The sequence below is a fragment of the Rattus norvegicus genome, chromosome 2 (genome assembly GCF_021556685.1).
Source record: "Rattus norvegicus strain SHRSP/BbbUtx chromosome 2, alternate assembly SHRSP_T2T, whole genome shotgun sequence".
NCBI lineage: Eukaryota > Metazoa > Chordata > Mammalia > Rodentia > Muridae > Rattus > Rattus norvegicus.
Window position 1 is genome coordinate 62,563,533 of NC_141535.1, and position 60,948 is coordinate 62,624,480.

The 60,948-nt window shown below is 41.6% G+C and overlaps 1 long non-coding RNA gene across 1 annotated transcript; it reads left to right on the plus strand.

The window, feature by feature from the left end:
• The first annotated feature begins 46,361 nt into the window (after positions 1-46,361).
• LOC147996119 (uncharacterized) lies at positions 46,362-59,251 on the plus strand. Its single transcript, XR_015677907.1, has 2 exons — positions 46,362-46,489; positions 58,817-59,251. It is a non-coding gene; the product is annotated as an uncharacterized LOC147996119 (long non-coding RNA).
• Positions 59,252-60,948: the final 1,697 nt, after the last annotated feature.

Here is a 60,948-nt window from a genome sequence, read left to right on the forward strand (position 1 = left end):
GGACCCTGGAGATTGCTCAGACTCTGCACTACCAACCAGGCAGCATACACCAACTGAGATGAGGCCCCCAACACTTATACAGAGAGGACTGCAAGAGTCTGGACTCAGTCAGAGAAGATGAACCTAACCCTCAAGAGACTGGTGGCCCCAGGGAGTAGGGAGGTCTGGTGGGGTGGGGATGAGGAATGGGAAGGGACATAGTCAGAAGGTGGACCAGAAGGGGGATAAAATCTGGAGTGTAAAAAAAAATTTTGAACAGAGAAAAACAATCAAATTGTGCAGATGAACAGTGAAAGTCGACTCAAGTTTTGGTCATCATGGAGTCTTTTCCAGTCTCCAGAGCTTGTAGGACTTTAAAAGATTCTGTGTCAAACAAAAGGATTCTGTGTCCACAGAACCACAATGTTTTCTGCTTGAACTATGAATCACAAAACAGATTCAAACAAGTGACCCCAAAAATTTCACCAGAGAACTCCTTTATACCTAATAAACAACTTAAGAAAAATGTCTGGATATAAAATTAACTCAAACAAATCAGTAGCCTTCCTCTACTCAAAGGATAAACAGGCTGAGAAAGAAATTAGGGAAACGACACCCTTCACAATAGTAACAAGTAACATAAAATACTTCAGTGTGACTCTAACCAAGCAAGTGAAAGATCTGTATGACAAAATCTTCAAGTATCTGAAGAAAGAAATTAAAGAAGATCTCAGAAGATAGAAAGATCTCCCATGCTCATGGATTGACAGGATTAATCTAGTAAAAATGGCCATCTTGCCAAAAGCAATCTACAGATTCGATGCAATCCCCATCAAAATTCTAACTCAATTCTTCACAGAGTTAGACAGAGCAATTTGCAAATTCACCTGGAATAACAAAAAATCCAGGATAGCAAAACCTATTCTCAACAATAAAAGAACTTCTGGGGGAATCACCTTCCCTGACCTCAAGCTGTATTACAGAGCAATTGTGATTAAAAAACTGCATGGTATTGGTACAGAGACAGGCAGGTAGATCAATGGAATAGACCTGAAGATCCAGAAATGAACCCACACACCTATGGTCACTTGATCTTTAACAAAGAAGCTAAAACCATCCAATGAAAAACTGACAGCATTTCCAACGAATGGTTCTGGTTCAGCTGGAGGTCAGCATTTAGGAGAATGCAAATCTCCTTGGACAAAGCTCAAGTCCAACTGGATCAAAACCTCCACATAAAACCAGATACACTGAAACTAATAGAAGAGAAAGTGGGAAGAGCCTCAAACACAAAGGCACAGGGGGAAATTTCCTGAACAGAACTAATGGCTTATGCTCTAAGATCAAGAATCTACAAGTGAAACCTCATAAAACTGCAAAGCTTCTGTAAGGCAAAGGACACTGTCAACAGGACAAAACAGCAACCAAGAAATTGGAAAAAGATCTTTACCAATCCTACATTCAATAGAGGGCTAGTATCTAATAAATACAAAGAACTCAAGAAGTTAGACTCCAGAGAACCAAATAATCCTATTAATAGGGCTAAACAAAGAATTCTCAACTGAGGAATATAAAATGACTGAGTAGCAACCAAAGTAATGGTCAACATCCTTAGTCATCAGGGAAATGCAAATCAAAACAACCCTGAGATACTACCTCACTCCAGTCAGAATGACTAAGATAAAAACCTCAGGTGACAACAGATGCTGGCGAGGATGTGGAGAAAGAGAAACACTCCTCTATGGTTGGTATAATTGCAAGCTGGTACAACCACTGTGGAAATCAGTCTGGCAGTTCCTCAGAAAATTGGACATAGTGCTACCTGAGGACACAGCTATACCACTCCTGGGCATATACCCAAAAGATACTCTAACATATAACAAACTCACATGCTCCACTATGTTCATAGCAGCCTTATTTATAATAGCCAGAAGCTGGAAAGAACCCAGATGTCCTTCAACAGAGGAATGGATACAGAAAATGTGATACATCTACACAACAGAGTACTAATCAACTACTAAAAACAATGACTTCATGAAATTCTTAGGCAAATGAATGGAACTAGAAAATATCATCCTGAGTGAGGTAACCCAGTCACAAAAGAACATACATGGTATACACTCACTGATAAGTGGGTATTAGCCCAAAGGCTCAGAATACCCAAAATACAATTCACAGACCATATGAAGCTCAAGAAGAGGAAGACCAAAGTGTGGAAGCTTCAGTTCTCCTTAGAAGGAGGAACAAAATACTCAACAGGAGGAAATACAGGGGCAAACAGTGGAGCAGGAACTGAAGAAAAGAGTTAGAGAAAGGACTGAAGTAGTTAAAGGGGCTTGCAACATCAACCAACTAGAACCCCCAGAGTTCCTGGGGACTAAACCACCAACCAAAGAGTACAAATGGAGGGACCCATGGCTCCAGCTACATAAGTAGCAGAGTATGGCATTGCCTGGCATCAATAGGAGTTGAAGGCCTTGGCCCTATGAAGGTTTGTTTCCCCAGTGTAGGGGAATGCCAGGGTTTTGAGGTGGGAGGGTGAATGGGAGAGAGAATAACTGGGAAAGGAGATAGCATTTGAAATACAAATACATAAGCTATCCAAAAAAAGAAAACAACTGGCCAAATAAGTGAGTAAAGCATACAGTTTTATTCAATATAACACATGAGAAGATTCTGCTATGAAAAACATTGTGTAGTAAATGGAAGAGTGGGAATTGGGAAAGAAATTTCTAACAGACATCTATAAAAACATATCAAATATATGTAAAGGTGCTTGAATATTGATTCAGGAATATTTCTTCCTGTTCTTTCTCTTCCTTCTCTCTATTATTTATTAAATGTGCATTGGTAACCTACACTTGGGAATTGATAGTCAGCTCTGCTACGTTCACATCGTAAGAAGTCTTCTCAAAATTATCTGTTGAGCTGCTATAATGCAGAAGGCCACAAATCAGATGTCACAGTATTGTCTAGCTTGGATGACTCTGTGGTGTGTGTGTGTGTGTGTGTGTGTGTGTGTGTGTGTGTGTGTGTGTGTAGGCCAGAGGTGGACAATCACTCTCTAACATTACTTTTTTAGCTATGGTTTCTCAGTGAGTCTGGGAATCATCCATTTTCCTGGATTTGCTGGCCAGTCTCTATCTTCCCAGCAGTGTGATTATTTAAAAAAAATAAGAATAATAATTCCTAGCATAGTTGGTGTAGAGATTAACTAATAAATTATGCAAAGAATTAAGCATGATGCCTGGAACACTGTAAACAAATGCTTAGTAAGTACGCCATCATCACCACCATGTTTCTCTGCAGATGATTTGAATTTATTTACTGTCTCTAGACCGTCCATCTCCTTTTTATTTCTTCATAAAGTTTTCACCTTTGCATCTAATACAATATTCCTCAATCCTGTTAGCTTCATTCCTATAAGCAAAAAGCTTCTCAGGATTTACCCCTAGAGGTCTGCTACCATTGCCATTGCTAAAAATAGTCTTAGCCAATAAAATATTTAATTTGACTTTTCATTTCACTTTTAAAGTTTGTATAGCTGGCAGTTCCATCCCATGGTATGACACCCAACCCTGTGTCATTCTTCTTATTCTCAAAGACTTCATCAGAGAAGAACAAGCCTCAACATAATTTTCAAAATATTTGAAAGGTGGTAGAAAAAATAAAGAATGACGTCACAAACATGACAATTGGTATGGAGGGCAGATGCTTAACTCTTTCTGACTCCTTAGTGAAACCCCTTCTACTGGCCAGTCCTTCCACTCACTTGAAAACTGTCCTATGCTCATCATAATGACCCCATGCCAAAATCCTTTACAATTTCATCTTCCCCATTAAAATTCCCACTAGCGGCAGCAGCACTCTGCTCCCAGACCCCGTGAGAGAGAGACCCAACCGCCTGGTCAGGTGGGCACTCCTGAGGCTGCAGGGCTGAAGAGACCACCAACACTGCTCATCCCTGCCCACATCCCTGGCCCAAGAGGAATCTGTATAAGGACTCTGGGCTCCCTTGGGGGAGGGCCCAGGAGCGGAGGGCCCCTGCCTGAGACACCGCCGGAACCTGAAGGAAACAGACCGGATAAACAGTTCTCTGCACCCAAATCCCGTGGGAGGGAGAGCTAAACCTTCAGAGAAGCAGACAAGCCAGGGAAACCAGAAGAGACTGCTCTCTGCACACATATCTCGGACGCCAGAGGAAAAAGCCAAAGACCATCTGGAACCCTGGTACACTGAAGCTCCCGGAAGGGGCGGCACAGGTCTTCCTGGTTGCTGCCGCTGCAGAGAGCCCGTGGGCAGCACCCCACGAGCGAACTTGAGCCTCGGGACCACAGGTAAGACCAAATTTTCTGCTGCAAGAAAGCTGCCTGGTGAACTCAAGACACAGGCCCACAGGAACAGCTGAAGACCTGTAGAGAGGAAAAACTACACGCCCGAAAGCAGAACACTCTGTCCCCATAACTGACTGAAAGAAAGGAAAACAGGTCTACAGCACTCCTGACACACAGGCTTATAGGACAGTCTAGCCACTGTCAGAAATAGCAGAACAAAGTAACACTAGAGATAATCTGATGGCGAGAGGCAAGCGCAGGAACCCAAGCAATAGAAACCAAGACTACATGGCACCATCGGAGCCCAATTCTCCCATCAAAACAAACATGGAATATCCAAACACACCAGAAAAGCAAGATCTAGTTTCAAAATCATTTTTGATCATGATGCTGGAGGACTTCAAGAAAGACGTGAAGGACTCCCTTAGAGAACAAGTAGAAGCCTACAGAGAGGAATCGCAAAAATACCTGAAGGAATTCCAGGAAAACATAAATAAACAAGTAGAAGCCCATAGAGAGGAGACACAAAAATCCCTGAAAGAATTCCAGGAAAACATAAATAAACAAGTAGAAGCCCATAGAGAGGAGACACAAAAATCCCTGAAAGAATTCCGGGAAAACACAATCAAACAGTTGAAGGAATTAAAAATGGAAATAGAAACAATCAAGAAAGAACACATGGAAACAACCCTGGATATAGAAAACCAAAAGAAGAGACAAGGAGCTGTAGATACAAGCTTCACCAACAGAATACAAGAGATGGAAGAGAGAATCTCAGGAGCAGAAGATTCCATAGAAATCATTCACTCAACTGTCAAAGATAATGTAAAGCAGAAAAAGCTACTGGTCCAAAACATACAGGAAATCCAGGACTCAATGAGAAGATCAAACCTAAGGATAATAGGTATAGAAGAGAGTGAAGACTCCCAGCTCAAAGGACCAGTAAATATCTTCAACAAAATCATAGAAGAAAACTTCCCTAACCTAAAAAAAGAGATACCCATAGACATACAAGAAGCCTACAGAACTCCAAATAGATTGGACCAAAAAAGAAACACCTCCCGTCACATAATTGTCAAAACACCAAACGCACAAAATAAAGAAAGAATATTAAAAGCAGTAAGGGAAAAAGGTCAAGTAACATATAAAAGCAGACCTATCAGAATCACACCAGACTTCTCGCCAGAAACTATGAAGGCCGGAAGATCCTGGACTGATGTCATACAGACCCTAAGAGAACACAAATGCCAGCCCAGGTTACTGTATCCAGCAAAACTCTCAATTAACATTGATGGAGAAACCAAGATATTCCATGACAAAACCAAATTTACACAATATCTTTCTACAAATCCAGCACTACAAAGGATAATAAATGGTAAAGCCCAACATAAGGAGGCAAGCTATACCCTAGAAGAAGCAAGAAACTAATCGTCTTGGCAACAAAACAAAGAGAATGAAAGCACACAAACATAACCTCACATCCAAATATGAATATAACGGGAAGCAATAATCACTATTCCTTAATATCTCTCAATATCAATGGCCTCAACTCCCCAATAAAAGACATAGATTAACAAACTGGATACGCAACGAGGACCCTGCATTCTGCTGCCTACAGGAAACACACCTCAGAGACAAAGACAGACACTACCTCAGAGTGAAAGGCTGGAAAACAACTCTCCAAGCAAATGGTCAGAAGAAGCAAGCTGGAGTAGCCATTCTAATATCAAATAAAATCAATTTCCAACTAAAAGTCATCAAAAAAGATAAGGAAGGACACTGCATATTCATCAAAGGAAAAATCCACCAAGATGAACTCTCAATCCTAAATATCTATGCCCAAAATACAAGGGCACCTACATACGTAAAAGAAACCTTACTAAAGCTCAAAACACACATTGCACCTCACACAATAATAGTGGGAGATTTCAACACCGCACTCTCATCAATGGACAGATCATGGAAACAGAAATTAAACAGTGATGTCGACAGACTAAGAGAAGTCATGAGCCAAACGGACTTAACGGATATTTATAGAACATTCTATCCTAAAGAAAAAGGATATACCTTCTTCTCAGCTCCTCATGGTACTTTCTCCAAAATTGACCATATAATTGGTCAAAAAACGGGCCTCAACAGGTACAGAAAGATAGAAATAATCCCATGCGTGCTATCGGACCACCACGGCCTAAAACTGGTCTTCAATAACAATCAAGGAAGAATGCCCACATATACTTGGAAATTGAACAATGCTCTACTCAATGATAACCTGGTCAAGGAAGAAATAAAGAAAGAAATTAAAAACTTTTTAGAATTTAATGAAAATGAAGGTACAACATACCCAAACTTATGGGACACAATGAAAGCTGTGCTAAGAGGAAAACTCATAGCGCTGAGTGCCTGCAGAAAGAAACAGGAAAGAGCATATGTCAGCAGCTTGACAGCACACCTAAAAGCTCTAGAGCAAAAAGAAGCAAATACACCCAGGAGGAGTAGAAGGCAGGAAATAATCAAACTCAGAGCTGAAATCAACCAAGTAGAAACAAAAAGGACCATAGAAAGAATCAATAGAACCAAAAGTTGGTTCTTTGAGAAAATCAACAAGATAGATAAACCCTTAGCCAGACTAACGAGAGGACACAGAGAGTGCGTCCAAATTAACAAAATCAGAAATGAAAAGGGAGACATAACTACAGATTCAGAGGAAATTCAAAAAATCATCAGATCTTACTATAAAAACCTATATTCAACAAAACTTGAAAATCTTCAGGAAATGGACAATTTCCTAGACAGATACCAGGTATCGAAGTTAAATCAGGAACAGATAAACCAGTTAAACAACCCCATAACTCCTAAGGAAATAGAAGCAGTCATTAAAGGTCTCCCAACCAAAAAGAGCCCAGGTCCAGACGGGTTTAGTGCAGAATTCTATCAAACCTTCATAGAAGACCTCATACCAATATTAACCAAACTATTCCACAAAATTGAAACAGATGGAGCCCTACCGAATTCCTTCTACGAAGCCACAATTACTCTTATACCTAAACCACACAAAGACACAACAGAGAAAGAGAACTTCAGACCAATTTCCCTTATGAATATCGACGCAAAAATACTCAATAAAATTCTGGCAAACCGAATTCAAGAGCACATCAAAACAATCATCCACCATGATCAAGTAGGCTTCATCCCAGGCATGCAGGGATGGTTTAATATACGGAAAACCATCAACGTGATCCATTATATAAACAAACTGAAAGAACAAAACCACATGATCATTTCATTAGATGCTGAGAAAGCATTTGACAAAATTCAACACCCCTTCATGATAAAAGTCCTGGAAAGAATAGGAATTCAAGGCCCATACCTAAAGCCATATACAGCAAACCAGTTGCTAACATTAAACTAAATGGAGAGAAACTTGAAGCAATCCCACTAAAATCAGGGACTAGACAAGGCTGCCCACTCTCTCCCTACTTATTCAATATAGTTCTTGAAGTTCTAGCCAGAGCAATCAGACAACAAAAGGAGATCAAGGGGATACAGATCGGAAAAGAAGAGGTCAAAATATCACTATTTGCAGATGACATGATAGTATATTTAAGTGATCCCAAAAGTTCCACCAGAGAACCACTAAAGCTGATAAACAACTTCAGCAAAGTGGCTGGGTATAAAATTAACTCAAATAAATCAGTTGCCTTCCTCTATACAAAAGAGAAACAAGCAGGGAAAGAAATTAGGGAAACGACACCCTTCATAATAGACCCAAATAATATAAAGTACCTCGGTGTGACTTTAACCAAGCAAGTAAAAGATCTGTACAATAAGAACTTCAAGACACTGAGGAAAGAAATTGAAGAAGACCTCAGAAGATGGAAAGATCTCCCATGCTCATGGATTGGCAGGATTAATATAGTAAAAATGGCCATTTTACCAAAAGCAATCTACAGATTCAATGCAATCCCCATCAAAATACCAATCCAATTCTTCAAAGAGTTAGACAGAACAATTTGCAAATTCATCTGGAATAACAAAAAACCCAGGATAGCTAAAGCTATCCTCAACAATAAAAGGACTTCAGGGGGAATCACTATCCCTGAACTCAAGCAGTATTACACAGCAATAGTGATAAAAACTGCATGGTATTGGTACAGAAACAGACAGATAGACCAATGGAATAGAATTGAAGATCCAGAAATGAACCCACACACCTATGGTCACTTGATTTTTGACAAAGGAGCCAAAACCATCCAATGGAAAAAAGCTAGCATTTTCAGCAAATGGTGCTGGTTCAACTGGAGGGCAACATGTAGAAGAATGCAGATCGATCCATCCTTATCACCCTGTACAAAGCTTAAGTCCAAGTGGATCAAGGACCTCCACATCAAACCAGACACACTCAAACTAATAGAAGAAAAACTAGGGAAGCATCTGGAACACATGGGCACTGGAAAACATTTCCTGAACAAAACACCAATGGCTTATGCTCTAAGATCAAGAATCGACAAATGGGATCTCATAAAACTGCAAAGCTTCTGTAAGGCAAAGGACACTGTGGTTAGGACAAAACGGCAACCAACAGATTGGGAAAAGATCTTTACCAATCCTACAACAGATAGAGGCCTTATATCCAAAATATACAAAGAACTCAAGAAGTTAGACCGCAGGGAAACAAATAACCCTATTAAAAAATGGGGTTCAGAGCTAAACAAAGAATTCACAGCTGAGGAATGCCGAATGGCTGAGAAACACCTAAAGAAATGTTCAACATCTTTAGTCATAAGGGAAATGCAAATCAAAACAACCCTGAGATTTCACCTCACACCAGTGAGAATGGCTAAGATCAAAAACTCAGGTGACAGCAGATGCTGGCGAGGATGTGGAGAAAGAGGAACACTCCTCCATTGTTGGTGGGATTGCAGACTGGTACAACCATTCTGGAAATCAGTCTGGAGGTTCCTCAGAAAGTTGGACATTGAACTGCCTGAGGATCCAGCTATACCTCTCTTGGGCATATACCCAAAAGATGCCTCAACACATAAAAATGACACGTGCTCCACTATGTTCATCGCAGCCTTATTTATAATAGCCAGAAGCTGGAAAGAACCCAGATGCCCTTCAACAGAGGAATGGATACAGAAAATGTGGTACATCTACACAATGGAATATTACTCAGCTATCAAAAACAATGACTTTATGAAATTCGTAGGCAAATGGTTGGAACTGGAAAATATCATCCTGAGTGAGCTAACCCAATCACAGAAAGACATACATGGTATGCACTCATTGATAAGTGGCTATTAGCCCAAGTGCTTGAATTACCCTAGATCCCTAGAACAAATGAAACTCAAGACGGATGATCAAAATGTGAATGCTTCACTCCTTCTTTAAATGAGGAAAAAGAATACCCTTGGCAGGGAAGGGAGAGGCAAAGATTAAAACAGAGACTGAAGGAACATCCATTCAGAGCCTGCCCCACATGTGGCCCATACATATACAGCCACCCAATTAGACAAGATGGATGAAGCAAAGAAGTGCAGACCGACAGGAGCCGGATGTAGATCGCTCCTGAGAGACACAGCCAGAATACAGCAAATACAGAGGCGAATGCCAGCAGCAAACCACTGAACTGAGAATAGCTCCCCCATTGAAGGAATCAGAGAAAGAACTGGAAGAGCTTGAAGGGGCTCGAGACCCCAAAAGTACAACAATGTCAAGCAACCAGAGCTTCCAGGGACTAAGCCACTACCTAAAGACTATACATGGACTGACCCTGGACTCTGACCCCATAGGTAGCAATGAATATCCTAGTAAGAGCACCAGTGGAAGGGGAAGCCCTGGGTCCTGCTAAGACTGAACCCCCAGTGAACTAGACTATGGGGGGAGGGCGGCAATGGGGGGAGGGTTGGGAGGGGAACACCCATAAGGAAGGGGAGGGGGGAGGGGGATGTTTGCCCGGAAACCGGGAAAGGGAATAACACTTGAAATGTATATAAGAAATACTCAAGTTAATAAAAAAAAAAATTCCCACTAGCTTGAAACTAAGATCTTAAGGACCGTTTTTTAAAGAATAAGAGTAGGTCGAATTAGTCCATGTCTAGAATAAGAAATGGCTGCTGACCCAAGGTACTAGCTTGTTCTATTTCTAGTTCCTCTTGTTTCCATTCCATTCCCTAGTTGGGTAACAAAAAGCATGAAAGAATTTATCAAGAACAGCCAATGTCCTCCTAGAAGACCTCCATTAAACTCTTGAGCTAGTTACCCCGAAGGGATACAGTCTCAAAGGTGGAATTCCAGTGAGACTGGCCAGAATGTATTGTGTTTGGAGTAGGGGAAGCGGGGATGCTTGCCTGGATGCGAACAATTGCTCCTCACATAGCTCTTTGGAAAGTATGGATTTTTTGCATAATAAGTGGTCTTAGGGTAGACCCTACCTATGAAGAGAAAATTTCAAACCTGTTACATGTATTGCTGAGGCACATAATGGTCTTTTGCAAGTATATAAGTGTCCTTTTTACAGTAAGTGCTTGTGTTAGGGAAGACATAATGAAAAATAAAATGTAGACATATCGAATGGTTGTGAAGTTTCAACATAGAGTCTACGCCGTTGGCATCTTTGAGAAATAAAGCTTAATCCAAGATGATTTGAGAAGATGAATCAGAGGTTAAAGAACACTAAATAAACACTTCTGCTGTCTAAAGTAAAATTGCTTTTGGGCATTCCTCCATCCATAAAGAAGCAGGAGACAAGATTAATGTTTGTTTGACATTCTAGCTATTAGGTATAAAGTTTAGTCTTCAGTGAGGAAAGGGAATCACTTGTAGTTTCAGAAATGGGGGACAAAAAGCTTTCAGCTGAAGGAGGAAAAGTTGAGCCTAGACATTAAAAAAAAGAATGTACTCATGAGCAAGACTCAGAATATTCATGTAGGTGTCCAGAAGAGGTCAAAGGAGCTGCTAGGTAAAAAGGGAGGTGTGGGTGTGGCCTCATTAAGATGTCACAGAAGTAAAAGCAATGACTTGAAAGTTCAAGTAGAGACAACATCTGTTTCAGATTCTATGGAAACTGGACCAGAAAATAGATCATTTAATAGCAAGCCATATCTGAAGCTTCAGATAAAGAGAAAATCCTGGATGACTGCCATACTTAGGCTCAGCTGTTAATTTGAAACAAACCTAGAGAAGTCACCTGGAAAGAATGAACTTCAGTAAAGAATCATTTCCATCAAATTGTCCTGTGGGCATGTCTGTGGAGGCATTTTATTGAATGCTGATTGATGTAGGAGAGCCCAGCCCACTGTGGGCAGAAACATCCCTATGCAGGTGAACCTTGGCTGCATAATACGGGTAGCTAAATGTAAGTGTGAGAACAAGCCAGTGTGCAGTGTTCCTCCATAGTCCCCCCTGTTCATTTCCAACTTCTGTGACCTGCCTTGTGTTTCTGCCTTGGCTCTCCTCAGCTATAGACCCTAACCTAAAAGGTGAAGAAAACACTTTCGTGCACAAGTAGATTTGTCCAAGTGCTTATCACAGAAACAGAAAGCAAACTAGAAAAAGGACTCTCCCCCTTCATACTGACATCTCAAAGGCTTCCAGAAATACACTAAGATAAACATATTATATCAGAGTGAGAAGGATCAAAGGTGGGCACAAGAGATCCAAAACTTCAAGCACATAAACACATATTTCTAGTTCCTTGAAGCCTTACAGTCCAACAGTAGTTTATGAACTGGAAGAGTACTTCATGGGAAAGTCAAAGGTCAGGCATCTGTGAGCATGTACAACAGGTCAACTTTTCAAGAAAAATTGAAAGGAAAATCAAAACCATTGAAATGCCAGTTTATAAACATAAAGTGACACTGTTTCTTTCACAGGTCCCTTAAGGTTAGCAGGACATATTCCAGATTATACTTTTGAAAATATACAATTTTGAAAGAAACCTATTAAGCCTGCATCTTGTCCGTTGGTCCAGAAAAATAAAAGTCTAACTTATGCCTTCTAGCTTGACATTTTAAGCCATCTAGCATCCTACACATTAGCTAAATGATCTAGTCTAAAACAAAAAAAAATCAGCAATTAGTTGTTTGTGTGGACACATGGCATTGTTTGACTGAGTTAGCCAATCATTTTTACATTGTTCTCCAGTTGCTTTGCAAGACAGGTGTATCTAATAGTCCCTACCTCATTGCAGATATGGTGATTTGCTTCACCAGACTGACTAGATCCAGAACATTTTCCTTTCGCTCCTCTCTTGATGTATTTCCCTTCCACTCTAAAAGAGAATGAGCATCCCTGGGAGTAGAAACCTTTGATAATTTAAAGAACTCTCAATGGTCTAGTTAGTCTGCTTGTATTATAAATCATTGCAAACTTGAGTGACTTAAAACTATAAACGTTTCTTGTTTCTTGCAGATTCTGTAACTCTGCTTAATTGATCCATACAGCTCAGGTTCTCTCAGCAGTCTTATAAGCACTGAAAGGTCTACTTTCAAAGGTAGTTTGCTCGATTTAGTGTCAAAATAATGCTGCCCTTTGCCTGAGGTCCCAATTTCTTTTTATATGGATACCTACACAAGCCTACTCCAATATGCTCAAAATATCAGAGCCAGATCCCTCCAGAGCAGGTTGGCTAAGGTTTTAGAGTCATCTCTGCCATATTCCATTGGTCACACAAGGCCAGCATGGATTCAGTGAGAGGAAATACAAGAACCACATGAATAACGAGAAGCTTGGACTGATAGGGTCCACATCAGTAGCTAGTCACAATTCTCAAGGGTGGACAAGGTGCCAATATTACATTTATAATTTGTACAATGAATACATAATTCATTGAACACGAAAGTTACCATAGCACCTAAGTTAACTCATCTTTTGTAGTTTTGTATAAGCACCCAAGGTCTTTCTTCTTATGGGTCTTGGGGATCTTTTCCTTGGTAAGGCTGTTAATGTTGAAAGTACTTATGTTTACATCCATGAGGGCATTTTTGGTGGTTATAGCCTCCATAGCACTCTGGTCAGCCCTTTCTGAATTTATTTATTGAATGAGCATTTCTTAGCTGCTTACTGCATCCTGGGGATACACTGGTGAAGTAGATAGCCAAGATCCTTAGTCAAATGAGCATACTACAGGAAAACAACAGTAAAGAGAGACAAATCAATATGGAAATGTCATATGATTCACATTCTAGCAGAAAAACTGAGGACGTGGTAGAGCACATTTCTAGATAAGCAAGGCCCAAGCTCAGGCTCCAGCACCACAACTTAAGAAAGGAATAGAGGGAAAGGAGGTAGGAGGGAAGGAGGGAAAAGAGGAGGGAGAGGAGGAGGGAGAGAGAAAACTTAAATGCAACAGCTGCGTCGGTAGGAAATAGCTTGGAATTGTGGTTCATTTGGACTGGTGGGTTCAGTAAGTTTTCTCTAAGATGGTGGCCAAATCCCGTGTGAGTAGAAGGCATAAGTTTGAGAAGAAGGTGAGCATTCTAGGCAGAATGAACAGTAAATCCAAGATCCTTGGAGGAAGTACAAGCTTGGCTCACATTAAGAACAGAAAAGATACAAAAGGTGAAGAGAGTTGTCAAGATTGAGAGAAGAAGATGCAGTCATATAAGCAGACAGAAAGCAAAGGTTGTGTGCATCTGTCCACTAGGGCGACTCGTTTGGATCTTATTCCAATGTCTTTACCTTATGCCAACTGTTTATCTCTTCCCATCTTTTATTATTCTTTGCTTTCTCACAGTAGAGTTTTTATTGGGCTCTTTTTGCCTCTTCCTTACAACACAGGATACATTCCCTATTCCCTGGAAGACAGACTACGTCATTTGACTGAGTATTCAAGTAGATTTGAACAGATTGACCTAGACAGAAGTCTTTGTCAATGCAAGACCTTAAACTCTCTCATCTTCCTTTATGGCAGCCAAGGTTGCATGCCTGAATGTTCCTCGGCTGGAAAAATGCTGAAGCCTTCTTCAGACTTGGCTCTTAAGAACAAAGCAGGTTCAAGAAACAAAATTATGTACCTCAGTCACTGAGATGTTGGGCTTGTTAACAGAACACACCCTCACTGACTCTGATTAATATACCTCCAAAATGTTCTGTGGTGAAAAATAAGTTCTAAACTGAGTCACTGCCAGTCCAGGAAAATCAATTTTATAGCCCCTGATGATTACTCCTATGATATAAATTCAATCAATATTCTTTCATACATTTGGTTTCTCTAAACAATTTTTAGTCTCATTTCTCTTCCCAGCTTCAGTCACTAGCAGATATGAATCATTGTCAGCACTTGCTAATAAATCAAAAACTAACATAAAGCTCATGCGTTCGGAAAGAGGAGTACAATTCATTGTTTTCATTTTGAAGGTGGAGAGAAGTCTTGCTCACAGACTGCTGTCATGCAGATTGGAAGAAGGATTTCACCAAGGGGAGTAAGGCATGAAGATGCCAACACCACTTCTACACTCGAAACAACGGAACACCCAAGGGAGAACTGAACTCGTTTATCCTATTTCCCTTCTCAAATCCATATACAAGGATACACATGTAAATTTTGCCAGCTCCCTTTAAGTTCATTACATCCATCCTATTTGTTTACAAACCCCATCAAAAAAGAAAATCTTCTCCATCTATGTTCCATGGGGATGCTTTTGCCAGGAGTGAATTGTAACTGGGACTTCTACACAAGACAAGTAAGCTTAGAAAAACTTAATTTCTTGCAAATGTTCTCCTTGGATCATGCTACTTCTGCCAGGCACAACATTCTTTAAGCCATTTCCAATTCCTCTGATCAAACAGGCTCACTAATACCTGGGGCTTGGTCTCCTCCAAAAGATCTGCTTGACTAAACCATCTGTTAAAGCTCCTAGGTCGCTTCTACTTAGTGAGACTCACGTGCCATATGGAATGCATTTTCACCCTCCGAACCATGGCTGAGACATCTTATTGGATCAGCTTACCACCATCGCAAATGCTATTTTCAAACACAGTTTCCTTTTTGGAGAACTCAGTCTCACGTTGTAACAGAACTGTTTTTAAAGTTATCTATCTATAAAACAGACATGAAATGGGAGTCTTATTTTGAGTTTAGCATCCTAAGCCTGCAGGATGCTGAAGGGATGTTAAGTAACCAAAAAAAAAAATCCATCATTAAAATGTTCAGGTAGAGCTAACCAAGAACCACTCACAAATATCAAGTCTATGAGCAGCGTCTGGTGCTTCCATTAGCTGTGTGTTTTTAGGAAAATGTATCCACATCATTTACTCTCAAATGGAACAAATATTGGAATGGCCTTTATCTATGATTGTCCTAAGACGGGAGCCATGATTGGCTACCACAGTCTCTGCTTAAACCAGTTAGCTCTTCTGTATTCCATGGCCGAAGAGTAGGAACACAGCACCCTCATTTATCACATAATAAATAAAACAATAAATGTCCACATACAACACAAGTGTTTTGCACATTGACTATTGTTCCTAACATTGAATTTTACTAAGAGTATTAGTTCGTAGAGTAATAAATAAACACAATAGGTAAATCTTCTTAAATCATGCATTCCTTCTTGAGGAATGAAGGAAATATGGCGGGTGCTTTCATGAATCATCTAGACTATGTACCTTCATATCTTAGTATGAAGAACTCTCATAGAAGATGACTCATTTGATTCTCAGAACTCTGTGAAGCAGTTTTTGGTTTTGCCATTTAGCAAATCTCAAGCTCACAATAACAAAATGGACTCCTCAGCTAAGATCATCCAGACAGGAAGTTTATATCCAGAGCCTGAATCCAGATTCTAAGACTTTTCTCTTTCTGTTTACCATTTCCCAAAGCCTGGGAGAACAGAGATGGCCACAAAAAATTATTCTCTTAGAATATTAAAGGAAGGAAATGTAGAGTAGAAAATTCTCTGACCATTCATCTATATAAATTCTTAGCAGTGTAAATGTAGTCAGAAAACTTTTTATTGCCAACTCTCATCAACAACTACAAGCATATTTTATGTGTAATATTTGGTGTGTACATGTGTGTATATATATTTGTGTCATATATATGGTATGTAAGCAATAAACATGTGGGTACCCTATAGTACACATACAGTAGCTACAAAACTCTCCCACTATCGGTAGCATCTGAAATAGTAAAATACTAGCCACTGAAGCAGTTCAGTACACAGATTGCTCTCCCAGAGGATCCAGGTTTGACTCCCAACATTCATTACCATGTATACCTCTAGTCCAAGGGCATCTGATGCCCTCTTTCAGCCCCCGCAGGCACTGAACATGTGATGCACAGATACACATGCAGACAAAAACACCTATTTCACATTAAAAACTAAAGATAAAAGTGAAGAGGAATCCTTAAATATAAAAATTAAAATGAAAGAGCAAAACACTCAGGAATAAATTTAACAGGTTGATGTGTGAGATATGTATTGTAAGAATACTGAAAATATGTATACTGTAAGAATATAAAGAAATACTAAAAAAAATCACCTGGTGTTTATGGATTGGAAGAGTTTGAGCTGTCAAAAAGACAATATTCCCAAAGCAACCCACAGAATAACTCCTGTTTCTTCTACATACCTGTTTTTGCAAAAATGGGGGTGGGGAATCACTCAGAATTATAAGATAACACTAAGAGCAAAAGCAATATTAAGTAAAATGAACAAGGTTGAAGTATTCAAACTTGCCAACTTTAAAGCGTATTGTAAGGCTATAGTAAACAAAAAGAAAAGTGATGTAATTGGCACAAATTTAAACAGACGAACAGAATAAAATTTACAGTCAAAACACAAACATTTCCACTAAATGGATTTTCAGCAATCATACCAAGAACTATTCAGCTTGGAGAACAGTCTCTTCTTAGGATGGTACTGGGACCACGAACTATCTACATGGCAAAATGAAATTAAACCTACAACACAAACCAAATACAAGCACGAAGTTGGAATGAAAATCCATTTCTTCCTACCCCAAATCCACATATTAAAGCTATAATCACAAAGTGATGGCATTTACAGATAGGTCTTCCTGGGTATGTGGGGAGAGGAAATAGGTTTAGCCATGAGGATAGGGCCATCATGATGGCATTGGAACCTTTATAATAGAAGATACCAGAGCTGTCCATCTCAGTTTCCCTCTGCTCTGAAGACACAGCAAGGAGGATCCAGGATGTACAGGATCCAGGGAGAGGAGCCTAGTCAGAAATTAGCTATACTATCACCATGATACTAGAGTGCCTTCTAAAAGTGTAAGAAGGAAACTTCTTACCAGCCTACAGTATTTTGTTATGAAAACCTTTGCAGACTAGCAGGCATTAAACTTAAAGTGGATCGAAGACCAAACATAAGAACTGAAATTGTAAATTTTTTGGCTTTTTATTGTGGTCAATGCTATTTTTGAGAAAAGGTCTCATATAGCCCAAGCTGGCTCATAAACCTAATATGTATCTGAGGAGGACATTGACCTTCTGATTCCTGGGGTCTAGATTATAGGTACACATCATTATGGCTAGCAAAATAATCAATAACATTCTGAAAGCAAAAAAAAAGGATAAATTTTTGTGGCTTTGCATCTATAAGTGGTTTCTATTTTTTTTAATTTTTTTAATTTTTATATATAAGTACACTGTATATTCATATACACTGTATATGTATATTCACTGTATGTATATGTATATGTATATGTATATGTATATGTATATGTATATGTATATGTATATGTATATGTATATGTATATTCAGACACACCAGAAGAGGACATCAGATCTCATTACAGATGGTTGTAAGCCACCATGTTGTTGCTAGGATTTGAACTCAGGACCTCTGGAAGAGCAGTTAGTACTCTTAACCACTGAACCATCTCTCCAGCCCGGTTTCTTTCTTTTTTTTTAAGACTTTATTTATTTTATACATAGGAGTGCTCTATTTACATATATAGCTGTGTGTCAGAAGAGGGCACCAGATCCCATTATAGATGGTTGTGACACCATATGGTTGCTGGGCATTGAACTCAAGACCTTTGCAAGAGCAGACAGTGCTCTTAACTACTGAACCATCTCCCCAACCCAAGTAGTTTCTTTTTATTAAAGGTCCACTCCAGCCAGGTGTAGTGGCACACACTTTTTTTTTAATTATTTAATATATATGAGTACACTGCAGTTGTCTTCAGACACACCAGAAGAGGGCATCGGATCCCATTACAGATGGTTGTGAGCCACCATGTGGTTGCTGGGAATTGAACTCAGGACCTCTGGAAGAGCAGTCAGTGCTCCTAACCACTGAGCCATCTCTCCAGCCCCTGAGTGGTTTCTTAAGTACAACAATAAAAGTACATGCAGAAAAAGATAGTAATAATTGACGAAATTGGGCTTCACCAAAAATTTTGATAATAGTATCAAATGATACTATAAAAAATAAAAGATAAGCCACAAAATAAGCAAAATCATGAATACAAATTATTTGATAAGGGAATAGTTTCCAGAATAGAGTTCTATTCAACTGCAATTTCTAGCTTCAGTTTCCTGAAGTGAAAATGCTCACACTGATTTCATCTGTCTTTTGTGGTCTTTTCACTCTTCAGAAAGTTTGTCTTACTGTAGTGGTGAGAGTCTGCAGGTTTGGCTCCTATAGACTCGTGTGTTTGAGTGCCTGGCCCATGGAGAGTGGCACTATTAGGAGGTGTGGCCTTGTTGGAGTAGACACGGCCTTGTTAGAGGAAGTGTAGGGGTAGGCTTTGAGATCTCTATGCTCAAGTTCAACCCAGTGTGGACATGCATTGTCCCCCTGGCTGCCATCGGACAAAGATTTAGAGTTCTCAGGTCCTCCTTGCCTCACACTGCCATGCTCCCTGTTGTGATGATAATGGACTAAATCTCTGTGTAAGCCAGACCCAGCTAAATGTTTTCCTTTATAACAGCTGCCTTGGTCATGGTGTCTCTTCACAGCATTAAGACTCTAAGTAAGATACCTGCCTGCAGTGATGTGTAGAACTTGTAGCTTTGTAGAATTTGTCTTACGACTTTCTCTTCGTCTACCTTTTCATCTTGCAATTCCCTTTTTACCTTCCTATTTCATCAACTTCCAGAATACTTAGCTTGTGTCACCTCAGTAGCGTTTGCAGTTGAACTAAGTGAGTTGCTCAGCAAGCCTCAGAGAAAAGCCAATTGCACCTGACTACAGCCTGTCCCTCAAGCTTGGCATCAGACAATGGGGTTTTCCCAGGGCAGGAAAAGAGAGACTAATGGAGAGATATGGATATAAGAACCAGTTCACAGGGGTGTGTGTGCATGCATGTGCGTGCACACATGCATGGTTTATAAACATATGTTTAGGACAGAAAGGTTCTTTTGGCTCAGGGTTTGTAGGTACAGTTAGTTCATCATGACAAGGACAACATGGCAGCGGAAGCAGCTTGCTGCCTATAGAGGGAGGAACCTGAGGCTCTGGCTCAAACTCTACAGAGCAATGTCAATGCTCACTGGAGTCTGTCCTTCTGACCTTTTGTCTTTGTCATTAGCATATACTAACAAATAGAATTATGGGTTTCTTTATGACATCTTCATACATGTATATAAAGTTTGGATGATATTTCCCTCCCACTACCCTCTGGCTCTCAGGGGGGGTTTTGTTGCCATGGTTTTGTTTTGTTTTATTCCTGATGATTATTTTAAGAGATTTCACATTAACTAAACTGACTTCCCAATCACGGGGTAACAACCTTGTCTAACGTAGTGTGACAAGCTGCCATGGCATGACTGACATGGGAACACGACAGGTGCTCACACCATGTGACAATCTTTGGTTCTACTTTGTAAGCCGTTGAGGAACCAGCAAGGTCTGGTTTGAGAAGGCTGCCTGGCCTAGCAGCTTGTCCTTAGGGGCCACCATAGGTGAGAACCTACCAGTCCCCTAGGTCTGTGTGAGCTAATCTCACAGTCAGCAACTCCACTTTGATCTACTCTTAACCTGAGAGAAGAGATGGGGTCCGCCCTTTGACCCATATCCCGGTCCATCTACACAAGTCTCCTCCAGCTGTGATGAATAACTGTGTACCTTTTAGCTTCGGCTTTTCCACCATTTCCACAGGAAGATGCCCAGGCTCAAAATATTTCCCACTTTGCAGCCTGGATCTCAGTGGGACACTCTCCCATGCCAAGTTTTGGAGGCGATAGTAAAGACTGCATTAGGGACAGTTATCTGCCAGCTAGCCATTACCTCTGGTCTGACCCGAATTCACAGACGGCATAGTTACTCAACAACTTAATCAATGAACCCCTTTGGCTTTAGGGTGGCAGAGGCCAAGAGCTCCATCAAAGAAGCCTATGTGCTTTCAGCAACTCAGAAGATTCCAGTTGTTTTCAGCAGGCCTGAGAGATTAAAATAAACAAATAGGAAAATGTCAGGTTGCCCTCACATTTCTTCAGAGACTTGGTGCCAGCCAGGGCCACTGCCGACAGACTGCCCCCACAGAGACTGCGGTGGTGCCCGTCAGGCCAACCCATGCAACCAGAGCTCTCCCTGCACTAAGTGCCTGCCCCTCTCGCCTCACTCCACTCTGCATTTCTAAAAATTCATAAAATACCCATTGCTGTATACTTACCAACTGAATGAGAGTCCTGCGATCCATCTCTCCTGGCATAGAACCCATCTAATTTGAGGCTGCCATTGGCAGCCCTTGGGCGTATTAATGCTTTCAAAAGTGTTTGAAAACAAAACCTTGGCTGTAGAGTCCAGCGATTGTTTTTACTAGCAGCTGTCAAAGGGTTGTGCACTTGCCTGAGTGGCAGCAAACGCCAGGCCTAGACACGAGTGGGGTGCCCACAATGGCAGTCCTGGGCAAACACGTGACCTGTCTGTGTGCCCTCAGCCTTTATGCCCTTGCAGGACTTTTTTTTTTAAGCTCATAAACAAGTTTGGCTGCCAGACAGCTCACAGAAAACAGGCTGCTCACGGAGTGACTAACTGTCCAGCCTAAGGGCTCTACTTACAGGACCCCTAGCTAGATAATTTAGGTCTCTCCTTAAGATGTACAGAGCTTCTGAATTACAGGGGGATAGAACAGTTCTAAATGCTTATTTGGTTAGATTTAAATGCCAGCTGTTGTTGGAACTAGTGTTCCGATAAGCCCGTATAAAAGACATACAACCCAGATATTTTAGTTATAACCCAAATGCCTAGATTGGGCAGATCTGGGGCTAGTCTAACATTCCCCAGCTATCAAGCCCCTTGTTACTTGGTGTTTCTCCTGGCCATGTCGTTCTAGTCCATGGCATGGTGGCTTCCTCCTCTCCATCCATTCCATTCTCTTCTCTTTTCTCCTCTCCTCTCCTCTCCTCTTCTCCTGTCCTCTCCTCCTCTCCTCCTCCTCCTCCCCCTCTTGTTTTTGTTCTTCTTGTTCTTGTTCTTCTTGTTATTGTTCTTCTTGTTCTTGTTCTTCTTGTTCTTCTCCTTCTTCTCCTCCTCCTCCTCCTCCTCCTCCTTCTTCTCTCTCTCTCTCTCTCTCTCTCTCTCTCTCTCTCTCTCTCTCTCTCTCTCTCTCTCTCTCTCTCTCTCCACCTGCAACCTCCTCTCCAACCTCCAGTCCCACCTTCCTCCCTCCACTGCCCAATCACAGGCTGTAGCCTTTTATTGACCAGTTAAATTAGGGAGAAGGTTCACATGGCATCATCACTTGAGTTCTCAATCATCTGCTAGTAGGGGGCAACCACATCTTGAGGAACCAGTTTTAGGATTAGGATACAAGCAGCATTAACCAGACCCACTATAGCCAGTTTTTGTTTTGTTTTGTTTTGTTTTTGACTCAAATTATAGCAGCATTGTAAATCTCTTTGGACTGAAGTAAGAAGCGAAAAGAAGTACAAAGACTTTACAAGTGTCTGTTTGCCTTGTGCATAGACACCAGCTCTGCCCTGTGCCTACAATGGCCTTGTTGTGTGAATTCCCACATACACATCCACTGAGGGTGGGAAGTGGCTAAGTCAGGACATCCCTATAAGTGAACAAATATCTTGCCACTCAGCTTGTGCTAATAGAGGCTTTCAAAGGTCACTAGTAAGTTCCTGCTTGCCTAATTCAGTGGCCACTTCTTAGTTCTCAACCTCTTTGATGTCCTGCCTACTTTTTCTTCCAGAGTCTCTGAAAAGCAGAGAAGACCCTGAACCTCCACTCCAGCACACACTCCCTACCTGGTCCCAACACCAATGTTCTTTGGCATCTTGAACATTCCCCAGTGAGTATAGCCAAATCTTCAGCTCTCTGCTCTTCTTTCTCTATTCTCTCCTGCCACTATGTATGTGAAGAACTTCAACATAGTCTTTTTCTGGCCCCACCGCTGCCTACACATCTACACCACCTGGTAACCTGTTTGTTCTGTGGTACTTTTCTCTTCTCCCTTCCTGTGACATTGCAATGGTGAAGGTTCTGTTAGTCTCTCCAAGCATATTACTCAGACCAAGGATGTCACAGCTGCCTTTGATCTTCTGCTCCATTTCATGTATCACACTCTGATGAATTTCCCACACAGCTTACATGCCATGATCCTTCAGGACAAAACTCAATGGTCACACAAAGCAAGGTCCAAACTAGTCTAAAGTTGAGATCACTTTACCACCTGACTGCCGAAGGTCCATTGTTAAGCTAAATGGAACTTCCCAACAACATCTGTAAGTATTTCTGATTAATGTTTATGCATTTCCTCATGCTAACCCACTGTCTAGAATCTTCCACCTAATTTGTTGTGATCAACTTTTTAGACTTTTAAAGTCATGGCAGAAAACTACTGCCATGGTGTGGGTAGTGGGTACTTTCCCTCCTCTCTCTCCATTTTTGGGGATCTTTTGATGAGTCTTTGTCCACAGCGAAAGATAATGGGACTTAAAGAAGTGGGACCTAGTGGACAGTGGTTGGGTCATGGGGGTTGTCCTCCATAAGGGATTGATATTCCCCCATGGGTCTGAATTATTTATTAAGAGAATGAGTTTTGACAAAGCAAGTGTCCTTCCTTGGTTCACCCTCTTTCTCCTTTCTCCACAACTGCTCCTGACTCTCATCATCTGATGTCCCACACACCTTGGAATTCTGCAAGCAAGGACAACACCAGATGTGGCCTCTTAACCTTGGCCTAGAATTCTGAGAAAATGTAAACTTTTTTTCTTACAACTTAGCAGTCTCTGGTATTGTTAATAATAAGAGGATACAGACCAAAACAGTGTCTGGCTGTTATAGACTAAATGTGTATAACCTCTTGGAATACACATGTTCAAATATTAGCCCCGTGTGTGCTGTTATCGGGAATTAGGGCCTTTTGGGTGGTAATTGGGTTATATGAGGTCATTAGAGTAGAACCCACAGAAGCAACTGGTATTTGAAAAGGATGTAGTATTGGTAAGCTAGTCTATCTATCTATCTATTTATCTATCTCTCCCTCCCCAACAGGTATGCAGAAAAAAGCAGTCATGGGAGCAAATGAAAGAGACAGATATTTGCAAGCCAGAAAAGAAGGTTCCCCACCAGAGCATGAGTAAGATGACATACAGAGATGTGATTATCTGCTGCTTCAGACACCGTCTATAGCGTTTTGTGGCGGCCTGAACCACTAAGTAAAACAGTCATTGTATATACGCACTGTTTATCACAGTGTCTGACTTAGCAGAGAAGCTCTGAAGTATTTTTCAGATAAATGGATGACTATGTGAAGAGTATGATTCAAAAATGACTTTGTTCAAATAAAGACAGTGGGTTCCACAGTGTACAAGGCCCACCAATCAAGTTCCCCCAAATCTTGTCCTTCCTCTGGTACCCTGATATCCCTTACCAGTTTCACATCAGCCTAGGCAGTGCAAGTTCATGTCTCCTGAAGGTAAAAAACGGATGGGCCACAGGCCACACAATTTGTTATTGTTATTACCATTATCGTTATCATTATTATTACTAGCCCTACAGTGTTTTTTGACTTCTCAGTTAATTGCCAGCATTTAAAATATTGAGGAGTATATATGTGGACAGGGGTGCAAACAGACTGTGTGTGTGTGTGTGTCTGTGTGTGTCTGTGTCTGTGTCTGTGTGTGTGTGTCTGTGTGTTATTGTGTTTATTAAGACAAAATCTCACTGTATAGGCTTGCCTGGAACACTACTGTTGTCCAGACAGGTTATGAACTCAAACTCTACCTGCCTCAGCCTCCCACCTGCCAGGGTTACAGCCATGTCTCACCACGCTTGGCTTTCTACTAATTCTTGAAGTGAAAGCCATGGACCAGGAATAGAATCCGCATCTTGGAACTTGTCAGAGGTATAAACCCTTGGTCCATACATGCCTTACTAAATCAGAACATATACAAGTGGAACCCAGTCACCTGTGATGTAACAAGCCTCCTCAATGTTGCTATTGTGTGACTAAAAGTTGGTAATACTTGAATGGTGACATGATCAGCCTTTTGAGAGTAGAGCTCATGTCACATAGTACTTTCCACCTTGTACTGTTTGCAGCTAGCTGTATACTGTTTAATAGAGAACCACTAAAGAGAAATGGGAGTTGCCTGGGTTTGAAGAACTTTTCTTTAAATGGGTTTGTGTGATAGAGAGGAAAAAGAACAAAATTTATTTTTCTCCTTGGACAATGAATGTATCTTACTCCTTTGAAGTCACAACCAATAAGATTAAAAGAAACAACATCAAGGGAAGTAAACAAACCTTCTAATGCTCCCTTGCACACACACACACACACACACACACACACACACACACACATCCTAGAGATCAGAATTGTGGAAGTAACCTTGAACAAGAAGGCTCCATACACACATTTTACAAACTAAGGTCCAGGGTGGTAAACTGGTCTATCATGAATCACCCAGCCCCTTGGCTTCACATTAATAAAAGAATCCTGTTGAGTAATTCATTCCTTTCTTCCCTGTCTTCTATTGGTTTGTTTAATTTTAGAACACACATCCAGTTTTAAAGAGATGGTCTCCCATGGTTTTTCCTTGTTCTATTTGTTCTATCTATCTATCAATCTACCTATCTATCTATCTATCTATCTGCCTATCATCTATCTTTCTTTCTTTCTTTCTATCTATCTATCTATCTATCTATCTATCTAGATTTGGTCTCTTGTATCCAAAGTTAACATCAAATTGGCCTCAAATTTGATTTGTAACTGAGGATGAGTTGAATTTCTGATCTTCCTCCCTCAATCTACCCAGAGGGATTAAAGGCATTGACCAACAAACATATTCTGCTTATGTTGTTCGAGGGATCAGAATTGTATTTCATGCTTAGTAGAAAAGCCCCCTTTCCTCTGAGCTGTATCCCCAGCCCTTCCTCCACTTTCTAGTGTCCACTCCTAACTTCTCAGCTGGACATTTTGTCAAGAGAACACAAAGATGTAGATGGGTCGTGTCACTGGTGAGCAACTCCCACCCCTTGGGAGTAAAATGAGTCCTGCTTGTAGGTGGCCCCTGCTCAGCTCAGAGTCACCTATCACCACACTTGGTTCTCATTTGTGACACCAAAAGCATTTCATGCTTATTAAGCGTCATCTGTTCTCAATTTTATACCACAAGTTTGGCTTAGTTTGTTTTTAGTAAGTGGTTACAACAGAGTCTACCTTTGCAGATGATGATGTCTCCAAACCCCAGCTATTGGCATCCTGTAGATTTAGATTAATATTATTGCTTAAGGACTGTACTGTCATGAGAGACATAAATCCCAATGTTTCTGACTTTCTCATGCAGCATGGATGGATTTCCAACACATGTGTCAGAAAACTATAGTGATCATGCTTAAAGAAAATTGTGTAACAGCTCTTATCTTTGCATAGTTCTTGTATCTCCATTTTGCTGCCTAATTTTTTATTTGAAATTTTACGCAGAATTAGTTTGGGGGATAAAAATCAATATAACCCTTCATCATTACTCAATCTATTTCTTGGTATTTTGCAGTTGGTATCACTTGGGGTTTTGACAGCCAGGAGTGGTATTTTGTCACTTCAGTTGGCCAAGAAAGCAGAATTAAGACATTCATCTTCTTTTAAAGATGAGAGAGTCAAGACTATGTTTGTTCCAAGTTAAATATAATCATAAAGTCACAAAAATAATACATGTAACTGATAGTTAAATTTTAATGGAACATTCCAGGTTCCTTTATAATGGATTTTTAAATATTGATTGTCTGGTATTAAACACATAGAACCATTCATCCTGGTTCTGGGCAGGATACTTTAATTTTAGCATGTTCAAGTCTTTGATGTTGGCTAACTGTCACAGGTTTGGGCCACTATGGCAACAGTGAACAGCCACTCCAATGCTCTTCCTTGAAATTAAAGACCAAACTGAAATGATGGGTTATGTTTACCTTCCTTCTAAAATAAGGATGATGATGCTTCCAATTCCATGTACCTTCTAGAGAAACAGCCCCCCTATGAGCAACCAGTAACACTCTCAACCCTCTTCCTGTGTGATTTCAAAACAAATCCTCTTCACAGGCTTTCCTAAAGGCTTTAGGGCATGATTATTTGTGTCAAAGATCCACCCTTCCAAAGCATTTGCTTCACTCTGTTCCCTCTTTATTGTCCCTTATTATTCTAAGCTCTGCAGGGTAGGAGTGCTTTCTGGCTTCTTCACCACTGTTTCTGATGGTGAGTGATCTACCATGATCTGTCTTTAAAAAGTTCAAAATCTAGATTTTTTTTTAATCAGGACAAGAAAAAAGCAGGGCATTTTTTAGTCCTAAATTTCTGTTGCTACTAAGAAAGTATCAGAAACAATGTTACTTTTCTACAATTATCATTTCATTGATCAAATTTATTAATTGAATTATATTCTCTGATCACTATTGAAGTAATTTGGGGAATCCAGAAGTTTTTACTTTGGGGTGGGGGAGCTTCAGTGTTTATGAACTGCTCTGTTGTAGCTCATAGCTGACCTTAAATCTTCTCATGAGCAAACAGAAATTGTATTTTCTGTTCCCAGGAAAATTGCACAGATTAATGGAGATATGTGATGGCTTTATGCTGGGTGACATGTTTATGTTTGTGTTCCCATGAAGGGGCAGACTTAGTGGGGGACAAAAATCACACTGAGGTCTTTTTTAAATTCCTATTGTTTCTTTGTTTCACATTGTGCATCCAGTCCTGTTCATTTCCCCATCCCCTCATATCCACCCTTCAATCTTATAACCCCCCAAATAAAAAAAATACACACACAAATAAACAAACATAGGAAATATCTCATCATGGAAGCTGTAGTATGTCACGAAGTATACCCCTCTGTCCACACATCTTCATTTGCAATTATTCATTGCAGTGAGTCATTGGTCTGGCTGAAGGTCTCTGGCTGCTGTGACTCCACCAATATTGGATCCTCACTGGACCTCCTCCCAGTTATCCTGTGTCATGGAGATCTTGCAGTTTTTGGATCATCAGGATGTCCTTTCATGTGTCCCAACCATTCACAGATGATACAGATTTCGGAATGGGCCAATTCGGAGGCCTGGATCTGGGCCTTGGGTAGCTGAGCTGGTCAGGGCTCTGGCTCTCCCTTATCCGTACCACCAGGGCGAGCTCTCCAGCACTGCTCTTGCTAGGCCACCCAATAGCCCCAGCCACAGGAGACAGGGTCAGCTCTCCTGCTCTCCTGCCTTCTGGGACAGCCCACATGCACCCCACCCCATGTCTCCAGAGCCAGCTCCACGCTCCACTGTGCTGCCCAATCAAGGTGCAGTACCCACTCTCCGGAGTGCTACATAGAGTAAGGGAGGAGAGCTGGCAGTCCCACTCTTATGATCCTTGGGTCAGCCCTCCTGACTACTGCAGTTGGCAAAGGACTATGGGGGTAGGACATCAGCCCCACACCCACACCATCTCATGACAGAGAAGTGGCAGGGCCAGCTCTCCTGCACTTGTGCCCTCAAGCTGGTTCACCCACATGCAGTGCCACCAGAGCCAGCTCCATTGTGCTGCTTGGGCAAGGCACAGGGCCTGCTTTCCCTAGTACTGCCACCAGTGAGAGGTAGGACAAGGTCTGCAAAGCACCACAGCCAGTTCTGTACAATCCTGTACACTCACATGGTCTTCCACTGCTGCCCCAACCAGGGACACCCCATGTTCCCTAGTGGTAATGTGAATCATGGACATCAACACTACCCCCTGTGGCTGTGTAGCCACAGACTCAGACATAGATAACCCTGAGGAGCTCTCAGGCTGGGACCTCACCATGGGCCCAGGTGGTGGGGCCGCCATTCATAACAGACTCCTCCTCTCCAAGTCTCCAGTTCCATCTCTCTCCACAGAGCTCAACCTACTCCACTTCTCTTTCTCTCCCATCTGACCATGACATACAGGCTGGCTCACTGCAGCTGGCCACACAGGTTGGTGGGCCCCTGGAGACATCCTGTATCTGTGCTTCATGTCTGTGCTGCATGTAGTGGAGGCCAGCGGGTGTCTGTGACCCACATGTGCTATGTGCCTGAGAGCAGGTCTGTGGGTGGCTCTGTGTTCCTCCTGAGCTGAGCTGCACGGTGGTAGGTGGGGCTCTGTGTGTGCATGGTGTGTCAGTCCTATAGGGCAGGAGGCCCATCAGTGGCTGTCTTTCCCTACTCACACTTTGTGACATGGTGGAACGGAGGTCTCTGTCTTCCTCCTCCCATACTGCACTACCTGGATTCGATTTGGTTTGAATTGAATTGAGTTGATTTTTATGTCTAGGCATAAAACATCTTGAGCCACCAAACCAACAAGATGTATCTTGTTGTATCTGTTGCTAGGGAGGGATGCAATGAGATGTTGTTGTTGTTGTTGTTGTTGTTGTTGTTGTCATTGTTGTTGTTGTCGTTGCTGCTGCTGCTGCTGTAGCTATCTTTTTATACTTCAGAATTCTAGGTTAACAAGTCAACAGCACCATGACAGCATGTAAAAGATCTGCACAAGCTCAAGGCAGACAGAATCCCAGCATGAGGGAGGAGAAATGGAGAGAAGTCTCACCTCTAACTGAGGAGCTGTTGGTGTTTGGCTGCTATTGGGAGAGGGGAAGTTCTTTTAGGTGTGACACCAATGTATCTAGAGCAGGCCCTATGCCTAGGAATGGAACCAACACAAACTGGCCTCGGTGAGTTTGAGAGAGAGGAGAGGAAAATCGTGACGTTGAGTAGGTAGGGAAATAAGGAGAGTTAGAGGAGAAAGGTGGACATAGTCAAAACGTGTTGTATAAAATTCTCAAAAAATAATAAAACAGTATTTAAAGGACAACAAACAAAACCAAAAAACAATGAACGGTTGTTACTAGTAAGGACCATACCTTGTAATAGATGCCTTTGTCATGACTGTCAATGAATTTCCCATGAAACTCTTAACTTGGAATAAAATTGTTTCCACCACTGTTGTCTTCTACCTTCAGATATTGGTATTCAAGAAAAAATTTTAAATTATATTTGTATTTATTCTTTGAGACTTCTGATCATGTATACACCCTCCCACAGTTTCCTCCAACATCTGCTACCTCCTACCCCTCTATCCCCCTCCCAATATTATGTCTTCTTCCTTTTAGCCCACCAAGTTCAATTAATGTTGCCTATATATGCATGTGTGTGAGATCCTCGAATGGAGCTCAGGGACCAAACCCCTGAAGAAAATGGATTCTCCCTCCACTAACAGTCATTATTGCCAATAGTTTTTCAGCTAGGAGTGGAGCTTCATGGACTGCTACTGCATCCATGCTGGAACTTTTATCGCCCTGGCCTCGTTCATGTCTTGTGCAGGCAATCACAGCAGTTGTGAGTTCATGAGCACAAAGACTTTTCATGTCTAGAGACATTGTTTTACAGCAGTCCTCCCACACCTCTGACTTACGCTCTGTCCATTCCTCCTGTGGTGAAAGAGAGTCTGATATAGATGGTTCTTTTAGGGGTGAAGAATCCACTTATATTCTGTTCTCTGAACAGTTTTGAGTCTCCATATTGACCTCTGCCTACTGGAAAAAACAAATTTCTTTGACAAGAGTTGAGAACTACATTGATTTGTAGGTATGAAGATAAATATTTAGAGGTCAGTTTAATATTACGTTCACTATCAAAATAATAGTAGATAGACTGTTCTCCTCTGAAATCTAAGGGTTCTTGGCTAAGGTAATTATCTCAGGCATGAGATGTGTCCTGTGGAGCCTTAAATTCAATCAGAAAGTAGTTGGTAACTCCCATAACAGCCATGCCAATACTGCGCCAGTGTGCAGATCTTTGCCAGGATCATTATTGTAGCTCACAGGGTCCACAGCTGCGTTCATGACTCCATTTCCCAGAAGCCTGCATAGCACATTCTGGCACCATGGAAGGTTACCGGTAGTGAAGAAGCTTCCAGGTCAGTATTGGCTTGGTTTTCCCATGCTTTGAGATCCAAGTATGTGATATCTTCAGCTGTAGGATTTCTCTACCAAGTTCCGTGGGCACAAAAGTAATTACACACGGTAGTAGGTCAAACATATTTTTTTTCTGAACTGTGGGCATATTTTCAAAATTGCTTTTTTTTTTTTTTTTGCTTTCAATATCATCAAAACATCTTGGATGGTTTGAAACCCAATAACAAATGCAATTGCCCTATGGGAAAGGGTTCAGATTCCTGATGTGTTTCTCATATACTCTGCTCTCTGCTATACCAGTAGCATCATTTAGAAAAGTCCTAACCTTTGCCCACCTCGTGTTACCAATGTTCCAAATCAAGCTCATGATGCCTAATACTTACAAACTCTGTGCATCATAAGACACATTAATAGAGTGAAAAAGCAACCTATTTAAGAAAATATTTGCAACTGGCAAAAGAGCCTCCAAGAGATATTTGTCTAATACCCATGTTCATGTTAGCATTGTTTAAAATGTCCACGGGGAAAAGTGGCAGACATGTGTCCACTGAAAGGTTGTATAAGATACTCAATTATTTAAAGGGAAAATAAAGTCCTGCCACATCTTGCCTCAGTGAGCTGTGAGACACCATGCAAAATCAAATAAAGCAGATACAGACATGTGAATACTGTGTGATTCTACTGCTGTGAGAATCCAGAAGCTCTGGCATTTACAGAAACAGTAAGAAGGGAGGTGGTCGCCAGGAACTGGAAGAACAAGAAAGAGGGAAATTTCTTAATGGGGATGGGCTTTCAGATTTGCCAGATGGACTTACAGGTATCTTTTTTACATGGTAAGTAATCACTACCAAAGTGGACACTTCAGATGGTCAAGATGTGATGAGCCCCTGCTACACTCTGCGGCCACCACAACCACACCACTTCAATGGTCTAAAATTGCTGAAGCGATAGCCAAAGTCAATCTTTCTTTAAGTTGGTTTTGTCCATTGTCTTGGTCACTACGATACAAAATAACTAATACAGAGCATTGGAGGTAATGCTCTAATTCACTGGCTCTCAACTTTCCTAATGATATGACCCTTTAATACACTTCCTACCAAATATTGTGGTGACCCCGGACCATAAAATTATTTCATTGCTGCTTCATAATGCTACCTGTTATTAATCATAATGTAAATATCTGATAGACAGGATATCTAATATGTGACCCCTATGAAAGTGTTGTTTGACCGCCCCAAAGAGGGACGACCCACAGATTGAGAACCACTGGTCTAACTGATTATTGATGAAACAGACTGATTTTTATAAGTTGCTCTAACTTTTTACATCAGATTAGTAAGTCTAACCATGTATTCATGGATTAGCTCAGACTTGCTAGACAAGTGATCACATTAAAGGTCTGGTAAGATTGGAACCCAGGAGTAACTCCAGATGTATTCTCATTTGATAGCTCAACTGTCCTGGTTTGGACAAGTTCAATATCACTTAGATATGAACAGAATTTGCTTACTTTCAGTGATAGGACTCAGGCCAGGTTTCTTACTGGCTTTCGGAGACCAGCGTCTGCCTCTAGAGATGGCCTGTAGTCCTTAGAGACTGACCAAAGTTCATTGACAAATGACAACACGTTGCTCATTTCATGAGCATCAAGTCTTGAGAGGATCCACTAGTAGGACAGGACACACAGGTTGTAATATGCTCATGGGGGTCACAGTCGCTCACTTTGGTCATATTCCATAAATTAGAAGTTATAGGCCTGTCCTTCCTCAAATGGGAAGCCATTGAGGAAAACTGAGAACCTTCTCATACAGAGCAAAGATGACACCAGATTATTAGACTTGGAATCTTCCCTATATGAGTTTAAATTGTAAATAATTTGTGTATTAAGACCATTGGTTCAAAATCCTGCATGTAACTATCAGATAAAGGACCTTACAAACCTGTCTTGTTCAGTTATCTATGAGTTTCTGTGGGATTTTATAAAGGTAAAAAATGATTATGTTTATGGAATTACTAACTAGAGTCTTTTTTCTCTTGATAAGCATCTTGAAACTATACGACTAGGTACACAATTTAGGGTGATTATATATTTACTCATTTCCACTGCTTGGAAATATTTAGTTGCTTTTCATAATGTTGACTAATAAGGAAAAAATAGTGTTTCTATATTCTAACCATGTAATTTCTTTCCAAATATCTAAATCATAGTATACAGACTGTGCTGGCTGGTTCTTGTCAGTAGAGACACTTGGAATGAAGGAGCCTCAATTGAGAACATGTCCCCATCAGATTGGTCTCTGGGAAAGGTCGAGGAGCATTTTTCTTGCTCTATGATTGATGTGGAAGGGTCTAGCTCACTGTGTGGAGTAAGCCACAGGGAGCAAGCCAGTAAGCAGTGTCCTCCATAGCTTCTGCTTCAGCTCCTGCCTTCAGATTCCTGCCTCCTCAAGTTCCTGCCCTGACTTTGTTCAATGATGGGCTCTGATGTGGAAGTGTAAACTGAAATAAACCTTTCCCTAGCCACCTTGGTTCTGGACATGGTTTTCTGTCTCTACATAAAGCTAAGACAAAGCCCTTTCCTTGGCTGCACTGCTTCTCTTTCCTGGACTGAGTATTTCTCTTTCCTTATCATCTTCCTGCTTCCTCATCTATTTATTATTTTAGCTCTTTATACATTATATGTATATATTTAATATCACTTATATACTTAAGCTCTTATCCACTAAGCTCTTCCACAATTTAGAAATGTTCCTGTGAATAGATATATATCCTTTTATTTAATCTTTTCTCCTTAAGAAATTTCCTCCAAGAATGGAGACATACTCCAATCTGTGTGTTCTGTTGCAATGAGCCGTCCTTGGGATTGATCATCTTCACTTTTCTCTTAGGTTGGATCCCCATTCCTTGCACCTATCTGCTTTCTTAGTAATTCTCGTGCACTAATGGAGCCCATCATCTTGTACCTTTCTTCAAACGGTGTGTAGGTAGTATGCTTTAAATTCTTTAGTGACAGCAAAGATCGAAGGGCTGATTTACAAAGCCATATTTAGAAAGAGTGATGGCTTAAGTCAGAAGCCTATTCTCTGGTACTGTGTTCACCAAGTTCTCTATGATCTTTGAAGCCACAATACTTCCTGGGACTTTGTTTCTCTTTATGAGCTGGAGTTCATAGTACCTGCTCAGGACTATGAAAAGGAGAAGATATAGGAAGGGTCTTTTTACGGTTAACTATGTACAAAGAGTATGTGCTAGAAACAATTTTTTCTTCATAGGAGGCTTGAATTTGATCTTAGTGGAAATATTTACCCCAAAGACACTGACAAGTCAGTAAGGACTTTATCATCTCTGTAAAAAGAGCTAGTTTGAACATAGCGCACCAATTATAGATTAGAGCAATTGTTTACAGCTTATTGTAATTGTTATACTGTAATACAGCCCTGTGTCCTCCTTTGTACCCTATGGCTGGTGTATAGTTCAAACATAACATTGTTCAGTAGGTTGGTTCTGTTAGTTACTTTCCTATTGCTGTGCAAAGGCACCAAGAGCAGGGCACCTTAAAGAGTTTAATTGGGGGGTTGGGGATTTAGCTCAGTGGTAGAGCGCTTGCCTAGCAAGCGCAAGGCCCTGGGTTCGGTCCCCAGCTCCGAAAAAAAAGAAAAAAAAAGAGTTTAATTGGGTGCCTGCTTACAGTTTTAGAGTTAGCAAATTGTCATCAAGGCATGGAGTGTAGTGGCAGGCAGGCAGGTATGTGCTGAAGCAGTAGCTGACAGCTTACATCTGATCCCTACACATGTGAAAAAGAGAGAAAGAAACTGAAGCATGGCATTGGCCTGACATGGACTTTTGAAACCTCAAGCCCAGTCCTAGAGACACACCTCCTCCAGTAAGGCCACACCTCCTAATCCTTTCCCCAAAGTTCCACCAACTGGGGACCAAGAATTCAAATATATGAGCCTATAGGGATCATCTTGATTCAAACCACCAGTCATGAACTCCTTCAGATATAAGACTGTGTGATTGCATACAATTTCCCCCAGTGCATAACACGCTGACCCAGCTGATATTCAGTTCCAAAATGTTGAAATATAAGACTATAAATCATACTTGTTTTTTACAGTATTAGGAAAAGCATAGGGAGAGTGGTAACATTAGTTGGAAAGGGATAACACTGTGTTCTGGTTGGCTGACACAAACTAGTATCATCAAAGAGGAAGGTGTCTCAGGTGAGGAAATGCCTCCATGAGATCCAGCTGTTAGGCATTTTCTCAATTAGTGATCAGTGGAGAAGGGTCCAGTCCACGGTGGGTGGTGCCATCCCTGGGCCTGTTGGTAGTCCTGGCTTCTGTAAGAAGGCAGGTTGAGTAAGCCATGGAAAACAAGTCAGTAAGTAGCACCACTCCATGGCCTCTGCCTTCGTTCCTGCCTCCAATTTCTTGTCCTGCTTGAATTCCTGTCCTAACTTCCTCCAATGATAAACTATAATCTGGAAATATAAGCTTAATAAGCCCCTTCTCTTCCCAACTTACTTTTTGGTAATGAAGTTTTGTCAAAGCAATAGAAACCCTAACTAAGACACATGGGTATACAGTATATTATTTTGAGAGGTATGTACTGTTGGTGTATTAAAAATAGATGACCGTCCTTGAGAGATTTCTGTCAGCCAGGTTCTAATCTGTGTGCTGTGCAGAAACTTACTCCAAGAAACCCCACAATATTTGGATAGGAATTCCTCATCTCAAGAATAAGACAAAGATGTCCAGATCTGTGTAATGTGCTCTCATCGCAGAGTGAAATTCAAATATAACAAATGTTCATATACTTAACCTCATTCTTACCTTACAAAGTAAGGTAAACCTGGGGGTAGACATTAGGAATGAAAACCCTTTAGCAAAGCTGATCCATTTAAAATATGAGGAAGGAACAAAGACTGCAGCAAACTCAGCAGGCCTGTGCCCATCTGAAGACAATACCTTCCTGCTATAAGAAGCGTGGGGAGGGGAACACCCATGTAGAAGGGGAGGGGCAGGGGTTAGGGGATGTTGGCCCAGAAACCTGGAAGGGAAATAACAATCGAAATGTAAATAAGAAATACTCAAGTTAATAAAGATGAGGAAAAAAAGAAGAAGAAGAAGCGTGGTTTACTGAAGCAGGAGCTTTGGATTCTTTTTAAGAGAATCCAGGGATCTGAAACTACATGGTTGTAACGTCATCTGCTTAAATAACAAGACTGTAGAGACAAATCGTCTATAATGGGCCATCAGTCTGCAGACTGGTGTGGAACCTCCTTCCTAAAACAGACTTTGAGCCCTCAGGACGGGGGCGGGGGCAGAATGGGGTTGAAGGTGTCATTGGAGGAGAATGGCTTGATTTCCTCCCCTTCTTGGTTTTGTCCCTCCTGCAGATGCAAGGAGCACCAAGGTCTCTCTCTCCCTTGTGCTGCAGAGTGGAGGAGGACAGGCAGGGACCCACTGCTGATACACATTCCACCTTCTCCAGGCATCCCCAGGGAGGGCACATTCCTCACAGTCAAGAGAGCAGAGCTGTTGACTTAGAAGATTCTTAGAATATTCTATTCAACATCCCAGTGGGTTTAACTCTTTTTGGAAACAATATGACTGCACCATGCCTTAGGCTGAGCTATTAAAGCAAGTCAGGGACTCAACTATGAAAGGCCAGCTAGACTCACAGAGAGACAAGAGTGAGTGGGAGGACTACTCTGAGTCAAGAGCCCTAGGTAGAGATTCCCCAGACCTGGCAAGTGTCTTCAAGTCCCTCCACGATTTCCACTTCCTTTTGCAGGAAATAGTGCTGGTTACAGTAAGTCTCAAGTTAGTCCTGTCTCTCCATTTTGCATAAATTTTAGTTTCTATAGTAAACTAGAAGACAAAATTATGCTATAGAGAAAACCTGCAGTTCTTCTCCAATGAGGTTTTAAGATATTAGCAGAGAGCTTAAAATTACGTCTTGGAACACACACAAACAGAAAACTGTCCTACGTGAATGCAGCAGGCTCCATGAGAATGACTAGGGAACTTAAACCAAGCATTCATGGATGGCAGACACTCAAAGGGAAAGGTTCTACAAATCAATAAGACAGGATCATATAATTCAGAGGCAATGCTTTAATGTGGTCAATTGTTAATCTCAATGAGAGGCCAGATACTGAAGCCCATCAGGAGGGGGACATATGTGCATCTGTGTGTGAGCATGTGTATATGTATATATAATATATATTACATGTACATGTGTTTATGTATGTTATATACATATAGTATATTATATGTTAAATATATTTTAACATATTCTATACATGTATATACTTAAAAAGCCTCTGTTTCTGATGGCTCTCCGCCTTGAATGCCCAACCGATACTTCCAAAGCAGAAGAGAAACAAGAATGGTCCAGGCTGAGGCAGCAGACTGTGGGTGGGCCAGACTGGACACAAAACCGAGTGAGCTCTTTTGGGGAAAAATATGAGAAGATTCTTGCTGTTTGCTGCACTCCCTGTGCTCTGCCTGCCCCTGGGGAGATGATAATGGATATAGTACTTTACTAAGCATTGTTCCGAGGTGGTGCCCTGGGGTTGTGACCCTAATTTTTTTTAACATTCTCAACCTAATAGTTCTTACAGTTAAATAGCCCAGAGATGTTTTGCTAATTCCTCAGTGGGAGGAAAAGGGGCGGGGAGGGGGTTGAAGCTCTGCTAAATTTTGCAAAAACAGCTTTCATTGTACACTGATGAGCTCCTTCCACTGTGTAACTCTAATGCAGCAGCTCGGGCCTGTACATTTGCTCCTCCTCCATCTTCCTCTTGTGACCTCCCCATGACATCTCTCCTTCCCACCTTTCATGCATTCCAGACACCAGCCAGCCAGCCGGTCCATCTCTGACCCCGCCCCTCTGCCTCCCACTCCCAACACTAACAGCCGCGGTAGATTTTTCCCGTGTTCAGCCTCCACTTTGTTTCTCATCTCATCCTCACACTAGTCTGACGAGAGCTCAGGCTGCATTCGTTCGACAGATGAGATTAAGGCTGAGAAGCTATGGGAGTCGAGCGTTCAGTGTTCGAGAGTCAGAAGGCAGATAAAAGTCTCCACGTGGTCTTTACTGCATCCCACCTACCATCGCCAGCCTATGCTTCTAGCTGGCCGCTTTCCCTACTCGTGTGCATCTCTGACTCGATAGCAAGCTGACCCTTCTTCAGACACGGTGGTGTTCTCTTGAGTCTCCTCTTTACTTCTTCTTGCTCTATTACCTGATTAAAACCCCTTTGATTCAAGCCTGAATTGTTCTGTTGGGTAGTTCTCTGTGTAAAAATGTAATGGCGGATATGTGTCTATCAAAGGAAACAAACATGCTTCTCCAGGGGAAAGTGAGCAGCCCGCAAAAGCCCTCCCCAAAGCCTGGAATTCCACCCCCCCCAGTTCACGCCAACAGTTCAGCAGAGCTATGCATTGGTTCCCCCAACCTCCAAATGATTTTTTTCTTAATCCTTTGCATCTAATACAAGTTTTTTTGTGGGGTTTTTTTTTCTGTAGGTCCTCCTCGGGTGAAGGAGGAGGGCGAGGAAAGACTGCTCAGAGATGAGACATGAACCAGGGATCTCCTTTACAACAGCTGATGTTTAGTCATCATTTGGTACCATAAAGATATGATTTGTCATCCTTCAGAAATAGCTTTGGTCACAGACACATTACTCCCTTACCAAAGAACACAACATCACTTTCAATTGCCTTCCACGTTCAAAGCCTGGTTACTGCTCCAAAACGAAGCCTTAGGCTAAGACTCAGAACCAAGCCCTGGTCTCTGACACTACCATTTATGTAGCTTCAGGCTACAAATTTTCTTATAATATTCCCTGTGAATAAGATAATTATTGTTTTCATCATATAACCCAGTCCTGTGAGCTCCTGCTTGCCTCAGTCTCTTTCCCCTACTGTAGCTTATATTTTACTTAGAGTGACTAGGTATACACACACACACACACACACACACACACACACACACACACGAAAGACAAATAACACAAGCTAAAGACAAATAACACAAGCTAAAGCAAGCTCTGTAAGTGCACAGGCAAAAATGCTACAGTCGTAAAAGGAAGCACTGTGTCATGATGTATGCATGCAATCCCAGCAGTCAGCAGGCCAAAGCAGGAAGACAGCAAGCTGATAGTCACCACAGGCTATGCAAAGAACCAGAACATTCCACTGTCTTTCGGATGACACTTGACACAATGACTTGGAGGAAGGAGAAGTTTTTAGGTTAGGCTGAAGCACAGTAGCTGTATTGGTCTGCCCTGGCTGCTGTGACAAAATACCACAGGCGGATGGCTACAACAACAGTACCTTCTCACAGTTCCGGAGGCTGCAAGTCTCAGATCAATAGTGTCAGCCATTTTGGTTCCTGGTGAAGTCCCTCTTTCTGGTTAGCAGAAGGCTGTCTTTCTCATGCTCATATGGCCTTTCCTTGGTACCTTCATAAGGAGAAAGAAATGCAGAAAGAGATAAAGAGAGAAGGAGGGAGAAAATAGGAAGAGAGGAAAGAGGAAGGAGAAGGGAAAAGGAAGAGAAAGAAAGAAGGAGGAAAGGGGAGAAGGAGAAAGATCTCCCTGGTGTCTCTTCTAACATGGACACTGATCTTATTCCAGTATTCCTTCTTATGGCCTTATTTAACCATAAATATCCCCTTAAATATTTTCTGCAAAAATAGCTACAATAGGGCTTCAGCTTCAACTTATGAATTTGGAGAAGAAGTAAACATTTATCTCATAATAGTGGGCTATAATCAAGAAGTGTGAAGGAGAGTGCTTCTGGGAGAAAATGAGGAGAAATGTTTGTGTGTGCACCAGTGTGTGGGGGTGATGGGGGAGGGAGACAGAGGGAAAGAGGGAAGGAGAGAACACAAGAGGGTTGTGTGGATGTGGATGTGAGAGAGAGAGCATGAGAATTTGTATGTATGTGTGTGAGAGAGAAAGCAAGATAGTGTGTGTATGTAGGAATGTGTGTGTGAGAAAGTTGTGTGTGTTTCTCTTTGTCTATGTATATATGTATATATCACACAAGAAAGCATTCATCATTCCTATAAAACGTACTCACTAAGCACCTCTCTCCAGCAAGCACGTGTATACCTCAGTACACCAAACCAACAAGGCTAGCAGATAAAGGCACAGTAGTGAATGACATAGAAAAGGTTGCTGACTATGTAAAAATCACAAGCACTATGGAAATAAAACAGAGCATGCTGTGTGGGGAGAAGAGTAGAAGAGAGGAGAGACAGAGCCATTTAACCCAGGCAGAGACACCGACATCTTAAGAGATCTATGCAGAAGGGGTGAGCTGGGAGTGTCCAGAGATGTTCGATGTGGAGGAAAGATAAGGCAGAGGGATAAAAGGCATTTGACATTCAAGGACTAAAGAGGCTGATGTGGACTTAGGTGGGACTGGGGATGTCCCAGTGCCTCCAAGTGTCCTCCAAAGAGGAGCCAGATAGTTACTCTGCATGTGGTTGCCAGGTGTTGACAGTTTGAACAAAGGAATGACATGATATCTTAAAGGTTTGCTCCCGTTAAGGTGCATGGCACAGCACCTGAGGAGTCAGGAAGTGTTGAGTGCACACTACAGGGTGAGAGAACAAGGAGGGGAAGCCCTGGCCCATTCTAGACGCTCACTAATAGTAGATCTAAACGATTTACTGACAGAGAGAGGGAGGAGAACCAGGGGAAGCCAATAAAGAAAACAGAAGTTTGTGTCCTTCACTGGTCAGTTCAGGTTCATTGGGTTCTATCTCCCTCCTCTGTCTTGACGTGATGATCGTAGTGCTTGATGAGGCAAGAAAATCAAGACTCAGGACCTCAGGGTATGCAGTCTCTGTGTGATTAAAGGATTAGGAACCCAAATTGCTTCTACTTGCAACACACAACTCATTTTACATTGATTTATTACCATCTAAATAGGGAAAAATAGGCACTTCTGGTCACTCAAGGAACAAGTAGCCCTGTTCGCCATGCATCCTCTTCAACCTGTTCACCATCAGCATCTCCCATGATGCACATCTTATTGATGTGTGTCGGGGACTGACCGTCTTTTCACACTAGAATGTAAGCAGCGCCATTCTCAGCCTCTTCACTGCTGTGTCTCTGATTCTTGGTATATAATAAGTGTTCAGTAAATATGATAAAATCAATGTACACATGTACTAAATAAAAGAAGAGGAAGAAGAGACAGAAGGAAGAGGAGATACAGACAGGAAATTCAAACTCTCCAGGGTTTTAAGTGTTAAATACTTACACAAATATTTGCATCAAACAGTGGAACAATAATAAAATATAAGATTGGTTTGACTTTTTTCACAGTAATTCTAACTTTCTTGTATTCATTTTCCCCAAGGGCGTGTGACTTTGTGCTAACAGATTTAAAATCTTGTCACTTTTCACTAGATGGAAAGATAAAATTTTTAAGCTGTGATACAAGTCAGAGAAACTATTACGTAGACCTTTTCTAAACAAATCCAGCGACATGCTTATTCCAAATAATGTTGAACTGAGGCTCATTGTGCTAAAATCCGTCCCAGAGGAAAGCATGATCTTGTGTGTATGAACTGAAGAATTGCTGACATTGAGGGCACAGGGTCAAGACCCTGCAGGCTGGCCTTTCCAACCCCTGGTCCCCATGAATGCAAAGGCAGCAGAGCCAGTAGGCATGGGGTAGTCTTCCTATTACGGAATGAGAAACACCCATTCATCTTAGGCATTGGACAAGCATTAATTGTATGGAGACCGACAATTCAGACACAACAAGAGAACACTTCTAATCAAATGTTCACATATGCCATGCACATATCTCAGGCTTTAGGTTGCAATGCCTGCTTGAGGTATCTAGCCAAACAGAGGCGGGAGTTAGGTGCCGCTCTCTTCTCCAGGAAGAACAAATGGTAGAAACTTCCATCACACATAATCTTTGAGGGGAGTCTTCTGTTTCCACTCCAGGTCTGTTTTCTTCCCTCCTATCTCTTCTTATTCGCTTTTCTTCTTGAGGGCCTTACAAAGCTAATCCCATGGATCTGCAGCAAGGAGGCACTGGTAGAAGTGAGACTATTTGTGTCCCCAATCCCTTCAGACCAGACCACGGGTGTCATGATCTCGTCATTTTCCTTCTCTGCTGTATAAGCCATACCCAATAAATTCCACTCTTGTCACCATGATGCTTAAACTGGAATGAGACAGGTTAACCTGCCTCTGGGGAGTCTGAAGGATGTCAGGGTCCTACAGCAGCAGCTGTCAAAATGGATAAGAAGAGATCCGTGAGCTGACACCAAATTAATCACACAATGGAGGCAGCTGAACATGCCCATGCCTGATGCAAATTTCATTCTTTGGTAAACACTCCTGTCCCATCCGATTGGCTGTGGAAGACCATTATTGTAGGAAGCTGTGCCCTCTGACGAGTCTCCTCAGAAGATAGCTGGAAGGCATTCAGGCATTTGGCTGAGACCTTTGATTCCATGAACAGGCTCAAGTAGAGGTGAAACGTCACTTCTTCGAAACCTGATGTTTTCCCCAAGTTGGACAAAACCCTCGGGTTTGTTTTGCTCATTTTAGACTGTTAAAGTGTCAGCACTTGGTGCTGTGAAACAGACAGGGACTGCACACCTGCCTCCTTCCATTTCCCTGACATATGCCCTTGGGCTCTCCCCACTGGCCACAGACAGTTAAAGATAAAACTTCATGGAACAGTTCGCTCTCTTCCTGGGAGTAAAATGAGAACACCATGGGAAAGGATGTCAGCTTTGGCCAAGGAGAGGCCATGTGAGGGTCAAAATCGAGAAAAACAATCAATTTGTTTAAGCTGTTGCTGTGGATTGAAGATACCTAGCCCTGTGTACATTTGGCTGATTTCCCAGGGGCACATACACTCCAGATTCCTGGCAATCTATCAAAAACAGACCTCAAGTCTGGGTGTTGCCCACAGGCTTTTCCCTCAAGGAGCATTCTTCCCCTTGGACGCTTTCTTGGCTTCTTTGAGACAGGGGCCTTAAAAAATACATGCAGTGCTTGGCTCGGTATGTTACCACACCCTGAGCACCCCTTTTCTTTCTATATCTTGCAATATATAGAAATGAGCCTTCTTGTCCATTCCTTTACTCACAAAGCCTTAGAGGGTTATATTTGTTCCAGATCCTAAGCTTAGAGGACTTAGGCAAATGGAATCAGCAAGTCGATACAAAACCACAATCCGAGGTGATTATTGCTAAGAGATTTGGAAAATGGTACTTTTAGAGTGTTTTGCAGCAACCTTGTCCTCAGCTAAATTAAGGACTCATCTCAGCAGTTTGCATGCACACACTTAGCTCAACCCTTCCCAGGGAGACTATTTTTCTCTATCCTTTTGAGTGGATGAGCCCAGAAAGCCAGTGTTTTGCTTAATTGTATTAATTTATTATTCTCTTACAACTGCATTATAGTCTGCACCTCAGAAAAGTCACCCAAAGATTTCTTCCAAGCACCAAGACATCTCACATGAGAGACTGCCTGTGGGATTCCGGTTAGAGGAAGAGATCTTCACAGAGAACCTTACACACACTGCTGAAGATGTAAACTCGGCCATCAGCCTCCTCAACAAGTGGTTCTTGGAAAACAGGAAAGAGAGGCAACTGAGTGTTCTTTCAGTTAACTGTCTGAAGGCATAAACACAGGAATCCCGCTTATCATGTCAGTAATCTCAACACGGGATGAACGCAGTGCCCTGACATTGTTACTGTGGATGGGCAACAAGGCGTTATCTGGCGTAGGTCAAGACAGACAACAGTACCACCAGTCTCCTGGAACAATTCTAGAGAAACTGCCAGTAGAGTTGGCGTTTCGTTATAAACAATTGGTTTTCAAATGCCCCCAGAGACTGATGAGCTGGAAGAAGGAATAGCCTCATCGGCCTTCAGCTTGACGTCAGAAACTACTGTTGCTAGCTAGCTCTTCCCGAGTCAAACCAAAGTGCTCCAAGCCTTTGGTGACTTCATTTCCCCGTTCCTGTCACCGAAACTCCCAGCCGTTTAGATGCCAATGCCTCTCTGAAGGGACCCCAGCCCTGCTGGCCAGGAAGACAGGGAGCAAACAGATGCTTATCTGCATGGCCACAGAAACAAAGTACCCCCAAGTCTGAAGCTGAGCCTGCTGCTATGCCAGGCTTCTAGGATGCCTCCTGGCCGGAGGCCATGATACAGTTCCCCCACCCCACCCCCAAGGCCAGAGGCGATGATGCAGTCCCCCACCCCCCCACCCCCACCCCCGAGGCCGGAGGCCTTGAAAGAGCTCATTCACTGCACAGGGATGAACTTTTCTCTCGAGTGGCTACTCAGGAATGGCAGACTCAATTACACACAAGACGGATGGGTCTGCCTGGGGCGCTGAGTCTTCCTTCATGGGGCATTGGGGTTTAATTTTTTTTCTTTTTATTGAAAACAAATAACCTCATCAGACACAACTCTAGTTTAAAAAAAATAATGGAATGGTTCCTTCAAATGAAATTTAAAAGGGAAATCAGAAAGCTACAAGGTATTTTGCAGAAAATCAGAAGCACTGGCTTTCTTATCTCCTCCTACACACACAGCCACACATATACGCTCATACATATGCCCACATATACACTCAGAAAGATGCACACATACATACAGTCACACATATACACACCTATACCCTCTTGCACATGCATACACTCACTGACTTCCATTCCTTCCTCCAACACCCTTACACATGCACACATACAGTTACAACACTGGCTTCCATACCTTCTCCTACACTCACGTGTGCACACAGACACACTCACACAAACACACACTCATGCATGGACATTCACATATACTGACTTCCATAGCTCCCTCTGCCATGCTCCCCTACCACACATACAATCACACACATTGTTTTCCATACCTCCACACATGTACACATACACTCTCACACAAACACATATGTAAACTCACATATATCGATGTCCATACCTGCATCCTATATCCCCCTGCACACCTACACTGGCTTTTGTACCTCTTCCCTCTATGTACACACACACAAAGTATGTACTACAGAGAAGCAACAATTCTCAGAGCGAAGAATTGACATCACTTTCTTCCCAGTGTGGGAAAAGCCATAAACTGTCCCCAAGACCCTGGGTGCATTCTCTTCCTTCCTGCCGTCTGAGCTAAAAGCTAAAAGGAGGAGTTCTCCTTTTTCCTACTTTATCTAGAGTAATTTCTTGATGAAGCTGTATTGGGTCCTCCCCGGGGGCCTCTAAATTTTATCTACTAGCATTTTTCTTCCAGCAACTGTATAATTTATGAGGCTAGCACAAAATGAAACTGTGAGCTCCTGTCTGAAACAACAGGGAGGCTTTTCTCCCCCTGTGGTCAGCTCTTTGGTGTCTGAAGATGTTATTTCTTGTATGTGCTCATTTTAATTACCACCACATAATCTTGGGTGCACCAGAGAACCCCAAATGGAAACCCTCACAGGTATCCGCGATCTCACTCAGCAATGTGGAGGCACAGCACTTGGTCCCACACTTTCCTGCATCTACTCCCATACCCCCAGTTGAGGCAGATGGTCAAAAGCAATCATCTAACGGGCTCCTGGGACAGGGTGGCCGAGTACCCACCAAACAGAGGTAACAGGATGGAGAACACAGGGGATCAAGATTCCACACCCTGGTGTGCAGCCTCTGTTTCCACCAGACTCACTGGGTAGCACAACCTCCAGGATAGCAACAACACATTAAACCCCAAAAGCGGAGCTCATCTCTGATCATGGGGCCTTGCACAACTAGACTGCTGGCCATTTGTAACACTAGCTTTGCTTCCCTCTAATGGAGAAAATAGTATTGAGGCCTAAAAAATTGGGACACTTGAGATGATTCAGCCAGCGAAGGTACTTGCTGCTAAATATGAGGACTTGATCCCCAGGTGGAGAAAACCAATTCCTGCAAGTCATCCTCTGACCTGCATGCATGTGCCATTGTATGTACACACCCACACAGACATGCATCCACATATGCATACATATATAATACAAACACAATGAAGAAATATTTAAAATACATGTATTTTCTTGCCTCTCTCTCTCTCTCTCTCCGTGTGTGTGTGTGTGTGTGTGTGTGTGTGTGTGTGTGTACATGTGTGTGTGTTTATGGAAATAGATGGACATACATTGGAGCATTTAGATGTGTGTTACTGTCTCTTGTGTTGTTAAGCTAGTTGTTCAGATGCAGGATTACTAGGGCAAAGGTAGAAACATCCTCAGGACCTTTTATAGAGGCTGACAGATTGCTTTCTCAAGACATGACTTCCAGAGCCACTAGCAAATCCCAACAGGACAAGTACGTGACGCAACTCTGGTGACCCAGATCAGAGCATCATTCAACCATCTTCAAAGAAGCATCTCCTTGCACGGAAGAGTAGAGACCCACAACGGGGCAGTGTTCAGAGAGTGAGCCTGTGTCACACCTTTCTCCCCAAGGCTCAGTCAGGCATCTATGTGGAAGAAGAGGCAGAAAAATTTTAAGAGCCAGAGGTGTTGGACAACTCCAAGAAAACCCCATCTTCCAAAAACAACAAGGTTAATTAATGCCCTTGTGAACTTACAGAAACTGTGAAAGCAGGCAGAAGTTAAAGCCAGACTAAATCCCAACGTGAATGCAAGCCGCCACCTTTAACCCACAAGGACTATGCAACTGAGAGCTGCTGGCAGAGAGAAAAATCAATCTTCTTCCATGGAGCGGCACTGAATATATCAATCACACTGCAGGACAAAAATCTTACGCTCAGACAAGACCTACTGTCCAAGAAGACAGACTCCATGGTACCTTGTTAATGTCGTGTGCTTTTTTGTTTGCTCAGTTGGTTTTTTTATATTTACTTGTTATTTGAGAGAGAGAGAGAGAGAAAGAACATGAAGTTGGAGTGGGGAACTGGGAGGAGGTGGGGGAGGGGAAAGAATATGAGCAAAATATATTGTATGAAATATTTTTAAAAGGAATACAGAAGAAAAAAGGAGAACATTTCTGATTTAATCTGAAAATAAACATCTAAGATGAAAAATTATTTTTGCTTTAAGCTAAAAGTTACTTTACATACTTTTTGCATGTCTGTAATATTTTACAATTTATTTTTCTATTGGATATTTTCAATTACATTTCAAATGTTATCCCTTTCCTAGTTTCTTGTCCATAAACCTCCTATCTTATCCCCTCTCCCCCTTCTTCTATGAGGGTGTTCCCCCACCTATCCAGCCACCCCTCCCTGCATCCCCAACCCTGACAGTCCCCTAAACTGGGGGATGCAGCCTTGGCAGGATCAAGAACTTCTCCTCCCATTGATGCCCAACAAGGCCATCCTCTGCTACATATGTGGCTGGAGCCATGGGTCTGTCCATGTGTACTCTTTGGATGGTGGTTTAGTCCCTGGGAGCTCTGATTGGTTGGTATTGTTGTTCTTTTTTTTTTTTTTTATTAACTTGAGTATTTCTTATATACATTTCGAGTGTTATTCCCTTTCCCCGTTTCCGGGAAAACATCCCCCTCCCCCCTCCTCTTCCTTATGGCTGTTCCCCTCACAACCCTCACCCTATTGCCGCCCTCCCCCCATAGTCTAGTTCACTGGGGGTTCAGTCTTAGCAGGACCCAGGGCTTCCCCTTCCACTGGTGCTCTTACTAGGATATTCATTGCTACCTATGGGGTCAGAGTCCAGGGTCAGTCCATGTATAGTCTTTAGGTAGTGGCTTAGTCCCTGGAAGCTCTGGTTGCTTGACATTGTTGTACTTTTGGGGTCTCGAGCCCCTTCAAGCTCTTCCAGTTCTTTCTCTGATTCCTTCAACAGGGGACCTATTCTCAGATCAGTGGTTTGCTGCTGGCATTCGCCTCTGTATTTGCTGTATTCTGGCTGTGTCTCTCAGGAGCGATCTACATCCGGCTCCTGTCGGTCTGCACTTCTTTGCTTCATCCATCTTGTCTAATTGGGTGGCTGTATATGTATGGGCCACATGTGGGGCAGGCTCTGAATGGGTGTTCCTTCAGTCTCTGTTTTAATCTTTGCCTCTCCCTTCCCTGCCAAGGGTATTCTTTTTCCTCATTTAAAGAAGGAGTGAAGCATTCACATTTTGATCATCCGTCTTGAGTTTCGTTTGTTCTAGGGATCTAGGGTAATTCAAGTATTTGGGCTAATAGCCACTTATCAATGAGTGCATACCATGTATGTCTTTCTGTGATTGGGTTAGCTCACTCAGGATGATATTTTCCAGTTCCAACCATTTGCCTACGAATTTCATAAACTCGTTGTTTTTGATAGCTGAGTAATATTCCATTGTGTAGATGTACCACATTTTCTGTATCCATTCCTCTGTTGAAGGGCATCTGGGTTCTTTCCAGTTTCTGGCTATTATAAATAAGGCTGCAATGAACATAGTGGAGCAGGTGTCTCTTTTATATGTTGAGGCAGCTTTTGGGTATATGCCCAAGAGAGGTATAGCTGGATCCTCAGGCAGTTCAATGTCCAATTTTCTGAGGAACCTCCAGACTGATTTCCAGAATGGTTGTACCAGTCTGCAATCCCACCAACAATGGAGTGTTCCTCTTTCTCCACATCCTCGCCAGCATCTGTTGTCCCCTGAGTTTTTGATCTTAGCTATTCTCACTGGTGTGAGGTGAAATCTCAGGGTTGTTTTGATTTGCATTTCCCTTATGACTAAAGATGTTGAACATTTCTTTAGGTGTTTCTCAGCCATTCGGCATTCCTCAGCTGTGAATTCTTTGTTTAGCTCTGAACCCCATTTTTTAATAGGGTTATTTGTTTCCCTGCGGTCTAACTTCTTGAGTTCTTTGTGTATTTTGGATATAAGGCCTCTATCTGTTGTAGGATTGGTAAAGATCTTTTCCCAATCTGTTGGTTGCCGTTTTGTCCTAACCACAGTGTCCTTTGCCTTACATAAGCTTTGCAGTTTTATGAGATCCCATTTGTCCATTCTTGATCTTAGAGCATAAGCCTTTGGTGTTTTGTTCAGGAAATGTTTTCCAGTGCCCATGTGTTCCAGATGCTTCCCTAGTTTTTCTTCTATTAGTTTGAGTGTGTCTGGTTTGATGTGGAGGTCCTTGATCCACTTGGACTTAAGCTTTGTACAGGGTGATAAGCATGGATCGATCTGCATTCTTCTACATGTTGCCCTCCAGTTGAACCAGCACCATTTGCTGAAAATGCTAGCTTTTTTCCATTGGATGGTTTTGGCTCCTTTGTCAAAAATCAAGTGACCATATGTGTGTGGGTTCATTGCTGGGTCTTCAATTCTATTCCATTGGTCTATCTGTCTGTCTCTGTACCAATACCATGCAGTTTTTATCACTATCGCTCTGTAATACTGCTTGAGTTCAGGGATAATGATTCCCCCTGAAGTCCTTTTATTGTTGAGGATAGCTTTAGCTATCCTGGGTTTTTTGTTATTCCAGATGAATTTGCAAATTGTTCTGTCTAACTCTTTGAAGCATTGGATTGGTATTTTGATGGGGATTGCATTGAATCTGTAGATTGCTTTTGGTAAAATGGCCATTTTTAGTATATTAATCCTGCCAATCCATGAGCATGGGAGATCTTTCTGAGGTCTCCATCTTCTGGTGACCATCTTCTGAGGTCTTCTTCAATTTCTTTCCTCAGTGTCTTGAAGTTCTTATTGTACAGATCTTTTACTTGCTTGGTTAAAGTCACACCGAGGTACTTTATATTATTTGGGTCTATTATGAAGGGTGTCGTTTCCCTAATTTCTTTCTCGGCTTCTTTCTCTTTTGTATAGAGGAAGGCAACTGATTTATTTGAGTTAATTTTATACCCAGCCACTTTGCTGAAGTTGTTTATCAGCTTTAGTAGTTCTCTGGTGGAACTTTTGGGATCACTTAAATATACTATCATGTCATCTGCAAATAGAGATATTTTGACCTCTTCTTTTCCGATCTGTATCCCCTTGATCTCCTTTTGTTGTCTGATTGCTCTGGCTAGAACTTCAAGAACTATATTGAATAGGTAGGGAGAGAGTGGGCAGCCTTGTCTAGTCCCTGATTTTAGTGGGATTGCTTCAAGTTTCTCTCCATTTAGTTTAATGTTAGCAACTGGTTTGCTGTATATGGCTTTTACTATGTTTAGGTATAGGCCTTGAATTCCTATTCTTTCCAGGACTTTTATCATGAAGGGGTGTTGAATTTTGTCAAATGCTTTCTCAGCATCTAATGAAATGATCATGTGGTTCTGTTCTTTCAGTTTGTTTATATAATGGATCACGTTGATGGTTTTCCGTATATTAAACCATCCCTCCATGCCTGGGATGAAGCCTACTTGATCATGGTGGATGATTGTTTTGATGTGCTCTTGGATTCGGTTTGCCAGAATTTTATTGAGTATTTTTGCGTCGATATTCATAAGGGAAATTGGTCTGAAGTTCTCTTTCTTTGTTGGGTCTTTCTGTGGTTTAGGTATAAGAGTAATTGTGGCTTCATAGAAGGAATTCGGTACTGCTCCATTTGTTTCAATTTTGTGGAATAGTTTGGATAATATTGGTATGAGGTCTTCTATGAAGGTTTGGTAGAATTCTGCACTAAACCCGTCTGGACCTGGGCTCTTTTTGGTTGGGAGACCTTTAATGACTGCTTCTATTTCCTTAGGAGTTATGGGGTTGTTTAACTGGTTTATCTGTTCCTGATTTAACTTCGATACCTGGTATCTGTCTAGGAAATTGTCCATTTCCTGAAGATTTTCAAGTTTTGTTGAATATAGGTTTTTATAGTAAGATCTGATGATTTTTTTGAATTTCCTCTGAATCTGTAGTTATGTCTCCCTTTTCATTTCTGATTTTGTTAATTTGGACGCACTCTCTGTGTCCTCTCGTTAGTCTGGCTAAGGGTTTATCTATCTTGTTGATTTTCTCAAAGAACCAACTTTTGGTTCTGTTGATTCTTTCTATGATCCTTTTTGTTTCTACTTGGTTGATTTCAGCTCTGAGTTTGATTATTTCCTGCCTTCTACTCCTCCTGGGTGTATTTGCTTCTTTTTGCTCTAGAGCTTTTAGGTGTGCTGTCAAGCTGCTGACATATGCTCTTTCCTGTTTCTTTCTGCAGGCACTCAGCGCTATGAGTTTTCCTCTTAGCACAGCTTTCATTGTGTCCCATAAGTTTGGGTATGTTGTACCTTCATTTTCATTAAATTCTAAAAAGTTTTTAATTTCTTTCTTTATTTCTTCCTTGACCAGGTTATCATTGAGTAGAGCATTGTTCAATTTCCACGTATATGTGGGCATTCTTCCCTTATTGTTATTGAAGACCAGTTTTAGGCCGTGGTGGTCCGATAGCACGCATGGGATTATTTCTATCTTTCTGTACCTGTTGAGGCCCGTTTTTTGACCAATTATATGGTCAATTTTGGAGAAAGTACCATGAGGAGCTGAGAAGAAGGTATATCCTTTTGCTTTAGGATAGAATGTTCTATAAATATCCGTTAGGACCATTTGGCTCATGACTTCTCTTAGTCTGTAGTTTAATTTCTGTTTCCATGATCTGTCCATTGATGAGAGTGGGGTGTTGAAATCTCCCACTATTATTGTGTGAGGTGCAATGTGTGTTTTGAGCTTTAGTAAGGTTTCTTTTACGTATGTAGGTGCCCTTGTATTTGGGGCATAGATATTTAGGATTGAGAGTTCACCTTGGTGGATTTTTCCTTTGATGAATATGAAGTGTCCTTCCTTATCTTTTTTGATGACTTTTAGTTGGAAATTGATTTTATTCGATATTAGAATGGCTACTCCAGCTTGCTTCTTCTGACCATTTGCTTGGAAAGTTGTTTTCCAGCCTTTCACTCTGAGGTAGTGTCTGTCTTTGTCTCTGAGGTGTGTTTCCTGTAGGCAGCAGAATGCAGGGTCCTCATTGCGTATCCAGTTTGTTAATCTATTTCTTTTTATTGGGGAGTTGAGGCCATTGATATTGAGAGATATTAAGGAACAGTGATTATTGTTTCCCTTTATATTCATATTTGGATGTGAGGTTATGTTTGTGTGCTTTCATTCTCTTTGTTTTGTTGCCAAGACGATTAGTTTCTTGCTTCTTCTAGGGTATAGCTTGCCTCCTTATGTTGGGCTTTACCATTTATTATCCTTTGTAGGGCTGGATTTGTAGAAAGATATTGTGTAAATTTGGTTTTGTCATGGAATATCTTGGTTTCTCCATCAATGTTAATTGAGAGTTTTGCTGGATACAGTAACCTGGGCTGGCATTTGTGTTCTCTTAGGGTCTGTATGACATCAGTCCAGGATCTTCTGGCCTTCATAGTTTCTGGCGAGAAGTCTGGTGTGATTCTGATAGGTCTGCCTTTATATGTTACTTGACCTTTTTCCCTTACTGCTTTTAATATTCTTTCTTTATTTTGTGCGTTTTGTGTTTTGACAATTATGTGACGGGAGATGTTTCTTTTCTGGTCCAATCTATTTGGAGTTCTGTAGGCTTCTTGTATGTCTATGGGTATCTCTTTTTTTAGGTTAGGGAAGTTTTCTTCTATGATTTTGTTGAAGATATTTACTGGTCCTTTGAGCTGGGAGTCTTCACTCTCTTCTATACCTATTATCCTTAGGTTTGATCTTCTCATTGAGTCTTGGATTTCCTGTATGTTTTGGACCAGTAGCTTTTTCTGCTTTACATTATCTTTGACAGTTGAGTCAATGATTTCTATGGAATCTTCTGCTCCTGAGATTCTCTCTTCCATCTCTTGTATTCTGTTGGTGAAGCTTGTATCTACAGCTCCTTGTCACTTCTTTTGGTTTTCTATATCCAGGGTTGTTTCCATGTGTTCTTTCTTGATTGCTTCTATTTCCATTTTTAATTCCTTCAACTGTTTGATTGTGTTTTCCTGGAATTCTTTCAGGGATTTTTGTGTCTCCTCTCTATGGGCTTCTACTTGTTTATTTATGTTTTCCTGGAATTCTTTCAGGGATTTTTGTGTCTCCTCTCTATGGGCTTCTACTTGTTTATTTATGTTTTCCTGGAATTCTTTCAGGCATTTTTGCGATTCCTCTCTGTAGGCTTCTACTTGTTCTCTAAGGGAGTTCTTCATGTCTTTCTTGAAGTCCTCCAGCATCATGATCAAAAATGATTTTGAAACTAGATCTTGCTTTTCTGGTGTGTTTGGATATTCCATATTTGTTTTGATGGGAGAATTGGGCTCCGATGGTGCCCTGTAGTCTTGGTTTCTGTTGCTTGGGTTCCTGCGCTTGCCTCTCGCCATCAGATTATCTCTAGTGTTACTTTGTTCTGCTATTTCTAACAGTGGCTAGACTGTCCTATAAGCCTGTGTGTCAGGAGTGCTGTAGACCTGTTTTCCTCTCTTTCAGTCAGGTATGGGGACAGAGTGTTCTGCTTTTGGGCGTGTAGTTTTTCCTCTCTACAGGTCTTCAGCTGTTCCTGTGGGCCTGTGTCTTGAGTTCACCAGGCAGCTTTCTTGCAGCAGAAAATTTGGTCTTACCTGTGGTCCTGAGGCTCAAGTTCGCTCATGGGGTGCTGCCCACGGGCTCTCTGCAGCGGCAGCAATCAGGAAGACCTGTGCTGCCCCTTCCGGGAGCTTCAGTGCACCAGGGTTCCAGATGGTCTTTGCCTTTTTCCTCTGGCGTCCGAGATGTGTGTGCATGGAGCAGTCTCTTCTGGTTTCCCAGGCTTGTCTGCCTCTCTGAAGGTTTAGCTCTCCCTCCCACGGGATTTGGGTGCAGAGAACTGTTTATCCGGTCTGTTTCTTTCAGGTTCCGGTGGTGTCTCAGGCAGGGGTCCTGCCGCTCCTGGGCCCTCCCCCACGGGAGCCCAGAGGCTTTATACAGTTTCCTCTTGGGCCAGGGATGTGGGCAGGGGTGAGCAGTGTTGGTGGTCTCTTCTGCTCTGCAGCCTCAGGAGTGCCCACCTGACCAGGTGGTTGGGTCTCTCTCTCACCGGTATTGTTGTTCTTGTGGGGTTGCAAATCCCTTCAGCTCCTTCAATCCTTTCTCTAACTCCTCCACTGGGGACTCCATTCTCAGTTTAATGGTTGGCTGTGAGCATTCGCCTCTGTATTTGTCATGCTCTGGCAGAGCCTATCAGGAAGCAGCTATATCAGGCTCCTGTCAGCTTGCACTTCTTGGCATCAGCAATATTGTCTGGGTTTGGTGGCTGAATGGATATGGGATGGATCCCCAGGTGGGGCAGTTTATGGCCTTTCCTTCAGTCTCTGCTCTAAACTCTGTCTCCATAACCCCTCCTATGGATATTTTTCCCCTTTTAAGAAGGAGTAGAAGCATCCACATTTTAGTCATCCTTCTTCTTGAGCTTTCTGTGATCTATGGATTGCATCTTGGGTAATTCGAGCTTTTGGGTTAATATCCACTTATCATTGAGTGCATACCATGTGTGTTTTTCTGTGATTGGGTTACGTCACTCAGGATGATATTTTCTAGTTCAATCCATTTGCCTAAGAACTTCATGAAGTCATTGTTTTTAATAGCTGAGTAGTACTCCACTGTGTAAATGTACCACATTTTCTGGATCCATTCCTCTGTTGAGGAACATCTGGGTTCTTTCCAGCTTCTGGCTATTATAAATAAGGCTGCTATGAACATAGTGGAGCATGTGGCCTTGTTATATGTTGGAGTATATTTTGAGTATATGGCCAGGAGTGGTATAGCTGGGTCCTCGGGTAGTAATATATCCAATTTTCTGAGGAACCACCAGACTGATTTCCAGAGTGGTTGTACTCAGCTTGCAATCTCATCAACAATGGAGGAGTGTTCCTCTTTCTCCACATCCTCACCAGCATCTCTTGTCACCTGAGTTTTTGATCTTAGCCATTCTGACTGGGGTGAGGTGGAACCTCAAGTTTGTTTTGATTTGCATTTCCCTGATGACTAAGAATGTTGAACATTTCTTTAGTTGTTTCTCGGTCATTCAATATTCCTCAGTTGAGAATTCTTTGTTTAGCTATGTACCCCATTTTTTAATAAGGTTATTTGATTCTCTGGAGTCTAACTTCTTGAGTTCTTTGTGTATATTGGATATTAGCCCTCTATTGGATGCAGGATTTGTAAAGATCTTTTCCCAATCTTTTGGTTATTGTGTTGTCCTAATGACAAAACAATACAGAAGCTTTGCAATTTTATGAAGTCCCATTAGTCATTTCTTAATCTTAGAGCATAAGCCACTGGTGTTTTTTTTTTCAGGAAATTTTCCCCAGTGCCCATGTTTTCAAGGCTCTTCCCCACTTTTTCTTCTATTAGTTTGAGTATATCTGGTTTTATGTGGAGGTCCTTGATCCACTTAGACTTGAGCTTTGTACAGGGCAATAAGAATGGATTGATTTCCATTCTTCTACATTCTGACCCCCTGTTGAACCAGCACCATTTGTTGAAAATACTATCTTTTTTCCACTTGATAGTTTTAGCTCCTTTGTCAAACTTATAAACAATTTTTAAAGTATTAATGTGCTGTTTAACAGTCAAGCGTGGAACAAGTACTTTAAAATGTGACCTTTGGGTTTGATTTAATGGAATGGTTCATATTCACAAAGAAAGGAGAGAAAAAAAGTTTTGAACTTGGCATATATGTATTTAAAGTATGCAACATATCATATGTTCACAAAATTATGAAATTGCACAAAAAATTAACATTAATAACACCTATATTAAAATTTTTATTGAAGGCAATACTTCCTGTTTCATTGGAGGGGTACTTTCATTTCTAATTACTTATTTTTGACAGGATCTCTAACTTTTAACACTTAGTGCAGCCAAGGATGACCTCTGAACTGACCCTTAGGCTCCACCACCTGCATTTCTGAGACTACAAGCACAAGACAAGGTTCCCAGCTTACGGAGTGTTGGGAATCTAATTCAAGGCTTCATCCATGTTAGACAAGACACTAACTGAACTACAACCCTAGTCCCAAGGCTGACTTTAAATATGGTCCATCAAACCCTCACATAGGCTAATTCTTTACTCTTTCTTTTTCTTCCTCTGGGAGACATCGGGTGATTTTGTTCCTGCACACTTCGCACTCTGCCCATTGCCAACAGCGAAATGCTCAGGTTCAGACATAAGACTAACTATAAATTATAAATGGCTGCTGAGTCCTTTTAGTATGTACATATGTAAGCATATATTTATGTAGTGTTCTTATATGGATATATAATATATGACCGAGAGAGGGGACGATACAGATAGATATAAAATAACAAACTACAGATACAGGATTGGTATCACTGTCTTCTTTGCAGAGAGGAGGCATATAGCAAAACTCATACAGTTTATGCCACAGATATTCTCTATTACTTACAATAATCTGAGAAAATAGGAACTGCTATTATCCACAGACTCTCAGGGGACACTGATGCTCAAGAAAGTGAGGGAGCCCACTAAACAGTGGAGTCTAGATATGGCCAAGCAATGGAGCCCAGCCTCAGCCTCTAGATTTTCTTCCTTCCATGGTGTTAGTAGTGGATTCTAGGACCTGGGCTGGGCTACCAAAGTGCCTCTTGCCCAAGAAGTCAGACATGGGTTGCTATATTTCATAAACAACAATATAAGATACACAGTTAAAATTTAGCAGTGAGTAATCTTTCTATATGAGAGTATCCCAACAGTAAATAAGACATGCTTACATTAAAAATCATCCATTATTTGCTGAATTTCAAATTTAAATGTGCTATATTTTTATCTGGCAATCTGAGGTTCCATCTCACGGTAATATAGTATCTGGATTATGTGCTTTTTTTAGGAAAAGAAAAGTAATTCTGTGTTAAAGAAGGAATAGACATAAGGACCCAGCCTGTCCCATAGACAAAATCCCCACTACCCAGCAGCTTGCTGGTAGAGGAGGGCCCACTACAGGCTTCCTCCCTCAGGCTTCACAAACCTTTACCAGTATGTGTAGGATGAGACCTTCTGACCTTCAGCAAAGAGAACAATACAAAGAATCAATGAAACAGAGTGTTGGTTCTTTTTTAAAAAATCAGTAAAATTGGCAAACCTTATCCAATCATGTTGATCAATGGAATTGAATTGAAGACCCTGACAGAAACCCACACACATTTGGACACTTGGTTTTTTATAAAGATGGCAGAAATACACAGTGGGGGAAAAAGGCAGTATCATCAACAAATGGTATTGTCAAACTGGATGTGTGCATGAAGAAAAGTCCAAACAGATCCATGTTTGCCACTCTGAACAAAACTCAGCTTCGAACAGATCAAAGACCTCAACATACAACTAGATAAGCACTAGACCTGATAAAACATAAAGTGTGGAATATCCTTGAATGCATTAGCACAGGGAAAGGCTTTCTGAGCAAACCGCCATTTGCACGGGCTCTAAGATCAACAAGTAATAAATAGGACCTTGTAAAAGCAAAGGACACCATCATTCAGACAAAGTGGCAGCCTGTAGAATGGGAAAAGATTTTTATCAACTACTCATTGGATAGAGGGCTAAAACCTGAAGTATATAAAGAACTCAATAAACTAGAATTTTTTTAAAATCAAATTAAAAAAAATAGGGCACACATCTAAACAAATGGCTGAGAAGCACTGAAGGAAATGTTTAACATCCTTAGCCATCCGGGAAATGCAAACAAAAAGGTTCCACCTTACACCTTACCTATCAAGGTGTAATGGCCAAGATTAAACACAAGTGACAGCTCATGCTGGCAAGGCTGTGGAATAAGGGAGACACTAATCAATTGCTGGTGGGAGTGCAAACCTGGATAGCCACTATGGAAATCTATCTAGATTTTCATTTGGAAGTAGTTATCAGTTGGAGATAGCTTCTAGATTAGAGATGGAGGCATGTGTCCACTTTTCTTTTCAGCTCTAGAACTCTGCCTGATATGGGCACTGTGCATGCTGCCCAGGCTATAATCTTTGGTCCTGTTGTATTTAAAGGGTTTCTTTCCTTGGCTATCCATCTTGTTGTACTCTAAGTCTTAATCAGACTCAATCTCTTTACAATTAAAGCCAGAAAATGCAGAGACCCATTACTGCTCAAGATACTGAGAAAAAGTGACAGTCCCGTCCTTATGGGACTCCCTCAATGGTTCTAGGAACATTGAGGAAGAGGGGGTAGATCAGCATAGAGATAGAAAACAAAAAGCTGTGAAATTCTATCCAGTGCAATCATGGTATCACATGGACTCCAGCAGGATCTGCATAATACTGGTCCTTTTGACAGTCAATCACAGATAAAGGGGCAGCCCAATAACCTCTACTCCTCCATACTAAAATATGACCCACTGATGGATTCTGGGGAAGGCTCAGATGTCCTCAGAAGTTACTCACCATGCTCTAACAAATAGTATCAAATCCATAGTCATGGACAGCCCTAGTTAAACACAGCACATCACAAAACAAAGCAGAGACCTGAATGTGGGAAAGGTACTTGTGGTGAGGACTAGTGGGTTATGAAAAAAATAAGAGATAATGAAGGTAGTGATGATCGGTGTGTGTGTGTGTGCGTGTGTGTGTGTGTGTGTATGTGTATGTGCATGTGCGTGTGTGTGTGTGTGTGTGTATGTGTGTGTGTAACTGTCAAAGAACACCTCTTTTTCAAGAAACGCTTTCTTGAGTGTCACCTAAACCAGATAGACAATATGATTTTGTTTTGCAAAAGTTAGAAGCTGTTGACAGAGAGGAAGGGGAACCAAGTTAAATCAATGAGTATAGTTTTGTTTCTCTCCCCTTCAGCCCTGAAAGTGCCTTTAGCAGCTTGGTGGATAAGTGGAGTGACAAGTGACAGACTCTCAAACTCAAGTATGGTCACCTATGGTATCCTATGCATGATTTTCTTGAAGGTCGAGTGTATCTTAATGTAAAACACAGAATGGTCCCCATCCAGCACTCAGGACACACCTTCATTAGCCCAACTTGCTTGTGAGCTCAAAGGGTTTAATAGCCCCCCTTTGTGGGTTAACAATAGCAGGGCCAGTCCTTGATCTCTGAACTTGCAAATCTTTGTAAAATAGCATGATAGTATAGATAGAAGTTAGTTAACATATTCATAGAAAATTCGGAAGGAAACCTGTGAAGGCACATGTGACCATTCTCAAGTAACTAGTGACAACAGCAGAGTTGTTCTAGCTTTTGCTTTTGTTTTTCTTCTGTAGGACCTCACTCGGATGAACTCAAAATTTTATTTCTGTGATCAAGAAAGCAAAGGTATTGGTGTCTCTCGGCTCTTCAGTTAAAATATTCAAGTGGAATATTGAATTCATCATATGAAATTGAAGGGCAGAACTGACAGTGTCATCAAGAACATGATGAATCTGCAGATTCAAAAGAGAACTTCAGCTTCCTGCCCTTCTCCTCTGCCAACAAATAGCTTTGCTCTCCTCCAAGGAGGCTGCACTTCAGCAGACCAAGTCTCCATATAGAAGCCAATGACTGCACAGCATGCAAACTCTCCCAGGAATCACAATGTCATGATTAGACAGTCCCTCCATCAGAGTGTTCACATTGGTCTCCTGTACCCCAAAGAGTCCCACTGACCCTTTATACCTGATGACATCAAGACGAAGACACAATAAATAATATAAAACCAATTTCTATCCAGGAATTGGGTCACTATGATTGTCCAAGAGGAACAGGATCCATTCACAAAGTAAATGGTCTCTGAAGTGTATCATATAGGCCAGGCTAGCCTTGAACTTGAGGTTGCCTTCTGCCTCAGCCTTGAGACTTGGCATTTATAAAAGACTAATTTTTAAATTTGTACACTTATGTATTTATATTTTATCTATATGAGTATTTGTCTGTTTGCACATGGTTCGTGTGTGTGTGTGTGTGTGTGTGTGTGTGTGTGTGTGTTGCTTTCAGAGGCCAGAAACAGGTATCAGATACCCTAGAACTGGAATTACAGATGGTTGTGAGCCCCCATATGGGACTAGGAACTGAACCTGGGTGCTCTGCATGAACAGCAAGTGCTCTTAACAGCATCTCTCCAGCCCCAGGGGAACATGTGCCTCCTACACACATGGTACTGAAGATCACTGAAAACCTACAGTTTAACCCTGAAACTTTTACTAAAGGGTACTTCAAAGACTCGTGACACAATGCTATACACTAAAGCCTAAGATGATATTTCTTACATGGGCATTCCTAAACTTCCGTGTACATTGGAAATGTTTGAAGGGTTTGCTAAAGCACACGCTGTCACCCAAGTATGTTTGCACTAGGGACTGAAGATTCATCTTTCTCACAAGTTTCTCTGATGATGCTGATGTTGTAAGGACCATACTTTGAGAAGGGACATCAAAGGGAGTCGTGAGACTAATTAAGTAAAATTAAATAACATCAGTAAAGTGGCTACTTGTAACTTGAGGCTTAGTTCAGCAAGAGTGGTGACTTTATTTCATGAAGAGATCTATTTAATTTCTGCATCATAGTCAGCAATATTTCTAAGCATATGTTACCCTAAAGTCTACCTCTGTGTCCTTACTAATTATTAAGGGTGTGTTTTTCAAAGAAGCTTAACGAATGGCCCCCCAGGAGATTAGTAAAGTGCAGTGTCAAATGTGTGTTCTTTAATGAAAGCCAAAGCCAGAAGCAAAGGGCTCATCCTGACCTGGCTTCACTTTGCCACCATCTTATGCAAAGCAATGCAAGTCAAGGCCAAGTCAAGTGTCCTATGAGAAAGAAGCCATCAAAGCAGGCCGAAAAGACATAGAGAACTTTAACTATGTTTTCCTCTCCAAAACAACATGTTCTCTTTTTTCTTTGGTTCATTCAGTGTTTCTAACGGAAGTGAAATTCTTCTCTGGAGTCCAAGAAAGATTTATGACTGAAACAGAACAGATTTTGCCTGGCAGTAGGTGCATGCGCTGCCTGTTCTCTCTTACCAGGCCCAATTGCTTTTTTATTTTGCCCATACTAATATTAGACCCAGTTAATCATCGGACATTCCTTTTATTAGGTGAGGAGCTACATTCTTGAAACCGCTCTCAGGAAAACAATCCTTGCCTTCCAGACCACCCTGAGCTGTAGACTTGGGGTTTCGGCAATAGTTTCATTGCTAAGACATGTGGCAGACATTCGGGCAGCCTGCTCTTCAGCCTCAACCCCTTGGAAGTGGTTGGGGAACTTCCTCTTTTCTTGTACACTTGGCCCAAGGTCATTTCTTCTACAAACACCATGAAGGTGTTAGTACCACCAAAGTACCAGACTTTATTGTGTCTCTCCCTATGGGCAGAGCCACCTAGGAGAAGGGCAGAGAGCCACCAGAATAGGATGTATTCAATAG